This window comes from Gigantopelta aegis, chromosome 7 (assembly GCF_016097555.1).
Source record: "Gigantopelta aegis isolate Gae_Host chromosome 7, Gae_host_genome, whole genome shotgun sequence".
NCBI classification, from domain to species: Eukaryota; Metazoa; Mollusca; class Gastropoda; order Neomphalida; family Peltospiridae; genus Gigantopelta; species Gigantopelta aegis.
This window is the reverse complement of record NC_054705.1, coordinates 38,835,268-38,907,356: the sequence shown is the minus strand read 5'-3', so window position 1 is coordinate 38,907,356 and position 72,089 is coordinate 38,835,268. Positions and strand designations below refer to the sequence as shown.

At 39.7% G+C, this 72,089-nt stretch overlaps 2 protein-coding genes across 2 annotated transcripts; both read left to right on the top strand.

Moving 5' to 3' along the window:
• Nucleotides 1-1,646: 1,646 nt before the first annotated feature.
• Nucleotides 1,647-7,596, top strand: LOC121377491. Its single transcript, XM_041505503.1, has 2 exons — nt 1,647-1,747; nt 4,529-7,596. Exon 2 carries the CDS (start codon nt 4,951-4,953, stop codon nt 7,417-7,419), a length of 2,469 nt encoding a protein of 822 aa, XP_041361437.1. The 5' UTR covers nt 1,647-1,747; nt 4,529-4,950; the 3' UTR covers nt 7,420-7,596.
• Nucleotides 7,597-14,777: 7,181 nt separating this feature from the next.
• On the top strand, nt 14,778-50,155 carry LOC121378071 (sodium-dependent multivitamin transporter-like). Its single transcript, XM_041506171.1, has 15 exons — nt 14,778-15,146; nt 28,395-28,460; nt 29,150-29,201; nt 33,498-33,565; nt 34,113-34,267; nt 35,560-35,700; nt 36,356-36,488; nt 37,994-38,082; nt 39,627-39,742; nt 40,943-41,010; nt 42,138-42,224; nt 45,183-45,388; nt 46,245-46,336; nt 47,417-47,535; nt 49,818-50,155. Exons 1-15 carry the CDS (start codon nt 14,778-14,780, stop codon nt 50,049-50,051), a joined length of 1,995 nt encoding a protein of 664 aa, XP_041362105.1. The 3' UTR covers nt 50,052-50,155.
• Nucleotides 50,156-72,089: the final 21,934 nt, after the last annotated feature.

Below are 72,089 nucleotides of genomic sequence, written 5' to 3'. Positions count from 1 at the left end.
TATGGCCCAGGACCCTCTGTAAACCAGATTTTCCTAAACATCGGACATTTCCCTCAAAGGGGGGCGAGACGTAGCCCAATGGTAAAGCGCTCGCTTGATGCGCGGTCGGTTTAGGATCGATCCCTGTCAGTGGACCATTTGGGCTATTTCTCGCTCCAGCCAGTGCACCACGGCTGGTATATCAAAGGCCGTGGTATGTACTACCCTGTTTGTTGGATGGTGCATATAAAAGAACCCTTGCTGCTAATCGAAGTGGCGACAACGGGTTTCCTCTATCAGTATCTGTGTGGTCCATATCCACATGTCTGACGCCATATAATAACCGTAAATAAAATGTGTTGAGTGCGTCGTTAAACAAAACATTTCTTTCTTTCTTTCTCTCATTACCTTCCAAATGTCCGACTAGCTCTCTTACAGTCAGAATACTCAGGTTAGCCGTTCAGCAACGGCATATGACACCAGTAACGGATCCAGTGGAGGTCCGGACCCCCCTACCCCCCCCCCCACCCCGTTTTGAAAACCGACCATAACCTTTAAGGGGAAACGTCATTATATTAACTGTTCTGTGCAAAAGGAGAGATCAGTCATCACATTTGGACCCCCCCCCCCTCAGAAATCCCGCATCCGCCCCTGGACACCTCAGGGTAAAACGAAAATAATGATATATACTAATACATAGTATGAGATCTGGCCCCGTGCTGATAAACCTTAGTCTAGACTAAGAAAGAAATGTTTTATTTAACGACGCACTCAACACATTTTATTTACGGTTATATGGCGTCAGACATATGGTTAAGGACCACACAGATTTTGAGAGGAAACCCGCTGTCGCCACTTCATGGGCTACTCTTTCCGATTAGCAGCAAGGGATTTGTTTATTTGCACTTCCCACAGGCAGGATAGCACAAACCATGACCTTTGTTGAATCAGCCACCGAGGCCGGTTCCAGACTTTAACGTCATGGCAACGCCATTCAAATAGCATTACGTTAAAGTCTGGACTTTATTAAAGTCTAGACTTTAAGTTTTATAAGCATGGGCACAGATGGTTTACAGGAGGATTGTATAAATACAAATTAAAATTACATCAAAGTATTACCACTGGCGTAGCCATGGTTTAATATGGGGGGGGGGGGGGGCAACCCATATTGGCTGGGGGGGGGGGGCCCACACTATGTATATATGTATATACGATTTTATAAAATTTAATATTTTTAAAAAGGTTTGATTGGGGGTATGGCCCCCTTGCCCCCCCCCCCCATCCCGCTACGTCACTATTACAATATAGAGGACTTAAGCTGGGTACCCCCATTAAACCTTTTTCTTTGTTTAAACTGTATCAATTGCTATAACATAATATATAAATACATGTGATTTACCTCCACCCCCCCCCCCCCCAATATGGGTTGCTCCCACCAATATAAAATCCTGGGCCCATAACCTATTTTCGAAGCAATCTGCCTACGAAATCGTAAAGCCATCGTAAGCTATGACGTCACTATGGCGTGTGTTGTAGGCTACGTAGTGACGTCACAACCTATGGTGGTTTTACGATTTCGTAGCGCTAAGATGGCTTCGAAAATACGGGACCTGGCTATGCCAGTGGTAACTAAAACTACTATCAATTAATGTTACAATTCAAGATGACGCCGATATACAAAATAAATACTCTCAAATATTTATTATTGACGTTGACGTAAATGAGTGACGTCATTATACAAACTGCCCTTTGCAAGACAGGAATACATGTATGTGTTCTTTATTATTATTATTATTATTATTATTATTATTATTATTATTATTGTTGTTGTTTATTTTTGCCCCAACACCCCACCCTCGTCTTGTATGCCTGTGCCAGTGGGAGGGGTGGGAATGATTAGGAGGGTGCCGTGATAATTTCTAATTTCCCCTTCTAAAAGTGCAGACAGACATACAGAGGAAGCAGGCCCGTGGGAGGGGGCACATTTTTACAAAATCTGATATAGAGTTTGTACCCGATCCGTCAGTGCCAACCACCCACCCCAACTCCCAAAGTCCTTCCTACGGGCCTGGGAAGTCAGGCAGATATCTAAAGAAAGAAAGAAGTGTTTTATTTAACGCAGATATCTAAAGAGATACACACAGACATAACGAGAGAGAAATAAACAGAGTGAGTCAGCGAGAGGAAGATATATTGAGAGGGAATGAATTGATGAATGAACGGTTAACGACACCCCAGCAGGACAAATATATCAGCTATTGGGTCAGGGACGTAGCGTGATCTGAACCTGGGGGGGGGGGGGGGGGTCGAATATGAACCAAGTGGACCCTTGAGAGAGAGAGAGAGAGAGAGAGAGAGAGAGAGAGAGAGAGAGAGAGAGAGAGAGAGAGAGAGAGAGAGAGAGAGAGAGAGAGAGAGAGAGGGGGGGAGAGAGAAAGAGAGAGAGGGGGGAGAGAAAGAGAGAGAGAGGGGGGGTTATGGACAAATAAACACACAGCGCTATAGCGACAGACCATGATAGCCATGCATGCACCGACGGATGTGCGGACGGACAGACAGGTCAGAGGATGAAACTAAAGTAATATTTCCCCACGTTTAGGAGGCTAGCTTGTAGCATAGAAAGATTACTTGTTCCAATCAAAAATCGCTTGTTCCGCCATTACTAGTTGGAACCACGTGACTAACAGTTGTGAAGCATTTCTGCCCGTGGTATATGCTATCCTGTCTTTATGACAGTGCATACCAGGGGCGGATTATGATTTAGGTACGGGGCTTTCCGAAAAAATATGTAAATGTATATAATTATAAATTATAAATTTTACGTGGACATAAATTTAGATCTACGTCGTGGGATTGTTGGGTTTTTTTTAGCCGGGGGGGGGGGGGGGGGGGGGGGGGGGGGGTCCGTGCAAGTGGGAAATCCCCCATAATCTGTCCCTGCATATGAAAGATCTCTTGCTACTGGTGTACATATGTAACGAGTTTCCTCTAATGCTTGAAACACACCTACCGATTAACGCAGACACAAAAGTAGCGCCGACGTTAAACGGTAGGTGTGTGCACGTCAAAGATGCGAATGTCGCATGACCCTCTCAACAGTGTTGTATTTTTCATAGAATATATTCTGTCATAGAAATTGACATACGGGTCAAAGTCAAAGGCAGACACAGAAATACAAGATTTCTAGAAACAGATCTAGATGGGTTAGGAATGGGATTGGAAAGATGGAGAATTTGTTTAATATATATTTCAAAGAAAAAACAACAAAAACAAAACGAAACAAAACAAACATAGAAACGAATACAAAACTAAACAACAAGAAAATGGGGTAGAGAGATGAAGTGTAACGCAGCTTATATTTTGAAGATATAACAAATAAACAACAAAAAACCCAAACAATATCCAACCAACAACGCAGCCACCCCCCCCCCCCCCCCAACAAAAAAGAAGAAGAAAAAACAAAAACTACAACCTCCTCAATCCCCACCCCCGCCCCACCAAAGGCCGTGGTATGTACTATCCTGTCTGTGGGATGGTGCATATAAAAGATCCCTTGCTGCTAATTGAAGAGAGTAGCCCATGAAGTGGCGACAGCGGGTTTCCTCTTTCAATATCTGTGTGGTCCTTAACCATATGTTCGACGCCATATAACCGTAAATAAAATGTGTTGAGTGCGTCTTTAATGGCGCAGACCCTAGTTTTAACCCGTAAAAATGGGCATTAAGTCTGATTAAGTTACAAAACTGTAACACATTTAAATAACGTTACAAGAGAGTGAAACAAGAGTCTGTGACGTTGAAACGGTGAAATATCATTTAAAAATAGACTAAAACTCGACGCACATGCATTTTCAAAATTATGAAAAATGTAGTATAGCCAAGAAACACTTCGATTCTACGGAAATGGATAATATATATAAACTATAAAATATTAGTGGTGTTTAATTTCATTGATTATAAACGGCTCTAATAGTGAAAAATATATCCCTTTAAATAAAACATGTCCTTCCTAAACAAATACAATAACAACGAACCAACAGCAGCAAACCCGTAATACCATTCGATCATATTGTTGTACTTTGGTGCTTTTGATGCAGGAAGTAGAATGTATCCCAGTGGTAAAGCGTTCGCTTGACGCGCGGTCGCCTTGAGATCAATTCACGTCCACGGACCCATTGGGCTATTTCTCGTTCCAGCCAGTGCACCACAACTGGTATAACAAAGGCCATGGTATATTATGCTGTCTGTGAGATGGTGCATATAAAGAAAGGAAGGAAGGAAGGAAATGTTTTAGTTAACGACGCACTCAACACATTTTATTTACGGTTATACTGCGTCGGACATATGGTTAATAACCACACAGATATTGAGAGAGGAAAGCCGCTGTAAAAGACCCCTTGCCACTAATGAAAAAATGTAAAACTACATGTCAAAATTACCAAATGTCGTTAAACAAAACAAACTTTAACTCTCTTCCTCTGTATCTGTCTCTGCCTCTCTGTCTCTCTAATCGTTAACCAAAACAAACTCTTTTTTGTTGTTGCTTTCAGTTTTGACGAAAATACCTTATCGTCTGCTTCAGGTTCACTCAGCTGTGGTTGCCTTTACGGTTGTCACTCAAATACTTCAGAAAACCTTCACCAACCATCGTTGTATCCATTTTTATTACTCAAATACTTCAGGAAACCTTCACCATCCATCACTGTATCCATTTTTATCACTCAAATACTTAAGGAACATTCACCAACCATCACTGTATCCATTCTATCACTCAAATACTTCAGGAATATTCAAAAACCACCACTGTATCCATTTCTATCACTCAAATACTTCAGGAACCTTCACCAACCATCACTGTATTCATTTCTAGTCTTCATTATCCATAGAATGTCGTCACGTGTTCTTCAGATTCAGTTTCAATGGAAAATATTCTGGGTGAATTTCCATTGTTAAAAAACCCCCAAAACCCAAAATGTATGAACAAATACGGACTAGCTACCACGTCATATTGCCAAATGGGTTGTCACAACCTAAGATGTTTGTACATTCAGCTCGCCGTTGTCTAGATCGTTTGCCAGCTCTGACCTCGTCTGGTAGCAGACGACAACACGCTGGGCATCATGGTGGTGTTGTTAGTGGTGCTGAAGGAACTGATGTCGTGGAACTTCCTGGGGTGAAACGCGTGGTCCACAGGTATCGCCATAGACAGGACTTCGAGGACCTCAATATGCCCCAGAAGCAGTTCATTCTTCATTTTGATAATAGCATCAGGGTCATAAATTCGCAAAACAACGACCGCCTGGATGCGACCGGCGACTACAGGGTGACATTGGTAAGCTACGGACAACGATGTGTCTGCCATAAACACAGACATCTTGGAGTGGGGCAAAGAGATCTGGATTGTCGAAGATGCTACGAAAAGAAGTACATGTTCGGAGATCAAAGCGTGCCCGACAATGTAAGGCGGATGCTTCATCAGTCAGTGATCGATATAGATTCCGATGATGATGATGATGATGATAATAGTAGTAAGGAAACCAAACCGAAAACAGTGGGTCTGCTCGATAAAAGAAAACCTGAATTGAAATCCTCTGTAGCCGACAAAGCAAGTACTGAAGCCATGTCACGAAGAGACGGGAAAAGAAAAACTGAATTACAAATGCCTAGAGCCAAGAACTTAAGTCCTGGCATTAGATCACAGACTTCTCATCAGAGAACGAGTAGATTTAGATCTATATCTAAGAAATTGTATGCAGCAATCAGAATATCTTTGGGTAGTGAATCAGAAGAAGAGGTTGAAAGACTTCCGGGCGACAGTAGTAATTTAAAAGCAATCTCTGAAACAGTTTTGGATCAGAAAGTAAACACTGAAGATGAAACTCCTTGTGATTATGAAGAAACGTCTGAGATCGTGTCACCTTCGAATCATATAGACATTAAAATTAAAAGCCCGTCAGGTCGTGATATCCGTGCTGACATCGACACACCGTCAGGTCGTGATATCCGTGCTGACATCGACACACCGTCGGGGTATGATATAAACCGTGAAACTGAAACACATTTGGAAGATAATACAGCTACGGAAATCGGAACAACTTTAGAGAATAAGATAGATACTGAAATTGGCAAACCTTTGGAGGATAAGATAGATACTGAAATTGGAAAACCTTTGGAGGATAAGATAGATACTGAAATTAGCAAACCTTTGGAGGATAAGATAGATACCGAAATTGGAACACCTTTGGAGGATAAGATAGATACTGCAATTAGCAAACCTTTTGAGGATAAGGTAGATACTGAAATTGGAAAAACTTTGGAGGATAAGATAGATACTGAAATTAGCAAACCTTTTGAGGATAAGGTAGATACTGAAATTGGAAAAACTTTGGAGGATAAGATAGATACTGAAATTGGATCGCCTTTAGATGATAACATAGATACTGAAATTGGAACACCTTTGGAGGATAAGATAGATACTGAAATTGGAAAACATTTGGAAGATAAGTTAGATACTGAAATTGGAAAACATTTAGAGGATAATATAGATACTGAAATTGGATCACCTTTGCGAGATAACATAAATACTGAAATTGGAACAGTTTTGGATGATAACATAGATACTAAAATTCGAATAGCTCTGGGTGATAACATAGATACTGAAATCGGAACACCTTTGGTTGATACCACAAATACTGAAATCGGAACACCTTTGGAAAGTACAAGAAAAACACCGACTATACAAATAAGCTGCCCTATAGACGTGAATAATAAATCTCAAATAATGTCTTTTAGTGATTCTCAGATCAGTTATTCCACTAGTCCCACTGCAAAATCTCAAAACGAACAATCTTTCGTTCCGGACACTGCCGATAGAGATCGGTCAAAACGAACGGAAAGCATAGAACATGAAACTGTCTCGGACGTCAAAAGTCGAACTGAAATCCCAACGCGTCCGGATGACAAAAGAGACGCCCAAACCGGCGTAGCCCTGACAGCAGAATCTGACACGAAACCATCGTTCAGCGAGCGAGACATCACTTCAATTCTGTACGGGAAGTCTGTCGTAGAGGCAGCAGACGCCGCAAGAGAGAAAGAGAAGCACAAATACCCGAACAGAGCCTGCTACGAACGAGGGTACTACAGAAGACGACGTCACAACGCCCACAAGCGAGCTTACCTTCTCGCCCTGTCGGATGCATCAGCGAGAAGATCGAAGAAAAACCCGCTGATACTAAAATATCCAGGGAGTGGTCCGTATTTCTCGTATTTCCCTCTCTACGTGGTCGGTGAGCTCGACGCTCCGGAGCAGTCGTACCTGGAGGGATATCGAGGACAGACGGAAAACCTTAAAGTTGCGGGAGGATTGCGGCATATTATAGGTAGACTCAGGCTTCGGGACTACTACCCCGGGGGTATAAAGTACTCTGATCGGGATGTGTGATCTGATTCCATGGGATATTTATGTGGTAGAGGAGGTTAATTAATGTTAGCATTGTTTATTTCATTTCAACTTATTTTCGTGCTTATATCCAGTTAAGGTTCAAGCACGCTGTCCTGTGCACACACCTCAGCTATCTGGGCTGTCTGTCCAGGACAGTGGGTTACTTGTTAGTTGGTTAGTGACAGAGAAGAGGGTGTAGTGACCTTACACCTACCCACTGAGACCTTAAGAACTCGCTCTGGGTTGGAGCCGGTACCGGGCTGCGAACCCTGTACCTACCAGCCTGTAGTCCGATGGCTTATCCACTGCTCCACCGATGCCGGTTAGCTTTGTAAATTATCAATGACTTAAGTAGTAAGCAACTGCTGCCATTTTTCTGTTAAAATCCAGCCAGTTTTGTCATCCGATATGATATAACGCAAAGCAGTGTGATCTGTGTCTGAGTGGTTTAGAATGATTTTACTTTCTGAATTTTGAACTGTTAAATGTGTTATCTGTATGGAATATAGAAGTAGGATCAATTGATATGAAGGCATATCAGGTAGCCTAATTGGATTCATGGAATATCTGTATGTTTGGCACAGATTTTGGTTTCTGAATTATCAACAACGGAACTGTTAAACGTGTTACCTATATCGGATATACACGCAGGATCAATTGATATGAAATTATATAAGTTAGAATGGTTTAATTTATGGAATATCTGTATGTGTATTTTGGTTTCTGAATTATCAACAATTGAACTGCTAAAGGTGTTATCTATATCGGATATACACGCAGGGTCAATTGATATGAAAGTATATCAGTTAGAATGGTTTAATTCATAGAATATATGTATGTGTAAGACAGATTTTGGTTTCTGGAATATCAAGAATTAAACTGCTAAACGTGTTATCTATATCGGATATAGACGCAGGGTCAATTGATGTGAAAGCATGTCAGTTATAATGGTTTGATTTATGGAGTCTCTGTATGTTTGGGACATATTTTGGTTTCTGAATCATCAAGAATTGAACTGTCAAACGACGTATGTCTGTGTACTATAGATGCATGGGTCATTTGGTATGAAAGCATATCAGATAGCATAATTTGATCTATGGAATCTGAATGCGTTCCATTGATTTTGGTTTTTGAATAATCAAGAAATGAACTATAAAACGTGTTATCTATAAGGAATACAGCCGCATGGTCAATTTATATGAAAGCATAGTAGGTAGAATGGTTTTGTTCATGGAGTGTATGCATGCTTTAGATTGCTCTTAGTTTCTGGATTATCAAGAACTGAATTGTTAAACGTTTTATTTATATGGAATACAGTCGCATTATCAACTGATATGAAAGCAGAAAGGTAGAATGATTTCAGGTATGGACTAGCTGTATGCTTTAGATATAATATTGTTTCTCAAATATTAAGGATTGAACTGTTAACCAGATGTTATGTCTATGGAATACAGTTGCATGATCAACAGGTATGAAAGCACACAGGTAGAATTAGTTTAACCATGGAATAGATGTACGCTTTAGATTGGTTTTAGTTTCTAAATTAGCAAGGATCGAACTGTTAAAAACGTGGTACATTACATGCATGATATTACTCGATCAGAAACAACATCAGCAAGTTTGATGTGATACGTGAGATGTTTTGAATCATTAAGGAATCAGCTGTTATATACGAGATGTATGAAATTGATATGAAACCATAATATTATATCGTAGGATATGAGCGTTGTGTATGCTTTTAGTCAGAGTTAATGTCTGGATAATTATTGAGAACAGAACTGTTAAACGATATATATATATATATATATATATATATATATATATATATATATATATATATATATAACGCCATACAAATTGTGTGCGTGTGGCGTCATTAGAGATGGAGTCTGGACTTTAAATGTTTTATAAGCACGGGCCCTGTTTTCGATAATTAACCGAATCAAACGATATACAATACCAGGAAGAATCCACTGATCCATGTAGAATGTTTGCGATTTACACAGATTTTAGGGGAGGGATATAGGTCAGTTGGTAGTGTGGTCGTCTGAGGTGCGTTGGCTAAAAGGTCGAATTTCCTTGGTGTACCCATTTTCTGAATTTTGTTTACGTCACAACTAGTGTCCTACGACTGGTATATCAAAGGCCGTGATAAGTGCTGTACTTAGATATATTTTAGGTTTTGAGTTTAATCAAGGACTGAACTGCATGGAATACATACACAGCTAATAAGTGTGATAAAAAACAACAACAAACAACAACAAAAAAACAAAACAAAAAACAAGTGTAATACCAGATTATATAGTATGATTTGATCTATGGGATGTCTGTGTGATTTAGACAAGATTTTAGTTTTTGTATTTAATCAAAGACTGAACGGTAAAACAAGAGTTGTCTGTGTGAAATACAGAAACAGTTAACAAGTGTGGCACCTTTATAGTCCCGGTAGTATGACTTGGTCTGAGGGACCTATGTATGCTTTATACAGATGTTAGTTTTAGATTTTAATTTAATCAAGGACTGAACTGTACCAGGTCAGGTAGTATGACTTGATATATGTGATGTCTGTGTGATTTAGACTGTTTTGTTGCTTTTTTTAGAATGATTAAGGGATCAACAGTGTTTTAATTGACTTGATCTTTGTGATGTCTGTGTGATTTAGACAGGTTTTGTTTTGGTTTTAAAATGATTAAGGGATCAACAGACTTTTAAATTGACTTGATCAATGTGATGTCTGTGTGATTTAGACTGTTTTGTTGCTTTTTTAAGAATGATTAAGGAATCAAAGGTTTTTTTTTAATTGACTTGATTTATGTGATGTCTGATTTAGACAAGTTTTGTTTTGGTTTTAGAATAATTAAGGAATCAACAGAGTTTTTAATTGACTTGATCTATGTGATGTCTGTTTGATTTAGACAGGTTTGTTTTGGTTTAGAATGATTAAGGAATCAACAGGTTTTTTAATTGACTTGATTTATATGATGTCTGTTTGATTTCGACAGGTTTTGTTTTGATTTAGAATTATTAAGGAATCAACAGACTTTTAAATTGACTTGATCTATGTGATGTCTGTTTGATTTAGACAAGTTTTGTTTTGATTTAGAATGATTAAGGAATCAACAGATTTGTTTTAATTGACTTGATCTATGTAATGTCTGTTTGATTTAGACAGGTTTTGTTTTGATTAAGAATGATTAAGGAATCAACGGTGTGTTTTTTTATTTAATAAAATAATGAACTGTACCAGGTCAGGTTGTATGACTTGATCTATGGGATGTCTGTTTGCTTTAGACAGGGTTGGGTTTTTTTTTCAAAATGATAAATGATTCAACAGTTGTTGTTGTTTGTTTGTTTTGTTTTTTGTGTGGGTTTTTTGTGTGTGCTTTTTTTTATTTAATCTAGGACTGAACTATGCCAGATTAGGTAGCATGACTTGATCTATGGGATGGCTGTGTGTTTTTGGGAGATTTGTTTGTTTCAGAATTAAAAATGTTTCAACAGTTATCCGCGTGTTGTGTTTATATAGAATACCGGGGTGCGGGACGTAGCCCAGTGGTAACAAATGAAAGACAGTGGAAAGTACTATCCTCTTTATGGGATGCTGCATATATAAAAGATATATTGGGTGGGTGGGGGTGTGTGTTAGAGTTTAGCGAGCGAACTTTATGGTGGGATGGAGACATGCTCCTCAGGAAAATATATTCAGACCCCCCCCCCCCCCCAAAAAAAAACACACAAAAAAAAAAACAAAAACAACAACAACTAAAAACCCAATTTGGTTGAGCGGAAGTGGGTTCGATCCCCGAACACACCTCACCTCCACCCCACCAGCGAGGAAGCTTATAGTGGGATCGATACATGCTCCCCTGGAAAATATATTGAGGGAAAAACATTTAAAAAGAAGAAAATTTGGTTGAGCAGAATGGGGTTTGATCCCCGAAAATTACAAACCCAGTATACGCACCTATATAGCTTCTGATGAGTTCATTATACTATTTTCTTCTCTTTCTAAACTCCGCACGCAGAGAGAGAGAGAGAGAGAGAGAGAGAGAGAGAGAGAGAGAGAGAGAGAGAGAGAGAGAGAGAGAGAGAGAGAGAGAGAGAGAGTGTTACTAGTCCGGTCATGTATATTATTCTTAGGCTATTTCTCGTTCCAGCCAGTACACCGCGACTGATATATCAAAGGCCGTGGTATGTGCTATCCTGTCTGTGGGATGGTGCATATAAACGATCCTTTGCTACTAATGAAAAAATGTAGCGGGATTCACCTCTATGACTGTGTCAAAATTACCATATGTTTGATATCCAATAGCTGTAATTACTAAAAAAAAATCAATGTGCTCTAGTGGTGTCGTTAAACAAAACAAACTTTAACTTTAACTAATATTCTCATCTCGTTTGAAGAAGGACATATGGTTAAGGACCACACAGATATTGAGAGAAAAAAAAAGTTTTATTTAACGACGCACTCCACACATTTTATTTACGGTTATATGGCATCAGACATATGGTTGAGGACCACACAGATATTGAGGGAGGAAACCCGCTGTCGCCACTTCATGGGCTGCTCTTCTGATTTTTCCCCCCACTCATTTCAACGTAGTTTTTGTGGTTATATCCAACTAAGGTTCAAGCGCACTGTCCTGGGCACACACTTCAGCTATCTGGGCTGTCTGTCCAGGACAGTGGGTTAGTTGTTAGTTGTTAGTGGTTAGTGAGAGAAGAGGATGTCGTGGTCTTACACCTACCTATTGAGTCGTTACAACTCGCTCTGGGTGGGAGCCGGTACCAGGCTGCGAACCCAGTACCTACCAGCCTTATGTCCGATGGCTTAGCCAAGACACTACCGAGGCCGGTTCTTTTCGATTAGCAGCAAGGTATTTTTTATATGCACCATCCCACAGACAGGATATTACATACCACGGCCTTTGTTACATCAGTTGTGGAGCACTGGCTGGAACGAGAAATAGCCCAATGGGCCAACAGACAGGACATCTCGTTTGAAGATATGAACAATGCGATCTTATAACCGTACACGGGTGGGGGGCGGGATTTAGCCCAGTAGCAGGATCGAACCACCTCGGTGGATCCATTCAACTAATTTTTTAACTTTTTTTTCTCATTCCAACCAGTGCACCACAACTTAATCAAATGCCGTAGTATGTGCTTTCGTGTCTGTGGGAGAGTGAATATCAAAAATTCATTCCTGCATTAGGAAAATTGTAGCGGGTTTCCTCTCATAACTACATGTCAGTAAAGTTTGTTTTATTTAACGACGCCATCAGAGCACATTGCTTTTTTATCTTATCATCGGCTATTGGACGTCAAACATATGGTCACTCTGACACTGTTTTTTAGAGGAAACCCGTTGTCGCCACATAGGTTACTATTTTACGACAGGCAGCAAGGGATCTTTTATTTGCGTTTCCCACAGGCAGGATAGCACAAACCATGGCCTTTGTTGAACCAGTTATGGATCACTGGTCGGTGCAAGTGGTTTACACCTACCCACTGAGCCTTGCGGAGCACTCACTCAGGGTTTGGAGTCGGTATCTGGATTAAAAATCCCATGCCTCGACTGGGATCCGAACACAGTAACTACCAGCCTGTCGGTCGATGACCTAACCACGACGCCACCGAGGCCGGTCGACTACATGTCAGAATTACCAAATGTTTGACATCCAATAGTCGATGATTAATATATCAATATGTTCTAGTGGTGTCGTTAAACAAAACAAACAAAACAGACAAACAAACTGAACAAAACAAAAATAAATGCATGATTAGCAAGATTTTTGCATGAATTATATAATGGGTCCGATTTTATCTTTGATTAAAAATTGTTTAAATAACACGACACTACGAAAGAATTACATAAAGTCTACTTGCCCTTAATTAATTTTATTAAGTATATATCAGGGCCGTAGTTAGGATTCGAGGGGTGGCGGGGGGTGGGGGGTGCACAGACGAATTCTGCGCATACCTAAAACTTCAAAAGGTTAAGAAGAAGATTTTCTTTAAGCTTCTATATTATTTTACAGGAGTTTTTTTTTTTTTTTTGGGGGGGGGGGGACTCCCCCCCCTCTTCCCCCTTCCCCCGCTAGCTAAGCCTATTGCCCTGTATACTGTCATTATAATATTCCACATAAGTTATCATCGGGTTATCAAGTTTTCAAAAGGTTTCCAGTGTAGTGAAAGTAAGAAAAGAAAAACACCAAAGATAAACAAAACCCAATAGAGAGCAACAACAATGACGACAAAAAAAGAAGGAAAAAACAGAGAAGCAAACAAGCAAAAGCACGTTTCACAGCGACAAAGAAAATAAAAGGCACAATGAAACATTGAAAAGAAGAGTTAGTTTGTGTTGGATATCCAAAACTTGATTTTCACCTTTGAGAGACTGTCCTAGATCTGGGTTGAGTTCAGCAATACCGAACAGAAAAACGCTCGCTAGCCTGGTTCATGCAGCTTCAAGTTCAACCAAGTCACCACATCGTAGACAAGTCAAATATAACTCGCGAACGTTATCGTCGATTGCTGTCACTGAACACGGTGCTAGACCGAGTTCATTTAGCCCGAGCGGAATTTAAACGTTTCCTTAGCTGGGTGTGTGCATCTTAAGATCAACCAAATCACTAATTGGTGCTATCGCTGAACACGGTGCTGGAAAGAATTCAGTCAGACCAAGAAGAAAAACGCTTGTTTGGCTTGGTGTGTGTGCATCTCAAGTTCAGCCAAATCACTAATTCGTACTATCGGTGAACACGGTGCTGGGAAGACTTCAGTCAGACCAAGAAGAAAAACGCTTGCTTGGCTTGGTGTGTGCATCTCAAGTTCAACCAAATCATTAATTTGTGAACCAGTCAAATAAAATTCGCGATCGTTGAACTGAGGTGCTGGACTGAGTTTCATTTAGACCGAGCAGAATAACACTTGCTTGGATAGTTCATACGGCTTTAAGTTAAACTAAATCACCACGTCGTGGACCAGTCAAATATAATTCGCGAACGTTATCGTCGATTTCTATCGCTGAACACGGTGTCGGGAAGAGTTCAGTCAGACCAAGCAGAAAAAACTCGCTTGCCTGGATGGTTCATACAGCTTCAAGTTAAACCAAATCACAAATTCGGAGACCAGTCAAATATAACTCGCAAAACGTTATCGTCGCTACCGGAGGCAAGTTCAGCCATACTGAGTAAAAACATATGTCCGCCAGACTGGTTTATGCGCCTCACGGTAAATCAAATAGCCACATCAAGAACCAATCAAATAGTTCGCGAACGTTAGCCAAACGTTAGCTGGCTGAATTTGGTGCTGTCGTTGAAGACTAGGCTGGATTTCTCTGATTTTAATTAAACATGGTGTCAGGAGATTACAGTATCAACACTGGCGTGGTAAAGCGGTTCGGGGCTGTCGACTACGTTGTGTTCGCGCTCACTCTTCTCATATCGTGCGGCATTGGTCTCTTCTACGCCATCAAAGACCGGAATGTCATCACCACGAAGAATTACCTGCTTGCCGGAGGGAAGATGGACGTCGTGCCGGTGTCGATGTCGTTGGTGGTGACGTTCATGTCGGCGCTGACGTTGCTAGGCACCCCGGTGGAGATGTACAACTACAACACCATGTTCTGGTGGCTCAGTCTTAGCTTCGTCATCGCCCTCAGCGCCGTCATTCGAATCTTCATACCTTTTCTCTTTCAGCTGAGGATTACCAGCACTTTCGAGGTAATAGTTTTTCTCTTGGTATACATACACACATAGAGAGAGAGAGAGAGAGAGAGAGAGAGAGAGAGAGAGAGAGAGAGAGAGAGAGAGAGAGAGAGAGAGAGAGAGAGAGAGAGAGAGAGAGAGAGAGAGACGCTAAATAATGTTAATATCATAACGGGATGAAGCCGATATCCTCATTAACTATAGTTATTATAGTTATCCTCCAGACCATAAAAATTAAGAAAAGCTATTATTTCTGTTATTTCAGCTACATTGCATGAAGACCTAGAGGTCAAAAGAGCGATTTTGTAATGTAGCTGTGCGTGTCAAAAGTCATAATCTGCTAGTATATGTTTATGACTTTCGTTTAATCAGTCATCATAATCCGCCGATAGAATACCGGCCTCGGTGGCGTCGTGGTTAGGCCATCGGTCTACAGGCTGGTAAGTACTGGGTTCGGATCCCAGTCGAGGCATGGGATTTTTTAATCCAGATACCGACTCCAAACCCTGAGTGAGTGCTCCGCCAGGCTCAATGGGTAGGTGTAAACCACTTGCACCGACCAGTGATCCATAACTGGTTCAACAAAGGCCATGGTTTGTGTTATCCTGCCTGTGGGAAGCGCAAATAAAATATCCCTTGCTGCTAATCGGAAAGAGTAGCCCATGTAGTGGCGACAGCGGGTTTCCTTTCAAAATCTGTGTGGTCCTTAACCATATGTCTGACGCCATATAACCGTAAATAAAATGTGTTGAGTGCGTCGTTAAATAAAACATTTCTTTCTTTCATAATCGGCCGATAGAAACGGTGGCTGCAGGATAAAATGTATTAATATGACAGACCCATGCTGTAAATATAAGGTTGGAAAATACGATATTTATATAACCGTTTATTGTGGATACATATTATATATTATGGCTAATATGTTTAACTTAAGGCGTGGTGTGTTGGATATCAAGGACCGCAAACCAGGTTAGAATCTTGTAAATATATTTGTATACAACATACACTAAATATATTAAAGAAAACAAGAACACAAGCATACACCAAATACTTTATTATGATACAAGCGAAAATACATCTATGTACATCTATATTTTAACATTCAACGAGAACCTGTTTAATTGTATATAGGTAGACTTTTGATGAATAAACGGGGTACCCGGCATATCCGGTGCTGTCTGAAAAAAAAGAAGAAAAAAAGTGTTGGATATCAGTGTAATACGTACCGTGTCACTCCGTCGCTACTCTTAACACAGCCAGCACGTGTGTTCGTCCAAGTTTATTTATTTTCCGTGTACAAGTTGCTATAACTTTGTCACGTCTAAAGACGATGTTGGTCGTACGTTTCCTCAACACGATGACAAGACATTAGTTTGTTTATCTTAATGTGCTGACATATTTACGTTTACAGGGACAAATCCAGGAATTTTTGGGGGAGAGACTAAAGGAAAAACAGCATCAATGATTTTCCTTTATTGCATATTTTTCTTTTTTGGTCTTACATAGTCATTTTATCTCATTCAAATAAGAGGTAATAAATATTTATGGCACATTTAGTAGCCATGATGTTACTGGTATGTTTAACAAAACAAAACAAAACAAAACAAACACAACCAAAACGCACACAAAAAATAACCATTAATTAATTACCGTGGCCTTTCAATTCAAACCCAGAAAGCTTCCTGCTATGTTCTAGTGGATTTCTTGGTATGCTTGTGTGTATGTGTGTGTGTGTGTGTGTGTGTGTGTGTGTGTGTGTGTGTATGTGTGTATGTGTGTGTGTGTACACGCACATGCACACGCACACGCACACGCACACACACAGAACATAGAGAGAGACAGTAGGACCACCACGAGTCTAAAATATTGGACTCGAATACCCAAGAAAGAAATGTTTTATTTAACGACGCACTCAACACATTTTATTTACGGTTATATGGCGTCAGACACAGATTTTGAGAGGAAACCCGCTGTCGCCACTACATGGGCTACTCTTTCCGATTAGCAGCAAGGGATCTTTTATTTGCGCTTCCCACAGGCAAGATAGCACAAACCATGGCCTTTGTTGAACCAGTTATGGATCACTGGTCGGTGCAAGTGGTTTACACCTACCCATTGAGCCTTGCGGAACACTCACTCAGGGTTTGGAGTCAGTATCTGGATTAAAAATCCCATGCCTCGACTGGGATCCGAACCCAGTAACTACCAGCCTGTAGACCGATGGCCTAACCACGACGCCACCGAGGCCGGTCGAATACTCAAGAGTCAAACTCGGCCTTTACCAGAATACCTGATACTTCCACTAAGTGATAATGAGACTAAGGAATAAAATAAAATAGCATTATCAATCTAATTAAAATTAGCTCCACTATTACATGTGGATCTAAAGACAGCCAGTTGGAGCTCATGTCCACCAATCAAAACCTTACTTGCAGAATCCTGCCAGTGATTTAAAAATAATTTGAAAACATTCCGAATTATCCTGAGGGTTTACGACATGTTTCGTGTGAATTACGAATGCCTTAAAACATGTTTTATTTTATAAAATAAATAATTTGTAATGTGAAATTGAAGACTGATAACCCACCCCGTACGTATTGGTATGGTTCGCAGTACTGCGGCCACTAAAATAGACTCGCCCGATATTTTTAGAATTTGTATGCTCCCAAATAACGTTATAAAAGGCGAAGTGTGATTGGTCAATATTTAAATTATTATTTACAGACGAAATGTTACCTGGACATTGGGGACTACGCAGTGTTGTTAGTTTTAAATCACTGGCAGGATTCTGCAAGTAAGGTTTTGATTGGTGGACATGAGCTCCAACTGGCTGTCTTTAGTGGAGCTAATTTTAATTAGATTGTAGCATAATGCATCTTAATTCCAGGGCTGAACCCGGATACCAAATAATGCCATTGTATTGCATTACACACATTCAACATTTTTGGTCCTTTATGTCTCATAGTCCTATAATGTAACCAGCGATAAGCATATGGCAAAGTGATGTAAACATACAATTAAATGAGATTATCTCGCCTTCATGTAAAATTCTTTAATCTCATTGGTTGTTTGCCGTTGGACAAACCCCTTATACCCCTGTGGGCGGAGCCAAATTTTCTTATACCCAGTCTGTAATTTCAACAGTTTCCAGCCACCCCAGTTAATGCTAAAGCAATAATTAGATTATAAATAACATTGATAATCAATCAAGTATACATAATTAATTTTATTTTTACTATAAAATAAACTATTTCAATACTTTTAAAAGCTGCAATGTTGAATTCGGCCACCTAATTGACCCCTCCGTACGGCGTGATTGACAACCGCTCTGGACCAATCATGTTTCGCGGTTCAAAAACCGCGGGCCCAAATTTGCTTGGACGCCATTAGGTTAGACAACATAATTTTTTTCGATGTGTAACGTTTTTGTATAGTTAGCATTAAAATTAGTTAAAATAATTGTCTCCTCCAACTGAATTATAATCATAGTAAACATATACTTCTGCTGACAAGTGTTAATAGCGATGACAACTATGCGGAGCCTACGATTGACGTAAAATAAGTGTTTTCCTGCGAAACCGTCACATGGTATTGAAAGTGAAGTTTTGCCGAAATCCATCAACATTCAACTGATATATAAATTCTACGAAGGTAAGAGTTTAAGAATCACTTTCCCTCCAATGTAATGGAATTTACTGACTCATTTAATCAGTCTTCGATGTATATATTGTCGTTAAGAATCCATCGTTAAACAATACACAGTCAGACGAATGGCCAAAATAAAAGTTTTGGCAAGACTTCCGATCGTTCCAGCATTCAGTTAATTTAGGCGTAAGTTAGGTTTAGGGTTAGTGATAGTATTATCAAGCATGCTGGAACGTTTGAAAGTCTTAGCATTTTTTCTTTTTCTTTTTGTTTGCATGTGTGTAGGCGTGAGTCTGTGTATGTTCTTTTGTGTGTGGGGGGAGGGGGGGGGGGGAGTGAGGGAGTAACCTATATGGTTGTGAGCTTTAGGGGGATAAGGAAGTATTGTCTGAAAAGTTATAAATTAGGCAAATTTTATGTAGGGACCCTGAAATGTTTTGAAGCCAAAAAAAAAAAAATAATAATAAAAAAATCTTGGAAATTAATAGATATATTTTTTAATGTTCAGATAAATGATAGTAAAACAACTGCTGTTTATAAATGGTCATGTGCTTGAAATATGTCCTAACCCTAATTTCAAAACATTTCAAACCCATAACCACCTAGATGAGGCACTTACATCTGTTTTGTTTTTAATACCTACCCTAAATATGATTTTCTTTTGGAGACAGTAGTTTTGTTTTTCATCATTATTTTATACCCCAAATTTTAGCAAAGCATAGGCATTTTTCTTCTTCCACATGCCATCTTATATGTAGCTTTGTGCAACTTTCTAATAGAAATCAAATAACATCATCAATGTTAAATACATTGTTCACTACTTTTCTTAATTTACTGCTATACTTTTTAATTTTATACTTTGTTTAGTCACATTGATTTTGTTTCCTGTTAAAAAAACAATTTCCTAAAATTAAATTAAACTTTAAATTAATACAATGATATGTAATTAAGTTAGACTAATGTACTTCTTCAAATGGATGTGAAATACTTAACATGTTTGTTTTTATATATTTCAGCAACTGGACCAATGGATGTGGAGTCATTGCTTAGATGTCGAAAATGAGATTCTGAAGACAAACTATTAAACAAATTACATTGCATCTTGATATTGAGAACAGAATGATAGAAATAATAGAACAGTTTCAACTGATATGTGAAAGAAAAACTAGGGCAGGGGGTGAAATTGCTGCTGAAAAGGAAACACTTTCAACAATTTCTTTTAATACAATATTTTAAAAAATAAATTGTGTTTGACATATTGCTGCTAAGGAGTAATTCAGACTTCCAAGACTTGGGATTCAGTTTGACACCACCCATCAAATGGTAATCCTTAATTGCTCAGTTTCGAGGATAATGATTTGGAGATGGATGCCACAGAAAGATACATTTTTGAATAGATATATTTACCTGTACCAGATTGCATGGGGATTAATACGTAAAGACCCTCTCTTTGAGAAAAAAGAAAATGTTAGGAAGTATTCTCATAATAAATATTAAACAAATTGTGCGAACTGCAATCTGTGGTTTAGTTTTATGTTATATATATATATACAGTGTTTGTGCCAGAAATAATTTTTTGTGTATGGCGCTGTTATTGAATGCAACCACAGTCAACAGGGGCTATGGGGGGTCTCCTCCACAAATAAAATGGGTTACATTTAGGGTTAGGCTTAAGAAAATCATACAATAATGATAAGTACATTAATTTTGTCAAAATGTTAACTTAAAAAAACAACAACTTTGGCACCATACCCATTTTACCCTCTGGCAGAAACCCTGCTCTCTCTCTCTCTCTAACTCACTCACTCACTCACTCTCTCTCTCTCTCTCTCTCTCTCTCTCTCTCAAAATATAATTTTGCATCTTTTTTTTTTATATATATATATAAATGTTTTTAATTAAATTTGTATTTTGTGTTATTTTTATTGTTCTGTATGCATGGGTTGTCTTATATTTATTACTATTTTTTATCTGCCTATGCCTCTAGAACAGATAAAGCTTTTTGAGTACATTTTGTGTGACAGTAGGATAACTAATGGGCGGGTTGTGTGAGATTGGGGGGGGGGGGGTGCAGAAGCTTCAAGTTTGATTCCCAACAGTTGTTGCCACAACACATGAGTTTATAATTTATTTAAGCACTGTTGTACTGGCTTAATTGGCAAATATGTTACACTGTCCACCTATCCTACTTTTTTGTACTTTTTGGTTTTTGTCCTATTTTTCCTACTTTTTCTTCAGAATACTTAGTTTTTCGTACTTTTTTGTTTGAAAATGCCACGAATTGCTGTTAAAGTGTGCATATTCCTTGTAATATTATAAAAGTCATCAGTTACGGGAATTATTTAAATTTTTCTTGGCAGCAAGGTACATCTCCCAATTTGTGGCATCATATAATCTCAACATATTAAAATTACACCCTCAAAGCCAACATATTTTCCATTGATTAATATGATTATAATGTACAATGTGTATGTATGACTTCAGAATCTATAATACATTATGGAAAACTTAAATTAATCATGTTAACTCTATTTTACTGTGCATCAGCATTCCTATGCATGACATGATGTAAATATATATATTGATTAATATAGTGTACAGTAATTTGAAATAACTATAACGTGACCGTTACTTAAGATACACATTATTTTTGATAGAACACAAAATACATGTACAAACTAAGCACTACATAAAACGGTGTTTCGAGCATGAATAATGTCGCTACGTACTGTTTCAGTCCTACTTTTGTTCTACGTTTTCCTACTTTTGTCCTACATTTTCTTTATTTTCATTCCTAATTGTCTCCAACTTTTTCAAAAGGGTGTGCTGGACAGCCTGATTTTATAAAGAAGGGATGGGGCACCCAAACGTAAACAGCCCTAATATATCTTGTCAGAACGGAGACGGGCCAATATGTCAGTATACATAACTGGAGGGCCAAAGATGTGGTCCCCACCAACCCACCCCCTGGCTACGCCAGTTGTGAATTTATTTTTTTTTTTTTTTTTTTTTTCTCGTGTATGGCTTTGGTTTCATAAATAGGGCAAGTGCCGTATATCGGTTGATTCAAGCAGTGCAGCTATGTAAGAATCCCCCCCCCCCCCCCCATAAATATCGCAATCCCACAATCTAAAGCACTGCCTGCATAATTTTGGCACAGGCGACTGTATCCTGCTATAGTTTTGTAACCTTTCGTGCATAAAATTATGGTACACTGATAGCATTCCCACACGCCTTGTATTTTAATGTTACTGCTCACGTCCCTCCCTTTTGCCCTATGTATGAAACCAAAGCCATACACGGGTTGGTAGGGACCACATTTTTGGCCCTCCAGTTATGTATACTGACATATTGGGCCGTCTCCGTTCTGACAAGACATATTAGGGCTGTTTACGTTTGGGTGCCCCATCCCTTTATAAAATCAGGCTGTCTAGCACACTCTTTTGAAAAAGTTGGACACAATTAGGAATGAAAATATAGAAAATGTAGGACAAAAGTAGGAAAACGTAGAACAAAAGTAGAAAAACTAAGTATTCTGAAGAAAAAGTAGGAAAATAGGACAAAGACCAAAAAGTACGAAAAAGTGGGATAGCTGGACAGTCTGTAAAATATTTGCCAATTAAGCCAGTACAACAGTGTTTAAATAAATTATATAAACTCGTGTTGTGGCAACAACTGTTGGGAATCAAACTTGAAGCTTCTGCCCCCCCCCCCCTCACCCCCCCCCCCCCCCCCCCCCGCCCATTAGTTATCCTACTGTCACACAAAATGTACTCACAAAGCTTTATCTGTTCTAGAGGCAAAGGCAGATAAAAAATAGTAATAAATATTATAAGACAACCCATGCCTACAGAACAATAATAATAATACAAAATAAAAATTAAATTATTTTATATATATATATATATATATATATATATATATATATATATATATATATATATATATATATATATATATAACAAACAAAAAAAGAGGCAAAATTATATATATATACATATATATAACATGAAACTAAACCACAGATTGCAGTTCGCACAATTTGTTTAATATTTATTATGAGAATACTTCCTAACATTTTCTTTTTTCTCAAAGAGAGGGTCTTTACATATTAATCCCCATGCAATCTGGTACAGGTAAATATAGGATTACCATTTGATGGGGGGTGTCAAACTGAATCCCAAGTCTTGGAAGTCTGAATTACACCTTAGCAGCAATATGTCAAACACAAAAAAAAATCCAAAAAAAATATTGTATTAAATGAAATTGTTGAAAGTGTTTCATTTTCAGCAGATATTTCATCCCCTACCCCAGTTTTTCTTTCAAATATCAGTTGAAACTGTTCTATTATTTCTATCATTCTGTTCTCAATATCAAGATGCAATGTCATTTGTTTAATAGTTTGTCTTCAGAATCTCATTTTCAACATCTAATCAATGACTCCACATCCATTGGTCCAGTTGCTGAAATATATAAAAACAAACATGTTAAGTATTTCACATCCATTTGAAGAAGTACATTAGTCTGTAACTTAATTATATATCGTTGTATTAATTTAAAGTTTAATTTAATTTTAGGAAAACATTTTTTTTAACAGGAAACAAAATCAATGTGACTAAACAAAGTATAAAATTAAAAAGTATTGCAATAAATTTAAAAAAGTAGTGAACAATGTATTTAACATTGATGATGTTATTTGATTTCTATTAGAAAGTTGCACAAAGCTACATATAAGATGGCATGTGGAAGAAGAAAAATGCCTATGCTTTGCTAAAATTTGGGGTATAAAATAATGATGAAAAACAAAACTACTGTCTCCAAAAGAAAATCATATTTAGGGTAGGTAATAAAAACAAAACAGATGTAAGTGCCTCATCTAGGTGGTTATGGGTTTGAAATGTTTTGAAATTAGGGTTAGGACATTACATTTCTAGCATATGACCATTTATAAACAGCAGTTCTTTTACTATCATTTATCTAAACATTAAAAAATATATCTATTAATTTCCAAGATTTTAGGGTATATAAGTTTAACCTCAGTAGCCTCTGGCAGAAACCATTAAGTTGAAAATTCCAAGAATAACAATAAAGGAATAATAAAATGTCTTACCAGTATGTATTATAAATTACCCAAGATTGGTAATTGATCTGTTGTTAGGTGAGTAATTGTTTTAATATATATTATGGTAAAATTGATTTGTTTTAATTGAGGGGTGGGGTGGAGGGGGACTAATGGATAAGTTAAATTTTGTTTTGTTTAAAGACATCACTAGAGCATACGGAATTATTAATCATCAGCTATTGGATGTCAAACATTTTGTACTTTTGACATGTATAGTCTAGAGTGCAAACCTGCTACATTAGTAGCCAGGTATCTTTTACATATATACACCACCCAACAGACAGAATAGCACATACCACAGCCTTTGATATACTAGTCGTGATGCACTGGCTTAAATCGAATCAAACCGAGAAACCGTAACCGGCAGATCTGTACCGATTGCAAAAAATCACAATTATTATTATTTTTTTTTTTTTTTGGCTTCAAAACATTTCAGGGTCCCTACATAAAATGTACCTAATTTATAACTTTCCAGACAATATTTCCTTATCCCCCTAAAGCTCACAACCATATAGGTTACTCCCTCACTCCCCCCACACCCTCCCCCCACACCCCCCCCCACACACACAAAAGTACATACACAAACTCACGCCTACACACATGCAAACAAAAAGAAAAGGAAAAAAAGCTAAGACTTCCAAACGTTCCAGCATGCTTGTTAATACTATCACTAACCCTAAACCTAATTTAAGCCTAAATTAACTGAATGCTGGAACGATCGGAAGTCTTGCCAAAACTTTTATTTTGGCCATTCGTCTGACTGTGTGCAGTTTAACGACGGATTCTTAACGACAATATATACATCGAAGACTGATTAAATGAGTCAGTAAATTCCATTACATTGGAGGGAAAGTGATTATTAAAATCTTACCTTCGTAGAATTTATATATCAGTTGAATTTTGATGGATTTCGGCAAAACTTCACTTTCAATACCATGTGACGGTTTCGCAGGAAAACACTGATTTTACGTCAATCGTAGGCTCCGCATAGTTGTCATCGCTGTTAACACTTGTCAACAGAAGTATATGTTTACTAAGATTATAATTCAGTTGGTGGAGACAATTATTTTAACTAATTTTAATGCTAACTATACAAAAACGTTACACATCGAAAAAAATTATGTTGTCTAACCTAATGGCGTCCAAGCAAATTTGGGCCCGCGGTTTTTGAACCGCGAAACATGATTGGTCCAGCGCGGTTGTCAATCACGCCGTACGGAGGGGTCAATTACGGTCGTGGTGTTATTGTATTAATGCGCGATTAGCAACAGGTTTTTTTAATATTTTTATTTTTTTACTATATACATTTCTGAAGAAAAAAAAAAGTTTAAATTTTTATTTTTTTTATTAATATCTCTTTCAGACAATTTCGTATTACAAACATTTGAAGTTAAAAACTCGTTTATCGATGGAACTATTTTTCGTCACTGGCAAGTGGTTTCGTTCGCGTCCGCGTGGTACGGCTCTGTTAATAAATTGTTAATAGCTCGATTAAGAATGGGTGTATCTATTGGTCTTAACCAAACTAAATTTAAATTAAGAAAGATTAATAGTCCAAATTGCACCCATTGTAATACTCCAGAAGATGTGGGTCATTACCTCTTCTTCTGTACTAAATACAATAAAAATAGAACTAAATTAATTAATCATTTTGCTAAAAATAAAATTATATTTAATCCAACTAATTTACTTAATCCCGACAAACAGTATAAAGCAATAACAGACAGACTTTTAATAGCCTATGTGCTGGAGACTAATAGGAATATTTAAATAATTAATTAATAACTTAATTTGTAAATTAATTAGATTGGTTAGCTACGACACACCGGCGAGTTGCTCCACTTAGAACTCGCTTTGCGATATGAGCTCGTCCGGTGTACGGGCTTAACTAGTTTACTATTAATTATGGCTAAAACTATTATAATAATAAATTAATATTTAAAGATCTATAAATATAAGATTAATAAAATAGGATAGTTTACTAAGCCTACCTCGGCGGTCTGCCCCTTATTATTATTATTATTATTTATTTATTTTTGTGCACACACCGATCGATATTTACACGGCCTACCTTGTGTCGCTAGCTGTGACGTCAGAGGTCAGACCAAGGTGACAGCTGTTAATGCTGGCTACAGCTATCGATTGGCCGCGTCTCTTGTTGTGTGTTAATTATTTTAATTAATTATTTTAACAAAACATTTTTTTTATTAATCTAATCTTTGTTTATAGGTGGTTGTCTATGTCCCCGGGGCTAGGCAGTCCGTGCGATTGTACCAGCTATGTCAAAATTTGTTTGGTAACTGGTTGGTCGCGCGTGGCAGCACTTTTCCGGGGCCAGGTTAATCGCTTTTTAATAATTAAAGATATTATTTAACATTTAATCTTTTTAATCAATTTATATGTCTCTACCAGCTCTACCAAACGTTTATGGTGGCTGGATGGGGACATTTCTTTTAGCTGTGTATATATATTATATGTTTGTGGTATGCAAGTGTGTGAGTGTAAGTGTATTGCTCGGTATTGGGTGGGGGCTTATCTGGCAGTAATCCCCTCCCCCTTCCGGAAAATTGCATGTTATAAATATGTTTGTCTTTTAATTTTGGTTTTGGTTGTGTAGTTTTATTGGTGTATTATTTTTTTATTTTATTTTTTTTTTTTTTTTTTTTAAATTATTATTACTATTATTTATTTATTTTTTATTTTTATTTTTTAATTTCTTTTTTTTTTTTGTAAATTAATTTGATAGGTTTATGTTTATGTATATTTTATCCATATTTTAATCATTATTTTTTTTTTTTAATAAAAAAAAGAAAAGAAAAGTAATTTAACAGGGCAGATGTCTGGTCTGTGCCTTTGGTAGTGGCTTGGTTAATATTACCTCGTCTACTGCCCTAGGTATTATAGATTAAAGTGTTCGCCGCGTCTTCTAAATGACCTAATCATGTTGTTTTAGAAGACAACTGAGGAGTCGCCTGTTTTTCCATGGATCGGCCGCGTTCACCTCTCTCCTTCTGGCAGGCTTGATACTTAAAAGGAAATATTAAATTAACCATCGCTGGATTTTTTGCGCCACTCCCCTAGTGGCACCAGCTATTAAACTATTACAACCCTTTGGCGTCACTTTTCAAGTGACGCCGGTTTGGGAAGTTATAATAACTTCCTAAACAACTAATAGCCTGTCAGGATTGGACTGAACTGCGGTTGGACACGGTGGGGGGTGGGGGTGATGGGATGCCGGGAGTTAGGGCATTCTTTGGGGCTATATGCGTAGGCGGTTCGGCCTTAGGTTTCGAGTAGGGCCGGCCTCCCCTCCCTCCCGACCCTCACCTGGTCACACCAATGTTTAAAATATGACTGGCAGCCCCTTTCCTCTTAACCTGCCATGGGCTTAATGAATATTGTTTAAGAATTATTATTAATATTAGACCAGCCCATCTAAATTTGCGCCGAAAATATATTATATTAATAATTTATATAGGATAGTAATGTTGATATGTTTCTTTAAGGGCGCAGCCAAACTTTTTTAACCCCAGTTTCCCCCATTTTATACTTTTGGCGTTAATTTTCAAAATTTCCCCTATTTGTTAGGTTATCCCTGTCCCGAGTCAGACTCCCGATCCTATCGGAGGCCGGACTCGGGATAGGCGTGTTCGAAACCCTAGTGGTATATGGACACGTTAAATAAGTTACTAAGCTAAGCTAATAAATTGTTAACAATTATTGTCTGGCGTTATTTTGATTATTGGCTATATGGTTTAACATGTCGGCAAGATAAACTCGTTGTAGAAGCATCTCTCGGCTCGGGGTAAAAGAACACACAAAGGGTACATAAAAAGCCATATACCCCTCGTGATGCTTCTACAACTTATAATGTGTTTCCTTACACGGGTACTAGAGTCCTGTGAACATACTTGAGTCTTACTAGACTCGGCCCGTACATGAGTACTCGAGTACCCGTGGAGACCCTAAAAGAGAGAGAGAGAGAGAGAGAGAGAGAGAGAGAGAGAGAGAGAGAGAGAGAGAGAGAGAGAGAGAGAGAGAGAGAGAGAGAGAGAGATACTGACTCAGATAGAAAGAGAGAGAGAGAGAGAGACTGACTCAGATAGATAGACAGAGAGAGAGAGAGAGAGAGAGAGAGAGAGAGAGAGAGAGAGAGAGAGAGAGAGATGATGATGATGATGATGATGATGAACTTCTAATAGTCACATATGGCGGCCATCATTAGTGTTAGACATTTCTTTGATGAAAAGAAAACAGTAAAACACACACTAGTATGTAGCCAATCTGATTAAAATTAGCTCTACAGGTAATAGTAATTAACCAGTGGAGCTAATTTTAATTAGATTGGTATGCAGCATTTGCGGAAACAGCGGACATTATTTCTAAAAAAAACCCCAGTGTATATGGTAATTGTAGCTAAAATGTGTCTAAACAATCCTTTTGTAGAATTCAGTTTAGTTCTTGTCATTTTTTTTTTAAACCATTTTGTATTTCAGTATTTGGAGTTACGTTTCAGCAAGAAAGTTCGAGTTTTGGGATCACTTATACTCATTGTGCAGACGGTAAGCGGCTCTATACTCGACAAAAGTAAATAAGGGACAGTTAGCCCTTTCGGTAATTCTTTGCTTATGTCATTGTTTTAGCAAATGTTGATCACATATAATTTGTAAACACTGTTTCAGTAACATGTTACAGACAGTAGATCCCACACCCGTACGTTATTAAGTCAATCTCGTTCCAGCCAGTGCACCACGACTGATATAACAAATGCCGTGGTATGTGCCATCCTGTCTGTGGGATGGTGCATATAAAAGACCAGGGCCGTAGCTAGCGGGGGGGGGGGGGGGGCAAGGGGGGCAGTCACCACCCCCAGAAAAAAAATCCGGAAAGCATTATAGAAACTTAAAGAAAATTCTCTTCTTAACTATTTAAGTTTTAGACTGTTAACTACTCAGTTGCCCCCCCCCCCCCCCCAAACATACGGCCCTGTAAGACCCCTTACTACTTATGGAAAAATGTGTCGGGTTTCCTCTCTAAGGCTATATGTTAAAATTATCAAATGTGCTAAAGAGGTGTTGTTAAAACAAAACAAATTTTAACTTTTATCAAGTCAAACTGTTAATAAGTAGATAGATATATATATGAGTTTATCCACAACAATTAGTTTTCTGACAGAAGCACACTACTCTGCAAACTGTGCAATACTTGACAGACTGTTTAAAATCTTTAAAGTTTTGTTTTTAATTTACAGTTGATGTACCTGGCGTTTGTCCTTTACACACCGTCATTAGCGTTGTATGCAGGTAAGATACACATCTAGACAGATCCGGGTAGATCAGGGGCTCGCCCCTTAAATATATTCAAGATGCTCCTTTGGGGGGGGGGGGGGGGGGGGGGGGGGGGCAGTATGGACGGGGGGGGGGCGGTAGGGTTGGAAATTTTAATTGTATTGCCCGTTTGGTCCATGTGCCCTTTCCCACTTTGTTCATCCCCCAATATTTCCTGGATTCGCTCCAGTAATTCAAATGTTTACTGTATATAAATTCAATTTAAAGTCAAGGAAGCAAACATTGTCTTTATGTTTTTTTCGTGGGGCGAGACGTATCCCAGTGGTAAAGCGCTCGCTTGATGCGCGATCGGTTTGGGATCGATCCCCGTCGGTGGGCCCATTGGGCTATATCTCGCTCCAGCCAGTGCACCACGACTGATACACCAAAGCCCGTGGTATGTGCTATCCTGTCTATGGGATGGTGCATATAAAAGATCCCTTGCTGCTAATCGAAAAGAGTAACCCATGAAGTGGTGACAGCGGGTTTCCTGTCTCAATATCTGTGTGGTCCTTAACCATATGTCCGACGCCATATAACCATAAATAAAATGTGTTGAGTGCATCGTTAAATAAAACATTTCTTTCGTCTTATTTTTTTCGTTTGAAAATTTCAAACTGCAATCATTTATTTGCTGAAATGTGTGTCTGTTTTTGTTGATTTTGTTATCATTCCTTTGCTATCTGTAAATGATTCTTAGGTTCTATCATGTACGGCGATATGGCATTTGTTCATAAGAAACAGCGCTTTGATGGCCTCTAGTTTATAATTCAGGGGCCAATTTATAATCTTCGCAAGTTGTTTTACACTGCATTGCGATATTGTGAAGTTGCAAGTCAGTTAATCAGGCCCTTGACTACTAAATAGATGTAAGAATTTTATGACATGACACGGTGGGTTTTTTTTTTTTTTTTTCACACTATTTAAAGGGACACGCCCTAGTTGTTAACCATTACGCCGTTGTTTTTCGCTATTAAACCCATTTTTTCACAAATAAAATTGCACTTTACTTACCGTTTATTATTTAGAATATACATTTCCATTCACCTGAAGTGTTTTTTTGGTAATCCTGGTAATCCTGGTGTTTGTAATACCACAAACTGCATTTTTCGTATTTCATAAAATGCCACGGGTCTCTGAGAAAAAACCGTTGAGCAGACAAGGTCTAATCTACTTTTAGAGGGGATATTCCCATTTCAATGTCACAGACGTTGGTATACCACGTGACCGTTATCATTTTAGTTCGGTTTGTTTTCTCGTGCACGGTTCGCGCAATCAACATCCAATTTGTTGTCGTTTTCTTGTTGTTCATTTGTGAGATTTTTCTTCACATTTCGTGAACATTTTCAGTAACAATAAAGTTCAGACAAGTAAGTATCTCAATACAAAACGTTACAAGCACTTAAAACCAATATAACCAAGTCTTACGATATCTGGAGAGGGGATACAACCAGGACAGAACAGTTGGAACATGTTCAGGAGAGGTGAAAGGAACGCACCCCAAGTCTGGGCGCACTCTGTGAAATTTGTCGTGACGTAGGCATTGTTGTGCTTCGAACGACATCTACCGGTGACATCAGAATAATAACTTTCAAAATTATTTCAAGCAATTGGGACATGGGAATTCCCATGGTATTTATCGATATAAAACCTGCTTTTTCACTCCATTTGATAAAAACGTGATCTAAGTGTGTTACAGGTTTGTAGATTAACCAAATTATAATTTATTTTCGCTGGATGGCGTGCGGCTTTAAACTATTTCAAAGATTATACATTGTTTTCAGAAAGCAACATTGCACTGTCTATGCAAGTCTTTTTGGTATGCAAGTCTTTTTGGTATACCGTCCTCGGTGGCGTCGTGGCAGGCCATCGGTCTACAGGCTGGTAGGTACTGGGTTCGGATCCCAGTCGAGGCATGGGATTTTTAATCGAGATACCGACTCCAAACCCTGAGTGAGTGCTCCGCAAGGCTCAATGGGTAGGTGTAAACCACTTGCACCGACCAGTGATCCATAACTGGTTCAACAAAGGCCATGGTTTGTGCTATCCTGCCTGTGGGAAGCGCAAATAAAAGATCCCTTGCTGCCTGTCGTAAAAAGAGTAGCCTATGTGGCGACAGCGGGTTTCCTCTAAAAACAGTGTCAGAATGACCATATGTTTGACGTCCAATAGCCGATAATAAGACAAAAAATCAATGTGCTCTAGCGGCGTCGTTAAATAAAACAAACTTTTTTTACTTTTTGGTATTGCAATTGCTTTTTAGGCCAATACAAAAACTTAAATATTGAAAGACATGTTCTAAAATGTAAAATTATAAATAAAAAAGCTAATTTCATCTCAATGCCGAATATCTACAGGGAAATACTCTTAACTTGGAAGGACCTTGACATTACTAGAGACACTAACAGCTACCAACAGATAATTTATGAACCGTTACACGAAAACCCTCTTATATCAAACAAAACATACACAAGTATACGTAGAGAAAGACTAAATTTAGTCAAGGACATTTGGGACTCGGGGACGAACGACTTTTTGGACTTCGCTGGTTTTTCAACTAGCGCGGTATTTTATCGCCAATTAAAAGACCTACAGGACAACTTTTCGCGGACATTACTAATGACGCTACAAAATGAAGACCCCCTTGATGGTGACTTAGACGCCATCTTTCGTATCAACATAGGTGACACGAAAAAAGACGTGACAGACGCGAAAACTAAAGACATATACGCAGTCTTGTTAGTAAGAACTTACAAAGATGCATCATTTAAGACCAGGTGGAATATAGCCTTTAATGAAACCATAAACTGGCAAAACATTTGGAAAACATTAAATTCAGGTTTCATTGAAAATCCCGACTATGATTTAATTTATAAAATGATTAGAAACGTAATTGCAGTCAGAAAACATCTATATGACTGGAAGATTGTGTCCACTCCGGAGTGCCTTGTGTGCAACGGAGTGGACTCAGTCTTGCATGCCTTTTTTCACTGCAACAAAACAAAACTATTTATAAAGCAAATTGAACCAATCTTCAAAAAACTTTTCGGCAATAAATTTCGCTTGAACCCGTACGCCATGATTTTTGGCATAAAACATAAGCCTGGAGATTATGCATCGCAGTTAGGAATTTTTCTTTGGAGTAAAGCGATAAGGGTAATATGGACAACTAGAAAATTATTAGAGGGCGATAAGCCATGTAACGAAATGGCACTTTTCAAACATTTAGTTTATTCAAGGGTTGAAATAGAATTTTTTGCCGCCTTAGAGCGGCCCAACAAAAAAGGAAAATTCTTAAGACACTGGTGTTTCAAGGGGGTCATTGCCTCGTGCAATGATGCCTTTGACATTACATATAAACTATGATAAAAAAAAAAAAATGGCAAATTGCACCAAATGTAGAAAAATAGACCTGGACCCCCCGGCTTGTAGCTTTGGGGGCCAGGTCCGCAAACCAGGTTTATATATTGTAAATACACATCACCTAAGCCATATACACTAATCACAGTAAAGAAAACAAAAATACAAACATGCACTAATTAAAATGTATATTATTTTGAAACAAGCACTGACACTTATATGTATATCCTTATTGGCCACATTCAAGGAGAACCTGGTTTATTGTAAATAGGGAGGTCTTTTTAGAAATAAATGGGGCACCCGGCATGTTCGGGACCTGCCTGAAATGTAAAAAAAAAAAAAAAAAAAAAAAAATTGCAAGACGAAGGTGAAGGTTAACCTCGCTGTTTACGAAATTTCACCTCCGGTGTAAAGGAAATAAGTTCCTCGTATATTTGCGTAACTACAGGTTGCGAGAGTTCAATAAATTAGGTCATCAATGTTAAAGACCTATTTTATGACATGACACAGTGCTTTATTGGGTTATTTCTCGTTCCAGCCAGTGCACCACGACTGGCATATCAAAGACCGTGGTATGTGCTATCCTGTCTGGGGAATGGTGCATACAAAAGATCCCTTGCTACTAATGAAAAAATGTAGCGGCTTTTCTCTCTATGACTGTCAAAATGACGAAATGTTTAACATCCAGTAGCCGATGATTAATAAATCAAGGTGCTCTAGTCGTGTCGTTAAACAAAACAAATTCATTAGTGGTGTCATTATAAAAACTATTCTAACGTCAAGACATTGATTTCTGAATTTTTCGTGCTGGGGTGTCGTTAAACATTCATTCATTCATTCATTCATTCATTCATTCATTCACTCATTCAATCATTCATTTTTTGAAAGTATAACTATTCTGTTTGGTTTCAGTGACCGGATTTTCGTTATGGGGTTCTGTGGCGACCATTGGACTGGTGGTAACATTCTACACCGCACTCGTACGTGTATAATACATATATACTGGTTATATAGTGACGGATACAATTAAGATATCAACATAACGGGACTTGTTATGAAGGGGCGTGATCTAGTCGAGTCCGTATAGCGCTCATCAGAGGTGCTTGGGTCGAAGGATCGAATGCCCTCGGTGGATCCATCTTCAGATTTGGTTTCCCCGTCACAATCAGTGCCCCCACGACTTGTATTTCGAAGACCGTGGTATGTACTGTCCTGTCTGTGTGGGGGAAAGTGCATATAAAAGATCCCTTAAGCTAGCTTGCTACTAATGGAAACAATGTAGCGGGTTTCCTCTGCTTGTCACATTAACCACATGTTTGACAGCCAATAGCTGATGATTAATTAATCTATTTGCTCTAGTGGTGTCGCTAAACAAAACAAACTTTAATTTTGTTCCGAAAGTTATGAATTGTAAAAATATTTATTAAAATGGAGGTGCCGGGTATTTGGTGGTTGTTGTTGTTTGTTTTCTTTAGGGGTTTTGGGTGGGGTTTTACGTTTGATGTTTTACATTTGTTTCCCATGCAGGGTGGTATGAAGGCTGTACTGTGGACTGACACGTTCCAGGCAGGTATAATAGCAGCTGGTCTCTTGGCAGTCCTCATCCAGGGCTCTATCGTTGTCGGAGGGTTCGGACGAGCCTGGGATATCGCAGACCAACGACAGCGTATCTTGTTTGACGAGTAGGTTCTCAGCAAGGGCGGGACCAGGGGATACTTACGGGAGGGGACCAAGGCCAGAAGGGCGTAGAGACCAAATCTCTGAAAAGGGTACTTCGGTGAAAATTTGTAAACAAAATTAATTGTTAAAAAGGGGCATTTTATTTATTTTTTATTATTATTTTATTATTATTATTATTATTATTTTATTTTTTTGCGGGGTGTGTGTGTGTGTGTGTCACGTTCCCCTGGTTTCCTCCCGTGGATCCGCCTTTGCTCAAGGTTTGTGCCGTGGTTAGATATTTATTTTTAGAACTAGAAGGCTGATTTGGAAGGTAAAAGAATGAGGTATTCATTCATAATTAGAATTTAATATTGGACATATATGTATAATTCTGACCTCTGACGCCATATAACCGTAAATAAAATGTGTTGAGTGCGTCGTTAAATAAAACATTTCTTTCTTTCTTTCAATTCTGACATATGATCTTAAAGGACCTCATCAGCGGTACTCCAGAAAGGATTATACTTAGAACTGGCCATTATGTTATGTATTATACACTTATCAGAAGTAACCAGAAGTTTGTTTTGTTTAACGACATCACTAGAGCACATTCATTTATTAATCATCGGCTATTGCTTGTCAAACATTTGGTAATTTTGACATTAGTAGCAAGGGATCTTTTATATGCACCATCCCACAGACAGGATAGCACATACCACGGTCTTTGATATGCCAGTCATGGTACACTGGCTAGGGCGAGAAATAGCCCAATGGGCCCACCGACGGGGACAGATGTAACCAGCGCTTAGCGTGGTAAGCTTAGATCGGGTGTGGTTGACGTACAATGGGATTTATCCCCAAAACAATACAACCGACGTGTAGATAGCTAGCCCTCATAAGCCGAGGCTATATACACGACCACCGTTAATGTTTAGAGAGAAAGATGGCGGCATCCATCGAGGTTGTATTTATGGAAACCATCTTTGTACGCAATATTTAGCACGATAATTGTATGGTAGATGACTGGTTCTGATCGCTAAATAGTCCTTGCGAAATGCGGCATCGGGTAAGTACAAAGAAGGCGGTCGGCAGTGCAGATCACAATAATTCTGAATCAAAAATATTATTGGTTGTAAATCTTTAAGCAGAGATTAATTTTACTTCCATACCCCCGAAGTCCCTAGAAAGTTTGCTTTGTGCCCATGATCTCAGTCACTCCCCACCCCTCCAATGTCTATTTGCTTCAGCCGTGCCTATGTAACACATATGGATATTGTTAGTATGTTTGAGATATTTCACATCTATTTTTCAGTTTTAGTTTCGACCCGACCACCCGTCATTCATTTTGGTCGATTGTGATCGGTGCTGGTTTTATGTGGATGTCTCTGTACGGCACCCACCAGGCGCAGGTCCAGAGGTGTATCAGCCTCCCTTCTCTGAGGAAGGCGCAGTGGTAGGTAACTGAGGGTTAGGTAGTTAGTGTATCAGCCTCCCCTCCCTCAGGAAGGCGCAGTGGTAGGTAACTGAGGGGGTAGGTTGTTAATGTATCAGCCTCCCCTCCCTCAGGAAGTCGCAGTGGTAGGTAACTGAGGGGGTAGGTTGTTAATGTATCAGCCTCCCCTCCCTCAGGAAGGCGCAGTGGTAAGTAACTGAGAGTTAGGTAGTATCACATATTTTTATACCTCAAGCCCCCATCCCCCATCCCCAACGCACCCACCCCATCACATCTCTTTTTCACACCACCTTTTATAATTCCCAAATGCATCATAACAAGATTCATAGTGTGGGTGCCCACACACACCCATCCCCCTCCCCCCAATTTGGGTGGCTCTCAATATAAAATTAAGATTATGCTAATAGCATTAAGACGGCAACAGCAACCATAACAAAAGCAACACATTAGTTCTGGGTCGGACTTTAACAAGTTATAAAATGTACAGACCATATACATACAAATATACGTTGTAATAATATCTTCTAAAATAAGGCATGCATGATATTCAGATAATATCGTTAGCTTTTCCTTTAAAAAAATTTTTTTTTTAAATTAAAACAATTCTAGTCTTAAATTAGATACTAAAATCGATGTATTTTATTATCGGCTTCAGGGCTCTAGCTATCAACATGCCCGGTCTGATTTTCATCACCACCATGTGCTGTATGATCGGTGTCGTCATGTTCGCCTTCTATGCAGACTGCCATCCAATCAGTTTCAACAGATTGGTCAGCAAGCCCGACGAGGTTTGTAATAGCCAGCCTCGGTGGTGTCGTGGTTAAGCCATCGAACATAAGGGGCGGAACGTAGCTCAGTGGTACAGCGCTCGCCTGATGCGCGATCGATCTAGGATCTAGGATCGATTCTCGTCGGTGGGCCCATTGGGCTATTTCTCCTTCCTGCCAGCGCTCCACAACTGGTGTAACAAAGACCGTGGTATGTACCATCCTGTCTGTGGGATGGTGCATATGAAAGATCCCTTGCTGCTAATCGAAAAGAGTAGCCCATGAAGTGGCGACAGCGTGTTTGCTCTCTCAATATCTGTGTGTGGTCCTTAACCATATGTCCGACGCCATATTACAGTAAATAAAATGTGTTGAGTGTGTCGTTAAATAAAACATTTCCTTCCTTCATTACATTACAATATTATTACGTCATCCCATTGGTCCAGGGGCGGGACATAGCCCAGTGGTACAGCGTTCGCTCGATGTGTTGAGTGCGTCGTTAAATAAAACATTTCCGTCCTTCCATCGGACATAAGGCTGGTAGATACAGGGTTCACAGCCCGGTACCGGCTCCCACCCAGAGCGAATTTTAACGATTCAGTGGGTAGATGTAAGGCCACTACACTTTCTTTCTCTCTCTAACCACGAACAACTAACCCACTGTCCTGGACAGATAGACGAGGCGTGTGGCCAGGACAGCACGCTTGCATCTTAAATGGATATAAGCACGAAAATATGTTGAAATGAGATGAAATGACAGTCAATTTATAAATGTTTATTCCACCTGTATCGTTAAAGTTTATTAAAGTTTGTTTTGTTTAACGACACCACTACAATACGTTGACTAATTATTCATCAGCTATTGGATGTCAAACATTTGGTAATTCTGACTCGTAGTCATTGGAGGAAACCCGCTATTGTTTTTTCCTAATGCAGCAAGGGATATTTTATATGCATTTTCCCCCAGACAGGAAAACACATACCACGACCTTTGACCAGTTGTGGTGTACTGGTTGGAACAAAAACAACAAAAACCCCAATTACAATCTATTCTATCTATGAATGGATCTACCGATGTGTTTCGATTCTGTAACGCAAGCACCTCAAGCGAACACTCAACCGACTGAGCTAAATCCCACCCCACTCGTAATGTAATGTCTTGGACACATTCGCCGAGAAATACGGACACTGTGCCCAAGAAAGACGTGCTTGAACCTCTAAGACCACGAGTTAAATGTTTCGCATCCTGCACCTGTCGCGGTTGGAGAGACAAGGACTGGGATGTAGAAGTGGACAGTGAAACAAGTTGAACGATAGGAGGAGCTGCCAGATCGAGAAAAAAATTAGATGGAATTCAATGGAGAGAAAGGAAAGGGGTCGGTGGGAATAATAATAATGATGATGATGATGATGATGATGATGATGATGATAAAACAACCGACATCCAAAAGCAGATTATTAATATATCTATGTGCTCTAGTCGTGTCATTAAACAAAAGTAAATTTTAAACTTTTCCTTTCAACAGATTCTGCCTCTCTATGTGATGGACATCCTCGGACATCTCCCTGGACTTCCTGGAATATTCATCTCTTGTCTGTTCAGTGGAAGTTTAAGGTATTGATGTGTTCTACTCTATAGGCAAGGCCACACGTTACGATTGTTTCGAACAATAATAACCGTAGCCGATTACATAGCAACCTTCCGTCCCGGGTTGGGTTACAGCTATTCTGAGGCGGAACCCGGAGCGGACATGCTCGAAACCTCTGTGGTATATGAGCATGACTAAAAGTTACACACACACACACACACACACACACACACACACACACACACACACACACACACACACACACACACACACACACACACATAGCAACCGATGAAATCGTAATGTTTGTCTTGACACAATTAGCTATTCTCGAACAGGCAGTCGTATCGTGTGGCGTCGCCTTAAGATTGGGTCATTTGTGTCTTTTGTTCATAAGGTAGCACTATATCAAATAACATCCGGCTGGGTCAAAGGTCGAAATGACCCGAACATTAATAAAGCAGTGAATACTACACAGGTACTGCCATTGGTGATAAATGTGATAATGTTTGTTGTTAGAAAAAAGTTTTATCTCTGCAATAAATATATGCAATTTTATTTCATCCAATACCACTATTTCAAGTAGCCGTGTGGGTGAGTCCAGTATTTCGTTACCTGTAAAACTATGTACTCCAATGTTCCTGCGCAACTTGGGCTGATTTAAAGGAACATACCCTAGTTTTTAAACACTAAGGCATATTTTTGCCGTTTTTGATAGCTGAAATCATACTTTATTTAGATTTTATCGTTTAGATTAACCATTTCCGTACATTCGAAGTGTGTTTGATCATCCTGGTATTTTCAATATCACAAAATGCATTTCTCATGTTTTTAAAAACGCACGTGCGTCTGAGAAGTAACAGTTATGGAGTCGAGTTTTAGTCTATTTTAGAGGATATTTCACCATTTCAAAGTCACAGACTCATGTTTCACTCAATAGTAACTTTATCCAAATGTGTTACAGGTTTGTAGTTTAACTAAACTTAGTGTGTATTTTCATAGACTGTCCCTTTAAAACCATCCAGTTAAATATCGAAAATGAGCCATGACTAAAATATAGTTTTTTCCTTAATTCTTTGGCAGATGGGTTATATTACTTATATTAATGGGTCATAATTTGGTTGATGCAATGCATATAGTGTTTATTTGTTGTTACTGTTGTTTGTTTTTTGGGGAGTATTATTATTATTTTTAATTAATATTATTATTTTATTTTATTTTATTTTATTTTATTTTATTATTATTATTATTATTATTATTATTTATTTATTCATTTTTATTTTTTTTTTTTTTTTTTTTTTTTTTATTACTATTATTATTATTATATATTTTTTTTTTTTTTTTTTTTGTCAACATCACCACGAACTGGGATATTTTGTTTTGTTATCCAATCAAACCGTCAATTATTTTACAAACATATATTCACACACCAGTTTGAGTCGACCATGTGTAGTCCGGAAAGGTTTTGATTCGGGCCGGCAGAATTTGTCAGTTACCGGACCGAATTACCGGCAGGACCTTCAGCCAATTTCGACCCCTGATCAGTAATTATTTGTTAATTTGTTTCCAGCTCTCTGTCGTCTGGTCTGAACGCCGTTGGAGCCGTGGTTGTTACCGACCTCGTCCGTCCGTACTGCTGTACCAAGATGAGCGACAGGACGGCAACCATTGTCACCAAGGTGGTTGGTATGTAAAGGTTGTACTGTACCAAATAAAATCCCATTGACGATAATGTTAACTTATGGCTAAATAAAACCCACCCTAAAACCCCTAAAACCCCCAAAAACAACTAGTTAAAGCTTGTTTTGTTTAACGACACCACTAGAGCGCATTGATTTATTAATCATCGGCTATTGGATGTCAAATAATTGTTGTCTTACACATAGTCTTAGAGAGGAAACCCGCTACATTGTTTTCCATTAGTAGTCGGGGATCTTTTATATGCACCATCCCACAGACAGGTTAGCACATACCACGGCCTTTGTTATACCAGTCGTGGTATACTGGTTGGAACGTGAAATAGCCCAATGGGCCCACCCACGGGGATCGATCACAAACCGACCGCGGATCAACTGACCACTTTACCACTGGGATAAAAAAAACACCCCAGAAAACCCCCCAGAACCCCCCCCCCCCCCACCACCACCACCACCACCACCACTACCAACAAACCAACTTATATGCAGTATATCAACCCAATTACGGCCCGTCTTTAACTCTGATTTCTGTTATTAACATTGTGTGTACGCCGTTTTGTAAGTGTATCGTAATTCTGTGTTAATTATCCATATACTCAGTCATAATGTGAAGGTAATTTATATACCCACAGTAGTTATCTTTATTACCCACGATTCTCACCTCTCCCCCACCCCTAAATAAACAGCAACACAAACACAAACACACACACACACACACACACACACACCACAGACACACACACACACACACACACACACACACAGACACACATACACACACACATACATACAGACACACACACACAGACACACACACAAAACAAAACTAAAATAAAGCCCACGTTCTCAAAAAGATCATATTGTCCCTATATAGAATGGGCCAAAACAATACATGGAACACGTTTATGGCACACTTCCGATGTCACTAGTTCGCTCCTAGTTTGCGGTAGTCTGGATTTGTGAAATTGACATTATCTAGCGTCAATGTCACGGACTTCGTTAAATGTTATTAAGATTGACTGCGAAGCTATTACAATCACTCTTTAATCTTTATTATAAATCACAGTTTGTGGATAATAAATAAATTATTACATTTGCGTAAGTGCCACGCAAAATCAGTGCAACTCCCGCCCATGCAATAGTCTATTTGTATTTACTCAAACAGTTCTTGTTTCGGTTTCACTTACAGTTTTGACCTTTGGTCTGGTGTCCGTGGGTCTGGCTTACGTCTGCTCTCAACTGGGAGGAGTCTTACAGGTGGGTGTGTACATGTCTTACAGTTAGTTTTTTTAAATTTATTTAAATTGATTGAGTTTGGGTTTTGTGTCTATTATGATTATCAATGTCATTTTGACAGTATGTTTACCAAGTTAATTCTATAGTAAGATCGAACGTCCTCTGCGGTCGCTATAAGTTTTTCCCTTTTCAACCAGTTGTTCATGATTGATATATCAAAGACAGTGGTATGTGCTGAGAAAGTGCGAATAAAAGATCCCTTGCTAGTTGTTACTGAGAGGGAGTATAGCGGGTTTCCTCTGAAGACCTCGTGAGAAAATGTTTAACATCAAATAGCCGATGATTAATAAATTAATGTGCTTTTGTGGTTTCGTTAAACAGAACAAACTGGGGTTTTATTTTTTACCCTCACTGCCTCCTTTCTTTTCTATCCTTTGCATTCCATCTTATTTCTTCCCGATTTGGCAGCTCCTCCAATATTTCAACTTCTTTCACTGTCCACCTCCACATCCCAGTCCGTGTCTCTCCAACTGCGATGTGCGTGTCTCTTGTGACAATCCTTGCTATACACCTACCATTTCCCATCAGCTTTTAATTGAGGGCTTATTCTGACCACTTCGGGGAATGTTGAACAGTAGTTATTTCTGGCTGTGTTAAGAGGCACTTGTAACGACCTACGATACTTTCCTATTACCGTCCATCGTTAGATCAGTAAGTAAAGGAAGAAATGTTTGATTTAACGACGCACTCAACACATTTTATTTACGGTTATATGGCGTCGGACATATGGTAAAGGACCACACAGATATTGAGAGAGGAAACCCGCTGTCGCCACTTCATGGGCTACACTTTTCGATTAGCAGCAAAGGATCTTTTATATGCACCATTCCACAGACAGGATAGTACATACCACGGCCTTTGTTACACCAGTTGTGGAGCACTGGCTGGAACGAGAAATAGCCCAATGGATCCACCGACGGGGATCGATCCTAGACCGACCGCGCATCGAGCGAACGCTTTACCACTGGGCTACGTCCCGCCCCTTCTCTCACGATTTCAATCTGTTTTATTTCATTTCAAATTCTTTTCGTGCTTATATCCAATTGAGGTTCAAGCACGCTGTCCTTATGTGCTGTTATCTTTTTCAGGCCGCAATAAGCGTCATCAGCATTATTAACGGTCCCCTGTTTGGACTGTTTGTGTTTGGGATGTTTTTCCCATGGGGAAACCAGTGGGTGAGTAAATTACACTGTATGACGTTTTTGTTTAAAGAGACAGACCCTAGTGGGTTTTTTAAACACTACAGAATATTTTTCACTATTAGAGCCGCTTATGATCACTGAAATCAAACATTACTTATATTTTATTGTTTAGATTATCCATTTCCGTACAACCGAAGTGTTTCTGGTCATCCTGTTGTTTCTAATAATATTTCGTGTTTTCTAATATTTCATATTTTTAAAAACGCACGTGCGTCTGAGAAGTAGCGGTTATTGATGCGAGTTCTAATCTATTTTTTAAAGGTATTTCCCGGTTTTAACGTCACAGACTCTTCTTTCACTCTGTTGTAACTTTATCCAAATGAATTACAGGTAACTGAGGTTTGTGAATTAACTAAACTTATTATCAATTTTTTAACGGGTTAAAACTAGGGTTTGCGCCTTTAATGACACCACATTGATTTATTAATAATCAGTTATTGGATGTCAAACATTTAATACTTCTGATGCATAGTCTTCCGAAAAACACCGCTACATGTTTCCATTACCAGCGGTGGATGTTTTAAATGTACTTTCCCACATACAGGACGGCATTTGATACACCAGTTGTGGGGGATAAGTTGGGATGGAAAACACCCAGTAAGAGAATGAATGAATGAATGAATGAATGTTTAACGACACCCCAGCACAAAAAATACATCGGCTATTGGGTGTCAAACTATGGTAAATGCAAAAACAATGTGATAAGTAGGAGAATGAGTCCAACGGGGGCTCGTTTTTGTATTAAACTATTATTTTTTTATGACGAGCATCTAATTTCCTTAAAGCAAAAAATAAAATAAAATAAAATAAAATAAAATAATAAACAAAGAAACCTCCCAACTAAATGACGTTCGTTCGCGTCACATAACCTAACCCTTTGTGACTCTCTTGCCCAATGATTAGCATCTAATTTCCTTAAAGCAAACAAATAAAATATAATAAAATAAAATAAAATAAAATAAAATAATAAACAAACAAACAAACCTGCAAAATATCCAACAAAATGACGTTCGTTCGCGTCACATCACATAACCCTTTGTGACTCTCTTGCCCAATGATTAGCATCTAATTTCCTTAAAGCAAACAAATAAAATATAATAAAATAAAATAAAATAAAATAAAATAAAATAATAAACAAACAAACCTGCAAAATATCCAACAAAATGACGTTCGTTCGCGTCACATAACCTAACCCTTTGTGACTCTCTTGCCCATGTACGCATACTTACATATATTTATTTTGAATTGCAGACCACCCCCTTGAAATATTTTTCAAATTATACCAGCGCTGCTAAAAACGTTGCTTAGGCCTATGTTACCTAAAACTTACTCTTTTTTTTCTTTTTCAAGTTGTCCGTGGAGTAATTCTCTTGACTCTATCTCCCCGTCCCACAAATTCCCCATGGTCTTGGTATGTGATGCCCTGTTTGTGAGGAAATGCATATAAAAAATCCGATGTTGCTGCTAATTTATGTAGAGTACCCCTTAAGACTACATGTCACAAATTACCAAATGTTTGACCAGTAATAGCTGACGATTAATTAATCAATGTGCTCTAGTAGTGTCGTTAACCAAAACAAACTGTAACTGTTCATATAGACTGGGTGAGGTGCGTGCGTGCGGTCTGACTGTTGCGTGTGATGCGTCTGTGGTTTGCGTTCCAATCTAATTAAAATTATCTCCACTATTACATGTGGATCTAACAGCATCCCGTTCGAGCTCATGTCCAGTTGACCTTTCATTCGACCATTCAAAATCTTACTTGCAGAATCATGCCAGTGATTTGAAAAGAATTTGAAAAACATTCGGGATTATGCCGAGAGTATACGAAATGATTCGGGTGAATTATTAAGTATATCGGAAACTAATTTCAATATAAAATTTTATATAAAATTCGTTTCAAAACTATAAAAAAAACCGTGATGGTATAGCCATAAAATCTGTTATACTAGTATACAATCCAGAGTTTATTACTGCATCCCCCCCCCCCCCCCCCTCTGTTTTTTAATGTTGAAATAGACCAACAAGTTCGCCTATTGCATAAATTTCGGGAGCATACAAATTCTTATAGTCTCGACCAGTATTTTTAGAATTTGTATGTTCCCGAATAACGTTATAAAAGGCGAAGTGTAATTGGTCGATATTTAAATTGTGAGACCAGTAGAGCTAATTTTAATCAGATTGGTTTGCGTTCATACACCATGTACAATAACCGTATTTCCTCTAATAAAGGCGCTTATTCAAAACGGTCGCAGACCCGGCGCTTATCGGAGACCGGCGCTTATTGGAGACCCGGCCTTTATTTTATTTATTTTTAAACTTTAACTGTAACACAACTTTAAACGTTATCAAAACAATGAACATATTAATATTATTTGTCCATGTAAAGTGCATAGCGTCAACGTCATTGCTGGAAAAAGCCCCAACAGTAATCGGTTTTCGGCTGTCTTATCCGGCGTTTACTGGAGGCCCGGCGCTTATTAGAGGCTCGGCGTTCATTTTGTTACAAAGTGTTACAGACCCGGCGTTTATTAGAGGCCCGGCGTTTATTTTGTTACAAAGTGTTACAGACCCGGCGCTTATTAGAGGCCCGGCGTTTATTTTGTTGCAAAGTGTTACAGACCCGGCGCTTATTAGAGGCCCGGCGTTTATTTTGTTGCAAAGTGTTACAGACACTTATTAGAGGCCCGGCGTTTATTTTGTTGCAAAATGTTACAGACCCGACGCTTATTGGAGGCCGGCGTTTATTTGAGGAAATACAATAGTTCGTTTTGGCCGCCCGCATGCGTTTTACATACGCACACATCGCACGCATTCAGTCAAGGCGCTCTTATTGAAACTAAAGTATTTTGAATCTCTTTTTTTTTACCCGGACCGCACGCACGCACCGCATCCTGTCTATATGACCCGTAACTTTTTTTATTTTACTAGGGCGCGTTTGTTGGGTGTCTGAGTTCGCTTGCGTTCACGCTGTGGATTGGGATAGGAGCGTTCGTCAACAACGTCGCAACACCTCGCTCACCCACGTGGACCCACGGCTGTAACTGGAACATCACGACCACGACCACGACCACGACCACGACACTGTCTGCCACCATAGCAACGACTGCTACCACAGCTGCTACTACAAAGTCCATGTGCGTTTTCTATTATCATATTTATTATTTTGCCATTTACAGTCTACAGATTTGTATGTCTTGGGCTGCTTAGGGTTACGTAGACAAACGTATTTGAATGTGAGCATGGGTATTATTTTAATACCACACCATGCCATGCCACGCTACGCCATACAATACCACGCCTCGTCAAGCCATAAGACGTGGATCGAAATTAGCGATGGTACCGACGGCCATTGCCACAGTTGTGATATGAAATGCCATTGGTCAGTGATTACCGATGACAGGTGTGGGTTTTTTTTGGTAGTTTTTTGTGTTTTTTTGTGTATTTTTGTTTTTGTTTTTGTTTTTGTTTTTGTTTTTGTTTGTTTTGTTGTTTGTTTGTTTGTTTGTTTGTTATTGGTTTATTTTTATATTTTTGGGGGGAGGGGGGTATTTTAAAATTTTATATTTGTTGGAAAAGTTAATATCATACACCGCACGAAGATAAACCGCATTTGTTGATCGATTTAAAAAAACAGAAGACATCTGAGACGTGTTCAAGAGGGCGAGTGATGACGGCGGCTCGCCAAACTGGTTTGTGCACCTAACGTTAAATGAATATAATATGATAGAAGACGATGGTACCAGTCAAATTGTTCCCGAGCGCTCGGCCTCCTGAAGACGCCATTTATTAGCTGTTTCTCACTAATGATCCGGATGCCAAAGCCACACAGTCAAATGAAATTAACATTACCGTTGTTTTGGTACATTTTGAAAAAATCGTTGTAAGATAGATTTTATATAACGGCCACTCATATATTATTCTTTGTCTGTATGTCTGTGTGTTTCCTGTTCTTTTCAAACTTCAAAAATTATTATTGTTTGTATTTTTCAGCCTACCTATCTACACCATCTCTTACCTCTACTACACCCCGGTTGCCATGGTGACAGTGGTGGTCGTCGGGTTAATAGTCAGCTTTCTGACAGGTGTGTATGTCGTAGTCACATGTATGTCGGTAAGAATTTTCATATGGGAGGTGGAGGTGTGTGTGTGGGGGGGGGGGGGGGGCTTAACTATAGATAGTGATTTAGCCCTTAACGTTTAAGGATAGCTATCACTTTCACTACCCAATCATTCCATCGAGACAAGTTCAAGAAGAGATAGAGGATATTTCATTTTTTGTGTGTGTCAAATATGATTTATATCTCATCGAGTGAAGTTTACAATCATATCTCACGAGTCGCGCTTGCGCGATGAGTGTGATATGATTGCACACTTCACGAGATGAGAAATAAATCATATTTGACAACAAAAAAACCCATGAAATTTTCTATTTATTATATAACTTTTGACATTTTACCTTTATTTTTAAAATGCCAGGATCAAAAATGTTCCGGCTTTCTTACAGAGAAGATAACACTTTCTACAGTGACGATAACACATTTTAGAATGAAATAGTGAAATTTTCACTCTAAAATGTGTTATCGTCACTGAGTGACTGATAACACTTTTATTTCACTGATATTTTAAAATATTTCGCTAAATGTTATATAATAATACGTTTTAGCACGCCACACGTTACGAGAATAGCCCATTGCATAGCAACCCATGAAATCGTAATGCGACATGTACGGGAGGCCAAGTTGACTGGTAACCATCGTTTCCTATCACACCACATCAATGTCAGGTTATAGGCAAACACCAGTAGAGGCGGGATCTAGCTCAATCTGTAGAGCACTCGCCTGAAGTGCTTGCAACGCAGGTTCGATTCACCTCAACTGACTAGTTTTTTTGTTTTTTTTCACCGTCCACCCACAACAAGTATATAGCGTTCTGTCTGTGGGAATGTACATACACATGTATACAAGATCCCCTGATGCTGATGACAAAATGCAGCGGGTTTCCTCTAAGATTGTCAGAAATTTTCAAATGTTTAACATCAAATTGCCAATGAACCTAACCGAATAAAAGCACGGAAATGACTTTAAATGAATTAATGACTGATAGTTTCGAATCGCCCAGCATTGAGATGGCAACCTTTTTCTTTTTTCGTTTAATTTTTTCAGGTTACACAAGACCGTCTTCACTCGATGCTAGACTTATCTGCCCCTTGTTTGATAAACTGTTCCCCTGTCTCCCTGAAGTAATTCTTAAACCTCTCAGATTTGGGATTGATCACAAAGGGGTAGGTATTACCGAATGTGTATTTCTTTATTCGTTGGATATAATAATGAATGTGTGTAATATTAATCATAAATCATTAATCATAAATTACGTAAGATGACGTTTACGGCTAATAGCCATTGAATGATGATGTGCAGACTGCAGTATATCAGAAACACAATAGAGGTATTTCGCATTCCTATTGCGCATGCGCGCGAAGAGTAACGTCCCTTGACAAAATAGACTGAAACTAGTCTATTTACAAATTGGGGGGCGTGACAGACAGGTTGTTATGGGTGACTTGAGTAGCTTCGTAGGAGACTTTTAAACTTTGGCAACTAACATGTACATATTTCGAATTAGATGGTATAATGGCCGTAGAAAACGGTCCGCTGAAATTTACAGCGGAATGGTTCAAATTAAAGGGACATTCCTGAGTTTGCTGCATTGTAAGATATATATATATATATATATATATATATATATATATATATTCTGTTGAGTATTGTCCGAAATATACATATATTTTCTGTATATACAAAATATATATTTATTTATTTTATTTACTGTTTACTACCATATCTAAGTAGAGAATACTAGACCGCCCTGTATAGGAACGTTCTGTACATAGCTGTCCTGACTACATATATTTTTTATATATTTACACACGCCACGTTATATATTTTATTGAGTATAATTCGAAATATACATATATTTGCTTTATATACAAAATATATATTTATTTTCTTTACTGTTAATGTGTTTTCCACCATATCTAAGTATACTAGACCGCCCTGTGTAGGAACGTCCTGTACAGAACCGGTACGGTTTTGGTCCCTTATGCGTTCACTGGCTTCCCTCCTACAAAATGTCCCGAACAAACCCTCGTACTTAGAGTAACATTAAAATCGTTTTCTACGTGAAACGATTACCCACAAACGTTTCCGATATCCATTGGCTGGATATCGATGGAAGGATAACGAATTTCCCGGACATATGCGATTGGAACAGTTAATAATTGAACAATGGTCGTGGCCTCCCATTGCTTTTGCCCCCCAATTTGCAGATAGGTCTATTTTGGCGAGATCTCGCGAAATCTCGCGGTTTGCGTCCTCGAGTAACTCCGCAACGGGCACATGCGCAGTGGAATGAGAAAGAGGTCTATTATTGCCTTTGAATGTAATTGGTGTACGTGCAAGCTCGAGCTATGCGCGTGCGTGTGTTGTGTGTGAATGTGAATATTTGTGTGGGTTTTTTTTTTTCAATACATATTTGTAAAATGTGGGTGGCAGTGCATAAAGGACATTCACTCAAATACATGTATACTTGACAAAATTATTTGAGGACCAATAGACGTTTGGTTATATATATCACGTTATGAAGTTTCGATCACAGACAATATCTAAGCGTTGTTGGAGTAAAGTTTGACCAGTGATGCACGCTAAAATCGTGGACGCGATGGGGCTTTTCGTATTTTGTACCACATATATAGAGAATAATACATGAGTGGCCGTTAGATACCATTTATCTCATAACGAGTTGTTTTAAAATGTATCTAACGAGAGAAAGCGAATTTGATACGTTTTTAAACAACGAGTTGTGAAATAAATGGTATCTAACAGACACGAATGTATTATTCTATTTCTTACATATTTCAAAAACCAGGTTTTAAGCAAATTTTAAATCTTTTTCGACTAAACGTTATTTACAGCCGTTGCACTTGTAGCTGACTTACACGTCACAGACGCATGGATGTCAGGTTAACTATACGTCATAGTCTAATCGATTTCTATCGTGTATTTTTTCATTGGATGTATGACATTGGTGACCTGGTCATCACCTAGGAGCAGCCAGTCGTATGTCTTGAAATTGTTAACACACGTACATGTGTTAATAACCATGTGTAACCAAACATAACGCATGGTGTTCTCACCAACAGGGTGGGCCCATTGGGCTATTTCTCGTTCCAGCCAGTGCACACGACTGGTATATCAAAGGCCGTGGTATGTACTATCCTGTCTATGGGATGGTGCATATAAAAGATCCCTTGCTGCTAATCGAAAAGAGTAGCCCATGAAATGGCGACAGCGGGTTTCCTCTCAATATCTGTGTGGTCCTTAACCATATGTCCGACGCCATATAACCGTAAATAAAATGTGTTGAGTGCGTCGTTAAATAAAACATTTCCTTCCTTCTCACCAACGGGTGTGTAAGAAATAAAGAACATTGCCGAGAAAAATCGTTTGGCCCTTAATTAATTTAGTTGAGTATATTATTAAGTGTAATAGTTTTATTTTATTTCAGAAATACGACCGACCTATTCCGGAAGACTGGCATCACGTGATCCGGCGAGGTCTCACATCAGATAAAGAATCCTTGTCCACGGATATAGAAAAATGTACAACAGATAAAAACAGTGTCGGTAACAAGGACGGCGTGTATATCAATAAGGAAACACCAAATTCCGTTCATGAAGAACAGGGTGTGGACAATTCTGGATTTCATTTACCTCAACAAAATGAGGATACCAGGATGTAGCAAAGAGGTTATGTCCGATTGTCGTACTAAGTGAATAGGTTACATTTTTGGGAATTTATATGTAGGCATATTATAACATTAAAGTATACTGTCATAGTACAGCGAGAACAAAGAATGTTTTTCTTCATGTGTTGTCAATGAGAAGGACACAAATATTACTTCTGTAAACAAAACAGTTGGTGTTGAGACAAAGAGATAGAGACAGCAAGACAGATCGAGAAAGGAAGAGAAAGAACGAGAGAGGTATTTGGGTTGAAAGAAAGAAAGAAAGAAAGAAATGTTTTATTTAACGACGCACTCAACACATTTTATTTACGGTTATATGGCGTCAGACATATGGTTAAGGACCACACAGATTTTGAGAGGAAACCCGCTGTCGCCACTACATGGGCTACTTTTTCCGATTAGCAGCAAGGGATCTTTTATTTGCGCTTCCCACAGGCAGGATAGCACAAACCATGGCCTTTGTTGAACCAGATATGGATCACTGGTCGATGCAAGTGGTTTACACCTACCCATTGAGCCTTGCGGAGCACTCACTCAGGGTTTGGAGTCGGTATCTGGATTAAAAATCCCATGCCTCGACTGGGATCCGAACCCAGTACCTACCAGCCTGTAGGCCAATGGCCTAACCACGACGCCACCGAGGCCGTTGTATTTGGTTTGAAACGAAACAATCTTACTTATTTATTTGCTTATTGTTTGTTTATTTATTTATTAAAATATTAGTATTAGTATTATTTTATCATTATCAATAATTTTATCTTCTCGACATTTATTATTTATTTCAACTTATTTTCGTGCTTATAACCAATTAAGGTTCAAACACGCTGTCCTGGGCACATACTTCAGTTATCTGGGCTGTCTTTCCAGGACAGTGGATTAGTTGTTAATTGTTAGTGAGAGAGAAGAGGGTATAGTGGCCTTACACCTACCCATCGAGTCGTTAAAACTCGCTCTGGGTTGGTGCCGGTACAGAGCTGCGAACTCGGTACCTACCAGCGTTATGTCCGATGGCTTAACCACGACGCAACCGAGGCCGGTATCTTCTCAAGTTATGTTTAGTTTTATACAGGGGAGGTTACTTTTGTATCTTTGATCTGGACTACTACAGTCACCATAGGAGAGCGTACTCTTCATTACTAACCTATTGGTTAAAAAAAAAAGAGGTTGCTATAATGGAAATGTTTTATTTAACGACGCACTCGACACATTTTATTTACGGTTATATGGCGTCAAACATATGTTAAGGACCACACAGATATTGAGAGAGGAAACCCGCTGTCGCCACTTCATGGGCTACTCTTTTCGATTAGCAGCAAGGTATCTTTTATATGCACCATCCCACAGACAGTATAGCACATATCACGGCCTTTGATATACTAGTCGTGGTGCACTGGCTGGTACGAGAAATAGCCTAATGGGCCCACTGACGGGGATCGATCCGAAATGACCGCGCATCGAGCGAGCGATTTACCACTGGGCTACGTCCCACCCAGGTTGCTATAAAGACAGACATTAAATAATACATCCAAGACCGGCGTCGGATCATCTTCTTAAATCAAGGCTAATATTCGTTCCTCGTATTCAGCCTTGATACATGTAGTCAAGATTACTGATATCCACTACTAGCGCCTTCTATTGGAAAAAAAATTGTAACACCGATTATGTCCCTTACACGATGATATCGCTGACCAAACACAGCATCGGTAACATGTGACAATCTTGAAATAAATATCAAAAATTAACCGCCGAAACCTTTTTTTTTAACATATCGTGACAAACACGACACGTTTACTCGGACGCTGACGCTGCCATCTTTGTTTACAATAACAAGGGAACCTATAAGGAGCGTTGCGATTCGTTGCAATCAGATCTCATCGCATCCAATGAAATTTAAGCATTTTGTGGCACGATTTCTTGACGACATGTATCAAGGCTGAATACGAGAAACGAATATTAGCCTTGATTTATGAAGATGGCGTCGGATATAAGGCTGGTAGGTACGGAGTTCAGTTGGTAGGTATAAGGCCACGACACCCTCTTCTCTCTCACTAACCACTAACAATTAACAACTAACCCACTGTCCTGGACAGACAGTCCAGATGGTTGAGGTATGCCCAGGACAGCGTGTTTGTACCTAAACTGGATATAAGCATGAAAATAATTTAAAAGAAAGAAAATACATCCAAATTGTCTGATGTCATAATATCTATAAAAGTTTGCAATGAATAATTTTTGCAAGGTTTGTATAAGATAGGTCCGTAGCAACCCGATGGGCCGGGGGAATAGTCACACACGCACGCACGCACGCACGCACGCACACACACCGCTCGAAGTCAAACATGTACGTTTTTTGTTTACTACTCTATATAAATAAAGATAAAAATAGGGCTTCTGAAGCTACAGAGGTTGTGCCTACCCAACTGACCCTCCACCCACAACCCCACCCCAGATATCATCCCGCGGATGTGTAATGTACTCGTATGTGTCATTGCGTTATTGTATAACATTAACAACAGAACACCAGTTGTAATTAAAGGTGCAGAACCTAGTTTTATCCCGTAGAAAATGGACACTAACTTGAAACCGGGAAATAACCTTAAAAATAGACTAGAACTGAAGAAAAAAAAAATGAAAAAAAACCCCCACAAAAAAACCCTGCTGCATCTCAGACGCACGTGCGTGTTTGAAAATATGAAAAATGCATTTGGGGGTATTAGAAACACCAGGATGACCAGAAACAATTTGGTTCTACGGAAATGGATAATCTAAACAATAAAATACAAGTAATGTTTGATTTCAGTGATCATAAACGGCTCTAATAGTGAAAAGGGGCGGGACGTAGCCCATTGGTACAACGCTCGCTCGATGCGCGGTCGGTTTAGGATCGATCCCCATCGGTGGCCCTATTGGGATATTTCTCGTTCCAGCCAGTGCTCCACAAAGAGTGTAACAAAGGCCGTGGTATGTACTATCCTGTCTGTGGGATGGTACATATAAAAGATCCTTGCTGCTAATCGAAAAGAGTAACCCATGAAGTGGCGACAGCGGATTTCCTCTCTAAATATCTGTGTGGTCCTTAACGATATGTCCGACGCCATATATAACCGTAAATAAAATGTGTTGAGTGCGTCGTTAAATAAAAGAAAATCTTCCTTCCTTCCGCCCTTTATATATATCACAGCTTTTACAATACCATTTGGGGAACTTTGATTGAGAGTAGAATAAAAAATAATAAAAAGAAAAAGTTTTAAGATGATACTTTAAGAAGGCTATTACTAATTTAAAGTGTGACGTTGTGCACTATAGCCTGATGTACGAACGATTTGGGATCGATCCCCGTCGGTGGACCCATTGCGCTATTTCTCGCTCCAGCCAGTGCACCACGACTGGTATACCAAAGACTGTGGTATGTGTTATCCTGTCTGCGGGATGGTGCATATAAAAAAATCCTTGATGCTAATAGAAAAATGTAGAGGGTTTCCTCTTTAAGATTATATGTTAAAATTACCAAATGTTTGACATCCAATAGCCGATGATTAATAAATCTATGTGCTCTAGTGGTGTCGTTAAAGAAAACACAAAACGTGTGTACTATAACCCATATCTAGTAACCATACGAGTCAAGAACTCCACACAATACATCCTTTCTTCAGTGCCCCACATTTTTACATTTCGGCTGACGTCAGCAGAAACCAAGATTTGCTCCCATTTGTAATCAATCAGAGAGTGTCAAATGGGACAAAAGTGTTTATTGTGTTAATGTTATAAGGACAAGATACAAGACATTCTTGTCAGCCATTTCGCATGGCGTGGTTACGAACATTTTACTCAAGAATACACGTCAGACAATCCGAGCACACAATTACGACGTATTTCCGAACACTTCCGACAGTTTCCGAGCGCAATCGGATGTCTTCGACTAAATCCATATATCCATCCTCTGTCTCTGTGTTTCTCCGTGTCTCTCTCTCTCTCTCTCTCTCTCTCTCTCTCTCTCTCTCTCTCTCTCTCTCTCTCTCTCTCTCTCTCTCTCTGTCTGTCTGTCTCTTTCCGTCTGTCTGTCTTTGTCTCTCTGTGTATCTCTCTCTGCCTCTCTCTCTGTCTCTCGCTCTGTCTCTCTCTCTGTCTCTCTCTCTGTCTTTTTCCGTCTGTCTGTCTTTGTCTCTCTGCCTGGTGTCTCTCTCTGTGTCTCGCTCTGTCTGTGTCTCGCTCTGTGTGTCTCTCTCTCTCTCTCTCTCTCTCTCTCTCTCTCTCTCTCTCTCTCTCTCTCTCTCTCTCTCTCTCTCTCTCTCTCTCTCTCTCAACCAACTTGCAAAATATAACCATGTGTTTAAACAGCCGTAGTTTAAAGTGTCCTGATTTTGCACAAGGGCGGCATATAGTTTAGTTGGTCGAAGGATCGAATCACCTCGGTGGAATCATTGTGCTTTTTTCAGTTCCTACCAGTACCTGACAACTGGTATATCAAAAGCCGTTGTACGAGTTGTCCTATATGTTGTATAGTGTATATAAAAGATCCCTTGCTGCTGATAATAAAACATAGCAGGTATCTTCTGAAAACTACGTGTCACAGTTACCAATATCTGACATCCAATACCAGATGAATAATTAAGTCTGTTGTTGTTGTTGTTTTTTGTTTGTTTTTTGTTATTATTATTATTTTTTATTTATTTTTTTTTTTTTTTTTGGGGGGGGGGGGGTGGGGTGGGGAGTGGAGGTGGAGGTATTTTTTTTTTTAACGCAGGTGTTTAAGTATTATAAATACATGTAGTTACCCGCGTATAAGTCAGAAACAGGATTTGTAAATTCGGACTGACCTCGGTGGTGTTGTGGTTAAGCCATTGAACATAAATAAGGCTGGTATAGGTACTGGTTTCACAGCCCTGTACCGGCTCCCACCCAGAGTGAGTTTTAACGACTCAATGGGTAGACGTACGGCCACTACACCCTCTTCTCTCTCACTAACAACTAACCCACTGTCCTGAACAGACAGCCCAGATAGCTGAGGTGTGTGCCCAGGACAGCCTGCTGGAAACCTTAATTGGATATCAGCGCGAAAATAAGATGAAATGAAATGAATGAATGAACAGAACTTCGGCCCATTGTTACCTGTGTTTGCGAAAAGTCGAGGCTGACTGACATCGGTAACACTTTGGTGTTGCGAGAGTCAATAGTCAATTATGGATGAGAAACCCGACAAAGTACGTGTACGCACGTCATGGCGCATGGACAGTTCAGTAGACTGGCAGATGGTAAATTTAAAAGTCAGAGAGCTTAAATTATAAATGGCAATAGCCTGCCAGTGGCGTGTACTGGATGTCGAGTGCTCGCGAATACCCTGACTGGTAGTATCATTGCCTTCTGTGAAATCACAATCATGTAACACTAGCCTAAAAAAAAAAAAATAATAATAATAAAAAAAACCAAAACTACCAACAAAAAACCCCAACCCCCCCCCAAAAAAAAACCCCCACAAACCCCCCCCCCCCCCAAATCCCCTCGCCCTCCAAAAAACAAAACAAAACAAAACAAGACAAAACAAACAAACAAAACCCAACAACAACAAGGACCCAGAACCATACTCTTCCGAGCGTCCGCGATCGCCCGCTCTCCTGAACACGACTTTGAACAGCACATTGTTTCATTCGGAACACATCGGCCAATTACGGATTCTAAATTTCCGAGGTCTAAGTTCCGAGTGAACATTCAGAAAGGAAAGGAATGTTTGTTTAACGACAACACAACATGTTTGTAACTACTTATTTTTGATGTCTAATATTATATAGTATGTACTGCCATCGCAACATGAGAAAGGAGATACTCGCTATTGCCACATGGGTTACTCTTATCGTATAGCAGCAAGGGATCTTTTATGTGCGTTTTTCCCCAGACTACAACACACATACACCGGTTGGTACGGAAAATGTATATTGGTTCCAACGATACACCATACCGCAGGCGATCGCTCTACGGCTAAACTATAGGTTTGACTATACCAAATAAAATCTCATAGGCGACCATGTTAACGTTTGTGTTTAAAAACACTATATGCAATAAATTACCGGCCTCGGTGGCGTCGTGGCAGGCCATCGGTCTACAGGCTGGTAGGTACTGGGTTCGGATCCCAGTCGAGGCATGGGATTTTTAATCCAGATACCGACTCCAAACCCTGAGTGAGTGCTTCGCAAGGCTCAGTGGGTAGGTGTAAACCACTTGCACCGACCAGTGATCCATAACTGGTTCAACAAAGGCCATGGTTTGTGCTATCCTGCCTGTGGGAAGCGCAAATAAAAGATCCCTTTCTGCCTGTCGTAAAAAAGAGTAGCCTATGTGGCGACAGCGGGTTTCCTCTAAACAAAATAAAATCTGTGTGGTCCTTAACAATATGTCTGACGCCATATAACCGTAAATAAAATGTGTTGAGTGCGTCGTTAAAATAAAACACTTCTTTATATGCAATATATCAAGCAAACTATGACCCATAAATATCAGTACTACAACACCTACCTCAAAGTATTAACTGCAGAAAATGGTACCTTTCATGGCTCATTTTTGGTATAACCAGATGTTTTTACAACACCCCTGTTTCGCACAAAATTTGAGTGAGTGAGTGAAGACTTTTTCATGCTCCTATACCACTAAGGCTTCGAGCATGTCCACCCCGGGTTCGGTCTCTGGAGGCCAGGGGCCCAATCCGGGACAAAAATTACTTAGGACAATTTTGAAATTAAGCCAATGGGGAATACGGATATTATATAATTAGTTTTTATTTGCCCAATTCCAAAAATAATAATTAATATAAAATATATAATCCATTTAATTTAAAACTTTGTCGCTAATTTAGAACGAGCATTTCAAAAATACAAATAGTACAGAAACTCTTTATTTGAGCCCTATTATTATTTAGTAGGAGGTTGATTAAGGGAGGTTAAGCAGCCGCCACAGTGATTTTGCTTAGTAAACACACACAATTTGAGTACTTTTTGTTCCAAACAAGGCTACTTGACACAGTGGTACTAGATCAAAAAATAAAATTGCATACATATTTAGCCCAGATGAAACTTCTTTTTTTTTTTACAACCAAACACACTCACATTTATAACCAATCACAGGACTTGTGGTGTTAACTTCTCTATCAAAACTTCGGTGCACCTCGAACTTTGACCCAGCCGGATATTATTTGGTTTAGTGCTACCTATATATATATATATATATTCAACTCATTAACCTGAGGCATGATGTTAAAACTATAATATGATAGAAGACGGTGGTACCAGTCAAATTGTTCGCGAACGCTCTTCCATCTGAACGCGGCACTAAGTCTTATGAAAGCGTTGATCACCAACAGGTTTATTGGAGAGGGTGGGGGAGGGAGAAAGTGTCTTACTTTAATTCTTTAAAAAATAAATAAAATGAAAATATACATATTTTTAAAATCCTATACAACTATATACTTCTGTTTATTATTAGGGAGCGAAACGTAGCCCAGTGGTACAGCGCTCGCTCGTTGCGCCGTCGGTGGGCCCACTGGGCCATTTCTCGTTCCAGCCAGTGCACCACGATTGGTATATCAAAGGCCGTGGTATGTGCTATCCTCTCTGTGGGATGGTGCGTATAAAAGATCCCTTGTTGCTAATCGAAAAGAGTAGCCCAAGAAGTGGCGACAGCGGGTTTCCTCTCTCAATATCTGTGTGGTCCTTAACCTGACGCCATATAACCGTAAATAAAATGTGTTGAGTGCGTCGTTAAATAAAACATTTCTTTCTTTCTTTCTTTCTTTCTTTCATACGGATTATGAAATACTTTAAGTAACGTATTTATTTTCCACTTAGGCAATACACTGCAGCTACGGAGTTCCTGTATATCGTTTCCATGTCCAGTCATTTTCGAAACAATTAAAGTGTTTTTTCTTTTGGATCTCACCCAAGCCTCTTTTAATAATCTATGTACATTACGCGTGTATACAAACGATTAAAGCCGCTAGCGAACTAAAGTCCGGAAACACGGTGTCGTCAGAGCGGTTACCTCGTGTCTTCACTCAAGACAGTTTCAATCTGTCAAACATTACATTAGGAGATTAATCTTTCTTAGGCTGTTTGGAAGAAAGTCATATCTACTCGACTGAGGTATGGGTACACCGCAGAAAATATAAACAGTACATGCATATACTTTAGAGAAGGAAGGAAGAAAATGGTTTATTTAACGACGCACTCAACACATTTTATTCACGGTTATATGGCGTCGGAAATGTTATGATTAAGGACCACACATATAATGAGAGAGGAAACCCGCTGTCGCCACGCAATGGGCTACTCTTTACGATTAGCAGCAAGGGATCTTTTATATGCACCATCCCATAGACAGGATAGCACATACCACGACCTTCGATGTACCAGTCGTGGTGCACTGGCTGGAGCGAAAAATAGCCCAATGGGCCCACTGACGGGTATCGATCCCAAACCGACCGCGCATTAAGCGAGATACTTTAGAGATTGCGTGTAATACTAGTAATCAGTGGTGTAGCGTGGGTTGCCAGCGCCTAGGGCAAGGCAAGTATTGCGCCCCCTAACCAGTGGGCCGTCAGCACTCCCCCGAGTCCCTTCCACCAGTCCAGAATTTTGCGCCCGGGGCAAGGCAAGTATTGCGCCCCCTAACCAGTGGGCCGTCAGCACTCCCCCGAGTCCCTTCCACCAGTCCAGAATTTTTTTGCGCCCCCTAACCAGTGGGCAGAGTCCCTTCCACCAGTCCAGAATTTTGCGCCCGGGGCAAGGCAAGTATTGCGCCCCCTAACCAGTGGGCCGTCAGCACTCCCAGAGTCCCTTCCACCAGTCCAGAATTTTGCGCCCAGGGCAATGGCCCCGGTGGCTCCACCCACACTACGCCGCTGTGTGTATGTAGTGTATGTGTCTGTCTGTCTGCCTGCCTACATGTCTTCTTGCTTTCCTTCCTGTTACGTCCCTGTCTCAGTGCCTGCCTAAACTGCCTATCTGCCTTTTTGCTTGCCTGGCTATATACCTGTCTGCTGCCTACATTTCTATATTCCTGTTGGAAAAAATGTAGCGGGTTTCAGTGCCGGATCCAGAAAATCCGGTTGTTGTTGTTTTTTGTTTGTTCGTTGTTGTTTTTTGGGGGGTGGGGGGTGGGCAATGACATGAGGCGGAATGCCAATGGAACTTTGGGGGAGGTTTGGAGGGGATCGAAAAAAAAGAAGAAAATTAATATATAATAACATAACTGTCGCAAAATTTAGGGGGGCGGGCCTCTGCCCCCCCCCCCCCCCCCCCCGATCCGCCTCTGGGTTTCCTCTGTTGATTACAAGTGAGATTTACCAAATTTTTGACATACGTATAGCCGATGATTACTAGCAATTAATCAATGTGCTCTAGTGGTGTCGTCAAACAAAAACTAATCCTGCCTACCAGCTTGTTGGTGGTGAACATTAATTAAAGCAATGACCCTAATTACTAGGCAGCGTAAAATGTTTCCGACAGTTAGAACATCTACCCAATGAATTACACAAATACTTTTACAATTTCTTGGTTCAGTTATCAAATATGACCGGCCTCGGTGGCTTAGTGGTCTACAGGCTGGTAGGTACTGGGTTCGGATCCCAGTCGAGGCATGGTGGGTTGAATCCAGATACCGACTCCAAACCCTGAGTGAGTGGTCTGCAAGGCTCAATGGGTAGGTGTAAACCACTTGCACCGACCAGTGATCCATAACTGGTTCAACAAAGGCCATGGTTTGTGCTATCCTGCCTGTGGGAGGCGCAAGTAAAAGATCCCTTGCTACTGATCGGAAAGTGTAGCCGATGTAGTGGCGACAGCGGGTTTCCTCTCAAAATATGTGTGGTCCTTAACCATATGTCTAATGCCATATAACTGTAAATAAAATGTGTTGGGTGCGTCATTAAATAAAACATTTCTTTCTTTCTTTATCAAATATGACAAATCTAACACCTTTCCGGTTGTTCTGGCCTTTGTCAAGTACCTCAAAATATATTTTATGTGAACCAGAAAAAAAAGAACAAAAAGAGTATCTACCTCTGAACCTAGGGTCATCCATTTGAAGTTCCCACCCTTTACTCAATCAATTTTGGCACCGCCCTTAAGATTAGATTGTGTATTGTTCAAAGCCAGTACGTGTAAACTTACAACCCACGCTGATTAAAATGGTTTTCTTTTCTTCTTTTTTTTTCTAAATATAACCGTGAACAATTATTTTACAAATACAACCTGTGTTCTCGAATGTAGTCTAACCAAGAAAGACTCGGAGTGCCCGGCAAGTTGATGTATCGAGATATACATGTACGTCTAGAGGAATATGTAGTACGCTTTGTTGTGGCTCAAGAAAAAAGAAAACGAGAAGTAAGGTAAGATATAAATGATTCGTCACGAGTATTTTTTAATATGGAAAATATCAGCCAAGTCATATCTTAATCGGTATTTGTCGAGGCTCTGATGGAACTAATGGAAACATGTAGTGGGTTTCCTCTCTAAGACTATATGTCAAAATTACCAAATATTTTACATCCAATAGCCGATGATTAATAAATCAATGTGCTCTAGTGGTGTCATTAAACAAAACAAACATTAACTTTTAGCTGTGGAACAACTCGGATGTTTCTGAGACCACCCATAAATATGTATGTTATGTATTTGTGTATCATAGTTATATATATGTATGTATGTATGTGTGTGTATATATATATATATATATATATATATATGGTTTTCTTATTTTTAAATGAGTGGGTGAGTAATTCTCCTCTTACCTTTAGTGTAAAACAATAGACAATCAAAATGAACTTTTCGCCATTGTTTATCGTTCAAATCATTATTTATGGTGTGAAACAAGGAAAATCGGCCCCTTGACACACACACACACACACACACGCACGCACACAACACATCACACACACACAACACAACACACACATACACAACACACACACAACACCACACACACACACATAACACCACACACACACACCATAGACACACACGCACAGACACGCACAACACAGCACGCACGCACACATAGACACATACACCCCCCCCCCCACACACACACACGCAACAGAACACCACACATACACACACACACATACACACACACATACACACACACACATACACACACACACTAGGTACGGCCCTGATTGTTGGTTTGCCTTTAATGAAATATTGGTGCTTTTCGTGTAAAACAATAAACAATTAAAATGAGCTTTTCGACATTGATTGTAACTGAAATCATTGTTTCTGGTGCGAGACAAAGTAAATTCGGTCACTTGACCCCCGTAATGTTCGGCCCGAGGTTGGTTTGCCTTTAATGAATTATTGGTACCTTTCGTGTAAAACAATAAACAATTAAAAGGAGTTCTCCGCCCTTCATTATCACTGAAAATGTTATTTCTGAGACAAAACAAACAAAAAAAGGACGAAAAAGGAAGACGTTTGTTTTGTTTAACGACACGACTAGCGCACATTGATTAATTAATCATCGGCTATTGGACGTCAAACATCCGGAAATTCTGACACGTAGTCATCAGAGGAAACACGCTACAGTTTTTTCTAATGCAGCAGGGGATCTTTTATATAAACCTTTACACATACACAGGACCGTAGCTAGTGGGGGAGGAGGTCGCAAGGGGGCGTTTGCACCCCCTCCAATTTTTTTTTTTTTTTTAAATCCCGTAAAAATACTAGAAACGTGAAGGCGCAGACACTAGATTCAGCCCGTGAAATCTGAAACTAAGTTTAGTTAATCTACAAACCTGCAACACAGTTTGATAAGGTTATAACACAGAAAACCTAAAGTCTGTGATGTTTTAACGGGGAAATACCGTCTCAACTAGAGCTTGTCTCAATAACCATGACTTCTCGGACGACCGTGCATTTTTAGAATTACGAAAAATGCATTTTGGGGCATTACAAAAACCTAGATGACCCGAACCACTTCAAGTGTACGAATAATAAAGTGTAAGTACTTGTAATTTAAATGATCAAAAACGGCTTTAATAGTGAAAAATGCGTCGTAGTGTTTAAAAACCAATGTCTTGTCTCTTTAAAGAAGAGTTTTAGGTATGCGCAGGCGTAGACTATTAACAAATCATGACGTACCTTGTCTCAGACCTGAAAATAGGTTTAATATATCAAGTTATGAAATTGTTGTACGTGTATGTAATATTAATCACAAACGCATCTGCCCCCCCCCCCCCCCCCCCTCAATACCACGGCCTTTGATATATATACCGCATATAACAGATCCCTTACTCATGAAATGGCGACAGTAGGTTTCCTCTCTCAATATCTGTGGTCCTTAACCATATGTCTGACGCCATATAACCGTAAATAAAATGTGTTGAGTGCGTCGTTAAATAAAAAATGTCTTTCTTTGATATATATACACACACACACACACACACACACACACACACACACACACACACACACCAGTGTGGTTCACTGGCTGGAACGAGAAATAGCCAATGGGCCCACAACGACGGGGATTTCCCACTGGGATACGTCCCATCCCTTAATGTAATATGATAGAACAAGATGGTACCAGTCAAAATGTCGGCAAGCACTCGCCCCCTTGAACACAAAACATCACGAGTAAAACTGCAATTACCGTCGCCTTCGGAAATAACAAAGCCACCGCCGCCGTTAAGAAGATTTAGTGTAAAGATATTACGTGTATTTCCAGTGGCGGATCCAGGTGAATCACCATTAATTCTATTAAAAGGAGGAGTCAGGAAGAAGGAAATATTTTATTTAACGACGCACTCAACACATTTTATTTACAGTTATATGGCGTCGGACATATGATTACGGACCGCAGAGATATTGAGGGAGGAAACCCACAGTCGCCACTTTATGGGCTACTCTTTTCGATTAGCAGCAAGGGATCTTTTATATGCACCATCCCACAGGCAGGATAACACATACCACGGCCTTTGATATACCAGTCGTGGTGCACTGGCTGGAGCGAGAAATAGCCCAATGGGCTCACCGACGGGGATCGATCCTAGACCAACCGCGCATCAAGCGAACGCTTTACCACTGGGCTACGTCCTCCGCCCCCCCCCCCCCCCCCCCGCCCATTAATTCTATTAAAATGTCTTCCTAAATAACTTTTTCTTTGACGGATCTCAGCGTTGCAGGAAAGCAGATCTACTTCCCTTCTATAGTCATGCAATGTGTCTACATGTCTCCATATCAGGCAGCTCCCTCTCCCCCTCCCGCCCATCCCCCTAAAAAAAGATTAAACAGTGTCCTTTTGTACTTTTAAAAGTATCCCTGTTGTCTGGCTATATAATACCTCTATGTTATTTTGCCCTAATTCTTTTTTTTTTAAATATATATATATTATATAAGTTTTATTTCATTTCAATTCATTTCAACCCTGAGTGAGTTGGGTAGGTGTAAACCACTTGCACCGACCAGTGGTCGTCCATAACTGGTTCAACAATGGCCATGGTTTTTGATATCCTGCCTGTGGGAAGCGCAAATAAAAGGTCCCTTGCTGCTAATCGGAAAGAGTAGCCCATGTAGTGGTGACAGCGGGTTTCCTCTCAAAATATGTGTCTGACGCCATATAACCGTAAATAAAATGTGTTGAGTGCGTCGTTAAATAAAACATTTATTTCTTTCAATCCATTTCAACGTATTTTCGTGCTTATATCCAATTACGGTTCAAGCACGCTGTCTTGGTCACACACCTCAGCTATCTGTTAGTGGGTTAGTTGTTAGTGAGAGAGAAAAGGGTGTAGTGGTCTTACACCTTCCCGGCATTGAGTCGTTAAACCTCACTCTGGGTGGGAGCCGGTACCAGGCTGCGAACCCTGTACCTACCAGCCTTATGTCCGATTGCTTAACCATGACACCACCGAGGCTGGTATAATCTATGTACGGCCCAGACTACCGCAGCCACCCTCCCAGACGACATGGAACCGTTACTGATGTCTGTGCATTCAGACACACACTAAGCTTCTCCATCGGGTCATCATGACAAACAGACTAATTACGCCGCTGCTCTTTATAAGTTTTGATCGTTTAGTTCTGTGTGGAATTTGTTGAGAATATGCAGAATTGATCTTGTTTTGGAAAGCTAATTCAGACGTCTGTTCAGGTAAGGAAAACGTTTTCTCCTTATGATCAGTGCCCCGTTCCACGAAGTGATCTTAGCCCTAAGATCAACTTAAGTGCATAGGGTAACTATGCGCTTAAGTTAATCTTAGGGCTAAGATCGCTTCGTGGAACGGGGCCCTGGACCGTAATCATTCTTCTCGTGATCAGGACCGTAATCAATCAATCAACATCCACAAAAGGTTCAAGCACGTCTTTCTCGGGCACAACAGGCGCATTTCTCGGCGGATAGGTCCAAGATAGGGTGTCAGGTTCGTAGGAATCATAGGCAATATAATTAATCACAACCCGCAGAGTATATTTGAATATGAGGGGCCGCTACTGTAAGTTCAATGGTCTGGAGGATGGAAATACATGTATCTGAGGGCCCGAATCTGTTTTGAGGGGAAGGGGTTCGGAGGCGTGCTCTCCAAGAAAAGTTTGAATTTCAGGTAAGAAAATACGGCATTTTCATTCTTTTGAGCAGAGTAATAAGGGAAAATGCAGTGGGGTGGGAACATGCCCACCGCAACCCCTATGCTCCGCGGCACACAATAGTGTGTGTGTGTGGGGGGGGGGGGGGGGGGGGGGGGGGGGCAGTAGCTCTGATGAGGCAAGATTGTGCGGCAATTAGATGTAACAGTAATTGTTTTACTTGCTCTAGGATTTTAGAAGGAAAGAAAAAGTTAGTTTGTTTTGTTTAACGACACCACTAGAGAACATTGATTTAATTACCATCGGCTATTGGATGTCAAACATTTGGTCATTCTGACATATAGTCTTAGAGAGGAAACCCTCTAAAAAAAAAAATCATTAGTAGCAAAGGATGTTGTATATGCACCATCCCATAGGCAGAATAGCACATACCATGGCCTTTCGTGGTGCATTGACTGAAACGAGAAATAGCCCAATGGGTCGACCGACAGGGATCGATCCCAGACCGACCGCGCATCAAGCCAGCACTGTACCACTGGGCTACGTCCAGCTCCCTAGAAGGAAAGAAAGAAATGTTTTATTTAACGACGCACTCAACACATTTTATTTACGGTTATATGGCGTCGGACATATGGTTAAGGACCACACATATATTGAGGTAGGAAATCCGCTGTCGCCACTTCATGGGCTACTCTTTTCGATTAGCAGCAAGGGATCTTTTATTTGTACCATCCCAGACAGGATAGCACATACCACGGCCTTTGATGTACCAGTCGTGGTGCACTGGCTGGAACGAGAAATAGCCCAATGGGTCCACCGACGGAGATCGATCCCAGACCGACCGCGCATCAAGCGAGCGCTTTACCACTGGGCTACGTCCCGCCCCCTAGAAGAAAAAGTAAAGTAAAGTTTGTTTTATTTAACGACACCACTAGAGCACATTGATTTTTTTATCTTATCATCGGCTATTGGACGTCAAACATATGGTCATTCTGACAGTTTTTAGAGGAAACCCGCTGTCGCCACATAGGCTACTCTTTTTACGACAGGCAGCAAGGGATCTTTTATTTGCGCTTCCCACAGGCAGGATAGCACAAACCATGGGCTTTGTTGAACCAGTTATGGATCACTGGTCGGTGCAAGTTGTTTACACCTACCCATTGAGCCTTGCGGAGCACTCACTCAGGGTTTGGAGTCGGTATCTCGATTAAAAATCCCATGCCTCAACTGGGATCCGAACCCAGTACCTACCAGCCTGTAGACCGATGGCCTGCCACGACGCCACCGAGGCCGGTCGCCCCTAGAAGATAAAAAATCACTGCCTCCACATAGTTTAATTTATTCTTAATGAAAGTAGGTGTGATTCAGCTCTGTCGGTAGAGCGCTCGTCTGTTTAGATCGTAGGATCGAACCCCGTCGGTGGAACCATTTTCTGATTGTCCCCCCCCCCCCCACCCCGTCCCATCCAGTGCCCCACGACTGGTTTATCAAACACCGTGGTATGTGCTGTTCTGTCTATGACAAAGTGCATATAAAAATTCCTACTTCTAATGGGAAAATGTAGATGGATTCTTTTGAAGATTACTCGTCGTCAGAATTACCAAATGCTGTACTTCCGGTAGCCGATGATGGACTAGTCAATGTGTCCTGTATTCCTTTAGCTTGGGGTTCCCGTGACCATGAAATGCCACTACGTTACTCTTCATATTCTTTAAGTACACCATGTGGGTAGACAGAAAAATGAGGGTAGACTTTCTGTAACCCGGGAATAACTGAGAAAATGGTGTTGAAAGATACAGCCTCCATGGCCGAATTTGGAAGAAAACGTGATGGGGTTGGGCAACGAAAATTGCTATAACTTGTGTAACCAAAGGCTGTAGCACAGCACTCGACACCTCAAATTGTTTGTATACTCTTCAAAAAAGTTGGGGAACTCTAATAAGAATTTACAATTGCCAAAATTGTAAGGTATATTAGCTGTGGGGAATGGTAATAGTTAATTAACTGGGCAAACATTACAACCGGTAGTTCAGTATCACAGTAGGTTTTATGACCACCAAAGATCTTGAAGGATGATTGGGGTCAGAAGTGAAATTTGAAAGTTGACGGGGTTTTTTTTATCAATAAATCGCAAATTCACACAATAAAAATTACTAAAAACAAAACAATAACAACTGTATGATCAACAGAATGAAAAAGGTTGATAGAAATAATGTTCCACAGTGATTAATGGACCGGGAAATTGTCAAAATCGAGAATGTCACCCCATGCACGTGTACGGGGGAACTGCGTGATGCATGTGCAAACTATGGAATGTGTTTCGGTGTACTGATAAACAGACCTGAACGTTCTTTACTAGGATGTCTGTGGTCAAAACGTAAGTTCGGTTTAACAGAGTTCTCCTACTTTTTTTGAAGAGTATATTAGAACCCTCTGTGTACTCATGGTGTCAATAAACATTTCAAACTGATGCCTACGTGTCTGAATTGTCAAATATCTGACATCCAATAGCCGATGATTAATTAATCAATATTCTCTAGTGGTGTTGTTAAACAAAACAAACTTTTAACCATAAGAGCCTAAGAGGTGTATACGCGGAAGACTCTTGATAAAAATCAAATAATATTTTATAGTGCGCATGTCACTTGGAGATCAATTGCGCGTGCACACCGCGGCAATTCTCGAGAGCCAATCATTGAAACGTCACGTTGTCAACCAATTGACAAGGTTGTTAGTGGAAACAGGAAAAACAAATCGGAAACGGCTAGGGTCCAATTTCACAAAACATGGTATGCCTAGTTTTGCACGTAAACGTAAATCTACGATTAAACCACAGTTCTTGTTACTATTAAAGGGACACACCCTAGTTACGGCTAGTTGTTAACCATTACGGCGTTGTTTTTCGCTATTAAACCCATTTTTTTCACAAATAAAATTGCACTTTACTTACCGTTTATTATTTAGAATATACATTTCCATTCACCTGAAGTGTTTTTTGGTAATCCTGGTAATCCTGGTGTTTGTAATACCACAAAATACATTTTTCGTATTTCTTAAAAACGGACGCACGTTTGAGAAAAAAACGTTGAGCAGACAAGGTCTAATCTATTTTTAGAGGGGATATTTCCATTTCAATGTCACAGACGTTGGTATACCACGTGACCGATATCATTTTGGTTCGGTTTGTTTTCTCGTGCACGGTTCGCGCAATCAACATCCGATTTGTTGTTGTTCATTTGTGAGATTTTTCTTCACAGTTCGTGAACATTTTCAGTAACAATAAAGTTCAGACAAGTAAGTGTCTCAATACAAAACGTTACAAACCCTTAAAACCAATAATTTTGCTAAGTCTTACGATATCTGGAGAGGGGATACAACCAGGACAGAACAGTTGGAACATGTCCAGGAGAGGTGAAAGAAACGCACCCCAAGTCTGTGAAATTTGTCGTGACGTAGGCATTGTTGTGCTTCGAGCGACATCTACCGGTGACATCAAAATACTAACTTTCAAAATTATTTCAAGCAATTGGGACATGGGGATTCCCATGGTATTTATCGATATAAAACCTTCTTTTTCACTCCATTTGATAAAAACGTGATCTAAGTGTGTTACAGGTTTGTAGATTAACCAAATTATAATTTATTTTCGCTGGATGGAACTAGGGTGTGCGGCTTTAACAATAAACCAAATATAGTTTAAAATACACCTATTTCGTTTTCTTTTGTCAATAAAATGCTCCATCTTCCGTAATTGGTGTCATTTACTGCGTAAAATAGATTCCAAACACATGTAAACATATAACCGATTTAACTGCTAATCACAGACATAAATTTACGATGTTTTGTGCAATTGGCTCCAGAGCTGTATCTAGTCTAAAATAAGTGACATTACAAATTGGTGGATCCGGGGAAGGGAGGGACGGGGGATCACAGGAGTCCCATGATACCCAAGTTTGAAGTGCCCTTCATGAGAGCGAAACGCTGAAATGTCACGTTGACAACCAATCGACAGCATTATTCTTGGAAAAAGAAACAGCAGTTAGGACCAAGTCTAAAACAAACAAGGATTGACTTGACCTAAACTAAATGGCAGCACACATTGGCGGATCCAGAGAGAGGCAAGGGAGGGTCATACAGGTCCCGTGATACCAAAGTTTGAAGTACCTTTCATGACAGCGAAACGCTGAAATGTCACGTTGTCAACAAATTGCAAACACCGGCCTCGGTGGCGTCGTGGTTAGGCCATCGGTCTACAGGCTGGTAGGTACTGGGTTCGGATCCCAGTCGAGGCTTGGGATTTTTTAATCCAGATACCGACTCCAAACCCTGAGTGAGTGCTCCGCAAGGCTCAATGGGTAGGTGTAAACCACATGCACCGACCAGTGGTCCATAACTGGTTCAACAAAGGTCATGGTTTGTGCTATCCTTCCTGTGGGAAGCGCAAATAAAATATCCTTTGTTGCTAATCGGAAAGAGTAACCCATGTAGTGGCGACAGCGGGTTTCCTCTCCAAATCTGTGTGGTCCTTAACCATATGTCTGACGCCATATAACCGTACCTAAAATGTGTTGAGTGCGTCGTTAAATAAAAAATGTCTTTCTTTCGTTGGTCTAAAATAAGTGGCAGCATACATTGGCGGATCCAGAGGGAGGCAGGGGAGGGTCACACAGTTCCCGCGATACCAAAGTTTGCAGTACTTTTCATGATAGCGAAATGCTGAAATGTCACGTTGTCAACCAATTGAAAAGGTTGTTCTTGGAAAAGGGAACAACAGTTACCGAGTTAGAACTCCGTCTAAAACAGTTAGGGCTGTACTTAGTCTGAAGTGGAGTAGCAGTACACAAGAATCATGGCACAATAATGAATCGACCTAGGTCGTGTAGTAGTTAATCGGATGTAAGGCTGCTAAGTACTGGGTTCGTCGCCCGGCTCTGGCTTCTATCCAAAGCGAGTTTTAGGACGCAGTGTGTAAGGTGTAAGACCACTACACCGACTTCTCTCTCACTAACAACTAACTCAGACAGTTGACCACTGACTGACACCACCACCCCCCCCCCCCCCGCCACACACACACACACACACACACCCCCACCTCTCTCTCTCTCTCTCTCTCTCTCTCTCTCACTATCTCCCTCCCTGTCTGTCTGTCTCTCTCTCTCTCTCTCTCTCTCTCTCTCTCTCTCTCTCTCTCTCTCTCTCTCTCTCTCTCTCTCTCTCTCTCTCTCTCTCTCTCTCTCTCTCTCTCTCTCTCTCGTCTCGTCTCGTCTCGTCTCGTAGGCTTATGCACTCTGGGACGAGAAATAGCCCAGTGGGCTCGCCGATCAGGATCGATCTCAGATTGATCGCGCATCAGGCCTCTGGGCTACGTCTCGTTCCCCTTATGCCGGCTACAAAGCATTAAATGCGGTACTTAGACCTGTTTTCCACTATTAACAGACAGATCGATATTTAATGACACACACCTGTGTCCTGTTACGTCATCTGTTTGGCTAGTTGAGATTGTAAGCCTAGCAACACGCGATTCAATGAAGTTAGATTTTTTTGTGAACTTTGTATGGGGGTAGGGTGGTGGGTGAGGTTTGACGGGGTAATATAGAGGTGAATGACGTGGGGTATAGCTCAGTGGTAGATCCCTCGCCCGAGGTGCGATCGTTCAAAGGATCGAACGCCTTAAGTGGACTCAAGTTTGCTTTCGGGTTGTTGTTGTTGTTGGTTGTTGGTTGTGGTAGTGGTGTTTTGTTACTACTAGTGACTCGTGGTTGGTACAACAATGGCCGTGGTATGCACTACCCTCCCTCCCTCCCTCTCCTCCTCTCCTCCCTCTCCCCTCTCTCCTCTCTCTCTCTCTCTCTCCTCTCTCGCCCTCCCTCCCTCTCTCTCTCCCCCTCTCTCTCTCTTCTCTCTCTCTCTCTCTCTCTCTCTCTCTCTCTCTCTCTCTCTGTGTGTTTCTCTGTCTCTCTTTCTCTCTCTATCCATCCATCCATCCATCTGCCCGCCTGCCTGCCTGCCAACCTACCTAGCTATCTACCTACCTACCTACCTATCTATCTATCTATCTATCTATCTATCTATCTATCTATCTATCTTTATATCTATCTTATCTATCTTTCTATATCTATCTATCTATCTATCTATCTATCTTTATCTATCTATCTATCTATCTATCTATCTATCTATCTATCTATCTAACTTTCCAATCAAAGTTAGAAACCATTTAAAAATAAAATGTGTATATACTGATTGGATTCGTAGATTGTTAACTTTCTGCACACACACTTTATTTTAAAATGTCAACAAATAGTTAAAGTTTGTTTTGTTTAACGACACCACTAGAACATAATTAGTTATTAATCATCGGCAATTGGACGTCATACATTTGGTCATTTTGACAGGAAAACTGCTGCATTTTGTCATTAGTATTAAGGTACTTTTCATATGCACCATCCCACAGACAAGATATCACATACCACGGCACTGCTGGAACTAGAAATATCCCAATGGACCCACCGACGGGGATCGATTCCAAACCGTTCGCGCATCAAGCGAGCGCCCTACGCTGATAAATTGCACAGTTAACTAGGCATATATATATATATATATATATATATATATAATATATATATATATATATATATATATATATATATATATATGCAATCTAATTAAAATTAGCTCCACTATTACATGTGGATCTAAAGACAGCCAGTTGGAGCTCATGTCCACCAATCAAAACCTTACTTGCAGAATCCTGCCAGTGATTTAAAACTAACAACACTGCGTAGTCCCCAATGTCCAGGTAACATTTCGTCTGTAAATAATAATTTAAATATTGACCAATCACACTTCGCCTTTTATAACGTTATTTGGGAGCATACAAATTCTAAAAATATCGGGCGAGTCTATTTTAGTGGCCGCAGTACAGCGAACCATACCAATACGTACGGGGTGGTTATCAGTCTTCAATTGTACATTAAAAATTATTTATTTATTTATAAAATTTAAAAAAAACTAAATCAGTCTTCAGTTTTACATTACAAATTATTTATTTTATAAAATAAAACATGTTTTAAGGCATTCGTAATTCACACGAAACATGTCGTATACCCTCAGGATAATTCGGAATGTTTTCAAATTATTTTTAAATCACTGGCAGGATTCTGCAAGTAAGGTTTTGATTGGTGGACATGAGCTCCAACTGGCTGTCTTTAGATCCACATGTAATAGTGGAGCTAATTTTAATTAGATTGATATATATGAACATATAATTTAGTTTAACGACGCATTTACAGCACATCGATGTATTGATCATTGGTCTTTGAATGTCAAACAAATGATACAATGTAATTCTGACATATATATATATATATATATATATATATATATATATATATATAGTTTTCAAGGAATCCCGATACATGTTTCTATTAGCAGCAATTAAGGGATCATTTATCATTCCCACAGACATGAC

Coding starts and splice junctions, on each gene's coding strand:
- LOC121378071 (XM_041506171.1), top strand. CDS start 14,778: ATGGTGTCAGGAGATTACAGTATCAACACTGGCGTGGTAAAGCGGTTC. Junction 39,743..40,942: donor CATTGTCACCAAGGTGGTTG/GTATGTAAAGGT, acceptor TTTCACTTACAG/TTTTGACCTTTGGTCTGGTG. Junction 45,389..46,244: donor GCTGCTACTACAAAGTCCAT/GTGCGTTTTCTA, acceptor TGTATTTTTCAG/CCTACCTATCTACACCATCT.
- LOC121377491 (XM_041505503.1), top strand. CDS start 4,951: ATGTATGAACAAATACGGACTAGCTACCACGTCATATTGCCAAATGGG.